General features: G+C 42.3%; 2 protein-coding genes across 7 annotated transcripts in view; one reads left to right on the top strand and one right to left on the bottom strand.

The window, feature by feature from the left end:
• The window catches only part of LOC306918504 (forkhead box protein P1-like), a 54,125-nt gene extending 51,175 nt beyond the window's left edge, over positions 1 to 2,950 (top strand). For both annotated transcript variants that reach the window (XM_079496080.1, XM_079496081.1), the window contains exons 15-16: positions 1 to 101; positions 1,005 to 2,950. The exon at positions 1 to 101 is cut by the window's left edge and continues 75 nt beyond it. In XM_079496080.1, the coding sequence (XP_079352206.1) occupies positions 1 to 101; positions 1,005 to 1,161 (258 nt within the window). In that variant the 3' untranslated portion in view covers positions 1,162 to 2,950. The remainder of the gene's footprint in view (positions 102 to 1,004) is intronic.
• A 27,960-nt stretch (positions 2,951 to 30,910) lies between these two features.
• LOC306936904 (microphthalmia-associated transcription factor-like) lies at positions 30,911 to 55,224 on the bottom strand. Of its 5 annotated transcripts, none has more exons than XM_079520565.1 (10): positions 55,095 to 55,224; positions 45,436 to 45,733; positions 38,422 to 38,628; positions 36,832 to 36,930; positions 36,284 to 36,404; positions 34,170 to 34,256; positions 33,414 to 33,467; positions 32,173 to 32,248; positions 31,709 to 31,856; positions 30,911 to 31,457 (listed from the first exon to the last, which is right to left on the bottom strand). In XM_079520565.1, exons 1-10 carry the CDS (start codon positions 55,205 to 55,207, stop codon positions 31,053 to 31,055), a joined length of 1,608 nt encoding a protein of 535 aa, XP_079376691.1. In that variant the 5' UTR covers positions 55,208 to 55,224; the 3' UTR covers positions 30,911 to 31,052. The 5 variants fall into 5 exon arrangements, with proteins under 5 accessions (XP_079376691.1, XP_079376690.1, XP_079376692.1 ...); XM_079520564.1 differs by having other exon boundaries at positions 33,414 to 33,470; XM_079520566.1 differs by lacking the exon at positions 33,414 to 33,467.
• Between the last annotated feature and the right edge of the window lie 8,329 nt (positions 55,225 to 63,553).

The following is a 63,553-nucleotide window of genomic DNA, read 5'->3' on the forward strand; positions in this document are numbered from 1 at the left end:
CACTCCCTGCCTCAGCTGCTCCAGGACCAGATCAATGGAGCCTTCTGCTTCGGTGGTGGTGGATACCAGAGTGACAGCAGCGCCACCCAGAGTCCACCGTTGTAAGTGTATAATAAAATAACTACTGATTTAACTAATGAAAACATTTGCACAGTCCTTCCTTTCTAAGGTTATAACATTATTCACACGGTCCTTTCTAAGGTTATAACATTATTCACACAGTCACTCTACACGTAGTCTCACGTAGCCAGACAACCATTCCACAATCTCCCAATGTTATATAGAGTCTGGAACTATGCCTCCTGAATTCTATATAGTGTCTGGGAAGTACACCTCCTGAATGCTATATAAAGTCTGGAACTACACCTCCTGAATGCTATATAGTGTCTGGGAAGTACACCTCCTGAATGCTATATAAAGTCTGGAACTACACCTCCTGAATGCTATATAAAGTCTGGAATTATACCTCCTGAATGCTATATAAAGTCTGGAACTACACCTCCTGAATGCTATATAAAGTGGATTGTCTTTATTCGTGAAGCTCTCAGAAGGTTCCCCTTCCATGACTTTTCCTAAATATCTGTTTTTTGCCATATCAGAGCGGTCGGTCTCAAAAACATAAATCTAAAGTTTCTAGTACCGCTAGTCTAGAACAAAAGCCAAATCAAATATTGATGTAAAATCTTAAGTAAAAGTAAACTTTTTTGTTTTTCTACAATTAATTTGTGTACTCATCTATGAGCTATGTATTGATTGATTGAATACTTTAATAACAGGCTTTGGGCCAAGCCCCTACGGCCTAGGCTTGTTTCCATTGTGGTCCTCTGTACAATATATCGGAATCGGTCAGAATTGGTATCGGCAGATATGACCCTGCAAATAATCAGAGATCGGATATCGGTTAATTTCATAATCGTGCACCCCTAGTTTTCTAACTATGAAATTGACACCATGCTGTTCTTGTGGTTCCACAGCAGTAATGTAATGTTCTTGTGGTCCCACAGCAGCATCAAAGAGGAGCAGGAGGACGAGGAGATCCGTGTCCACTTCCCCTACGAGTCGTCCAGCAGTGGAGAGGACAGCCCCTCCCCCGAGGACCACATGATGCACACCTCCTCCTCTGACACCACCCTGGCTCTGGACCGAGTGCCTTCCCTCTGACCACCACGGCTGACCTTTTGACCTCTGACCCTTAACTCCTGACTGACCCCCAACCCTCCGACCAGGAAGGAGGTCTCTGATAATAATCCTCAGTGTTGGTTTAACCTCTCAGAGCCCTCAGTGCTCCAAAGTCCATCCTTTTTTTCCCTCTGCACCAAATCTAACCAGTTAATTTAGATGAACTGGTTAGTTTAGGTTTTATCTCTGTGTTTAAAACACATTGTCCCCGTCCTCCATTATGATTGGCTGAGCCTGGAAGGTCCTCCATTATGATTGGCTGAGCCCGGAAGCCGCTGTAAAACACCTGTGACCAAATTACATCGTCATATGACATCATCACAACATGACATCGCGGCATCAAATGAATTGTTTTTAAAACGTCAGATTTATTTTCAATTTGTGAGATACATTTAGAAATTTAAATTCATAATCTTTTTTTTAATTCCTAGTTTGGCCATGTCATTAATGTCAGAATGTTCCCTCATATCGGCCTCCCTCGCGTATTGGATCTGCTGTTACATACAACCCTAGGGGTATCTAGGGCTGTTACATACTGTTCAAAATAGAAGCCTGCTGTATGTAGGGGTCCTCGAGTCAGGTTAAACGAACACTGAGGATTTTACCGTATGAAGGTCTCTCTCGAGTGATTGATCCTCTACCAAAACACATTTCTATCTGGGGGGGGGGGGGGGGGGTTAATAAAGAACTGTGTATTTATCAGCCTTCTGATGTGTACAGACAGACGAGACCAAACCTTTATGTTCTTAAACAGATAGAGTGTCATAAATATCTTATGATAAAGGAGCCCGATCTCACCCAAACACTGAAATAGCACGGATTGGCAATTCCGTACATACACTACTACAAAACTCCAACATCCGTACATATTACACTATACTGTTGACCGCGACAGAGGCGTGGCTTTCACCCCATTATCTCAGTCGAGGCAAATGCGCTCCCCACAACATTATTTACGATTCTCTGCCTATTGGGTTGCAACTCGGACGGGGCTGAGCCGTCTCAATCGAACTTTGCAACGTTCGCTCGCTCGGTGGAGGCTCTCAAGTCATTGCTCAAGTTCGCTTGAGACGGCACTCCTTCGTCACGGTCTATGGGGAGGATTTCAGTGTAATATGTACTGTATGGATGTTGGGGTTTCCTAATAGTGTATGTACGGAATTGCCAAGCCGTGTTATTTCACCGTGTTTCGATGAGATCGGGTTGGATAAAGATGATAATCGTTATCTTATGATAAAGATGATTTACAGATGTTTTCATCATAATTATCATGATGAAGATGATTTATAAATCTATGAATCATAATTATCATAATGATGATTTACAGATGTATTAATGTAACAGACAGACCAGGATGTCTGACCAGGAGGAGAAAAGCAACCAAGCCAAAGGAAAAGGGAATATTAATATTTATGGTTAAAAGCACTTCATAACAAAATGTTTCATTTATGGTAGCTTTACACTATGTTGGAATCCCTCATTTATTTTATATTTTATTTTAATCCTCACTTATTACTAAAAAATAAATTGTTCTGTAGAGTAAGTTTAAAATTATAATGTACACTGCCAATACAAGCTGATTTATTTGTATTTAACATATAATTATAATCTATTGATAAAAAAACAACTGTAATCTTTTCTTTTTCTCACCCCAATGTTGGATTAACATTAACATATATTTGCTCTACTAGAGCATGTAAACCTACGTAAATATGATTATAGCATTATCGTGATTGTAAAAAAATACCTCTATGAATAATAAATTCTTCATGAAAAAATCCCAGTGTTTGTGTTTGATGACCATGTATAATATACTGTCTGTAACTGGCCTTCTGGCATGTGCTCTTAGAGCAGATTCAGACGGTCCCGGGTGCGCACTCGGTCGGGACCACTTGGCAGATGTTGTGGTAGTGTGTGTGAATGCTGCTTATGGAGGTAGTCTCAGCCTCTCAGGACTGATTGAAGTGTACTCGGATACGGAAGAGTCGAGGCCAATGTGAATCATGGCCAGCGGGGACCAGGCAATCGTATTCTGGAACAGTTTGAATCAAACGGACCTAGTGTGAAATGTGAATCTGCCCTTAATTTAAGCCCCTCTGCTCCAAACTATCCAGAATGCCACAGCACGCTTGGTCTTCAACCAGCCTAAATGTTCCCCCCTCTTCTCCACTCCCTCCATCCATTGGCTCCTGGTTACTGTCCGGTGTCCGCACAGAGTACAACACACTGATGTTGGCCTACAAAGCAACCAAAGGTATGACACCCCATATCTTCTGTACCTGATCAAACCCTACAACAACGCTCCACACTTCCCAGACTCTTCTCCCTTCTGGCTCCTAATCTGAAATAAACGGGGACTGCCCATGAATCCGACCTCCCATTAATCCGACCTACGTGGTCAGTTAAGACTGAGGTTAGGGTTAGTGACCTACATGGCTGGTTACGACTGAAGTTAGGGTTAGTGACCTACATGGCTGGTTAAGACTGAAGTTAGGGTTAGTGACCTACATGGCTGGTTAAGACTGAGGTTAGGGTTAGTGACCTTAGACCTACATGGCTGGTTAAGACTGAGGTTAGGGTTAGCGACCTATTTGGCTGGTTAAGACTGAGGTTAGGGTTAGCGACCTACGTTGCTGGTTAAGACTGAGGTTAGGGTTAGCGACCTACGTGGCCAGTTAAGACTGAGGTTAGGGTTAGTGACCTACATGGCTGGTTAAGACTGAGGTTATGGTTAGTGACCACATGGCTGGTTAAGACTGAGGTTAGGATTAGTGACCACATGGCTGGTTAAGACTGAGATTAGGGTTAGCGACCTACATGGCTGGTTAAGACTGAGGCGTGCCCGGTTAAGACTGAGGTTAGGATTAGTGACCTATATGTACGTGGCCGGTAAAACTCCCCATTGCGGTTAGAACACTGAGCTGTAAAATGTGGATAAATAATGTTATAATGTAAATCTTTGGTGAGAGGAGTTTGTTGAATAGGCTATATTTATTACAAATAACTGTATTTACTGTTGATGGTAATTTATATATAATTAAAAAAGAATAATGTAAGAGTAATGTAATCTAAAATGTAGATAGGATGTGTTCTGCACTGCAGTGCTCGCACGTGTGTGTCTTCTCTTCACCTTTGCCCCCCCCTTTTTTCCCCTCACTGTATATATTTCTTTTCCCTTTTTACCTCCTTTTTGATGAATTCCTGTTCTGTCTATAGAAGTGTCTATTTGTACGTCTCTAAATGTTTTGATGATTTGAACATGGTGGACCCTGTTGGAAACAAGTGTAATGCTTAATTGGGTCGTCCACTCACAGTTAACAGCCTTTGTATTGAGTTTGTGCTTGAAATGTACTGTAATTCTGCAAACTGTTAATAAATTCTTCAATCAATCAATCAAAAACCTTTGTCTGGGCCATTCTGGGGAGATGAAGTGAAGTCTGTTCCATGGCCGCAGTAACATGTTGTAACCACTAGGGGGAGACATGACCATGATGCTTTTACTAATTGTATACTTTAAATAATTCTCAGAAATAGTGTAGAAATATCTGATCTACAAGCTCACAATGCGCAGATCTATTGACATGTCTTCATGGTTCTGCTGCTTCTGCAGATTAAACAAATAGAACACCTTTTAAAACTCTATAAAGTTTGTTAAACATCTTTGTGGGTTGATGACTTCAAACTAAAGTTAAACGTCTTTCTTGGTTGATGGGTGACTTTTAAAGGAGGCACTTTGTAATTTGTTTGCTTCTATCGATTTGTTCACTTCCATGTATCTTTTTTATTTTATGTGTTCAGCTTTTTAAATCCTCAGCTTTTTAAATCCTCTGGGATGTTGTGTAAAGATACTGTGCTTTTACATAATAATTATTAAATAAACTCTAAACTCTGATTTTAATTAAATGAACTGTGAGTTTAGATTGGGGGTCCCAGAGATACACAATGGTATGGAATGGGGGTCCTTGATATTATAAAGGTGGTTCTCAGAGTGGGGTCCAGGGACCCCCAGGACTAGGGGCCCTACCACTAATTTTCTCTTCTTGGGGTCCCTGGAACAAAATATTTTTTCAGACGGGGGTCCCTGACAGTAAAACTTTTAGATGGGGGTCCCTGACACTAAACCTTAAAACCTTTTCAGATGGGGGTCCCTGACACTAAAACCTTTCAGATGGGGGTCCCTGACACTAAAACCTTTTCAGATGGGGGTCCCTGACACAAAGTCTTTCAGATGGGGGTCCCTGACACTAAAACCTTTTCAGATGGGGGTCCCTGACACTAAAACCTTTCAGATGGAGGTCCCTGACACAAAACCTTTCAGATGGGGGTCCCTGACACTAAAACATTTCAGATGGGGGTCCCTGACACAAAACCTTTCAGATGGAAGTCCCTGACACTAAAACATTTCAGATGGGGGTCCCTGACACAAAACCTTTCAGATGGGGGTCCCTGACACTAAAACATTTCAGATGGGGGTCCCTGACACAAAACCTTTCAGATGGGGGTCCCTGACACTAAAACCTTTCAGATGGGGGTCCCTGACACTAAAACCTTTCAGATGGGGGTCCCTGACACTAAAACCTTTCAATTGGGGGTCCCTGACACAAAGCCTTTCAGATGGGGGTCCCTGACACTAAACCTTTCAGATGGGGGTCCCTGACACTAAAACCTTTCAGATGGGGGTCCCTGACACAAAACCTTTCAGATGGGGGTCCCTGACACGAAAACCTTTTCAGATTGGGGTCCACGGCCAAATACAGATCAATGATATCATAATGCATCCATTTCTATACTTTTAGTTATAAAGTATAATATAATAATATAATTCTCCATCTCTACTCTGTATCTATGCTGTTGTGCCATCAGTGCTTATAATGGAACAATCAGGGAGGACATTAAAAATAGTTTTCAGGCCAAGTTTCCACTGATCACATTATTTATTGAACCATTTGAGTTTCCACTAGATCACATTATTTATTGAACCGTTTCCGTAGTAAGACCATCCATAATGTTTATGAAAACATTAGAGGTGAGCTGAGCAATATGGCCTGCAGAAGCAATTCAATCATTTTCAATACTATATATATATATATATATATATATAGTATTGGGGTCCTATTTTTTGTCAAATGATTGATTTCTTTAATCTTTCTCTTCATTATCCTTTATGTCAGTGGTTCTCAAAGTGGGGTCCTGGGACCCCCAGGGGTCCTCGTGTGGGTTCCAGGCAGTCCCCAGTTAAATGGGTTAAAATGGCATCAGTTTAACCCTAGACTTGTATATATTTTTTTAAATATTTTTGAAAAAATAGTTGTATTCTTCTTCTCTCATGTGGTCGCTCCCATCCCTGGCACAATATGCAATACACCTTGAGCTCTATATTATAGTATGATTGATGTGCAGTGTGATTGGTCAGTACAGGATGTCCAGTCCAGTAGCTAGATGTGATTCTGCTCTCTCTCTCTCAGCTCTCACAGCATGCATGTTCGCTGCTCTCAACACAGGATGGTTGTTTGTTGCTCCTTCAGCCCCCAGTTGGTGTTGGCTAGAGTCAGACCACACTAGTCTAGAGTAGACCACTTGTCTAGTCAGAGTCTAGACCACTGAGGAGTTGGTGTTGGCTACAGTAGACCACACTAAGTCCCTCTTCATCGCATCACTGAGGTGTTGGCTAGACTTCACTAGACAACACAGACTCTTGACCACACATATTCTGCATCGCATCGCACTATAGGACGAATCGTTCATCTTTGCAGGTTGGTGCTTTTTTTCCCTCTACAACAAACCCATGTTTATGTCTGTGTGGACTGTTATCTTTGCTTGCATGAATTAATCAAATATTTATAGCTTGTACTGTACAATGAGAGACAATGTAAATATTCATAGCATGTGCATCATTGTTTCGGTTTCGGTTTGTGAATGTCATTTATGTTGCATATTATTGTATTATATCCAGAGTTATATTTCTATACCAATGTTGCATAATCATAACTTATATTATACAAACAGCGAGTGCATTTGTTACTGCATCCCATCCCGTCATATCTGTGCATCAGATGACATATCTTTATCCACTGTAGCTGATGTTATTTAATTTAATAATTTAATGTAATAATTTCTATCTTTATCAGATCACATCTCTCTCCACTGTAGCTGACGTTAAACAGGATTATTTAATTGAATCATTTAATGTAATAATGTATCTTTATCAGATCACATCTCTCTCCACTGTAGCTGATGTTGAACAGATGGAAACCACAGAGGTGTCTGGGCTGAATGGTACGTTAAATAGTTTCATAAATGCATAGAGTTAAGCTGTTTTAAAATGATCATTCTGAACTATTGTTTATATCAAATATACGGGATTGTTGGTGAGGATTATCTGGAAAGTTTCCACGCAGTAAAATGAAACTCCTCAGTGTTGATCTAACTCTGTACATGCTGTGTTGTTTTACTGTACATGTCTGTATGTATGTTTATAATGCGGTTTTGTTTTCACGCGGTGTGCATTTTGTTGTGGAATTATCCTTAGTTAGTTCAATATATTCTTAACATCACATTGTTTGATTGATTGATTGATTTATTAACAGTTTGCAGAATTACAGTACATTTCAAGTACAACTCAATACAAAAACTGTTAACAGTGAGTGGGCACCTTAAAGCATTACACTTGTTTACAATAGGGCCCACCATTTTCAATTCATCAAACGTACGAAGACGTACAAAGACGTACGAATACAGTATACACAACTTGACTATAGTCAAAACAGGAAATCATCATAGGAGGTAAAAAGGGAAAAGAAACATACAGTGAGGGGGCAAAGGGGTGGGTGGGGGATTCAGATTTTACGGGGGCCAGTTTCGAATTGCAGCCGTCCGTAGGTGCCCTTTGAGAGCAGTTTTGTAGGAGTCAAGGGATTTGCATGTCTTAATGAATGTTGGTAGGGCGTTCCACATTTTGGTGGCATAGGAGCGAAATGAATTTAGTCCCTTGTTTGTGCCGAATCTGGGTTGCACATGGTTTGTTGAACTCCCTCTGGTGTTGTGGGTGTGGACTTGGATTAACACCCTGAACGCCTGGGGTTATTTAATCCATTAAATCAGAGCGCCCAGCGATTTATAGCATCGGAGCACATTTAGCGACGAACCGGATGCTATCCCGGATATAGCTGAAGTAGCTTGATGTAGCCAAAACACTCCTGAGGCGAACGATAACAACGGGAGGTATGATTAATCCTAACGTGACTAGCGACGGGACCGCGATGGGCCGTCTAACACATAATCTTTGCTTAGAATTGGACGGAATGATTTAGATCAAGAGTTATTCACGTTTTTTTCGATCTCATCCGCTAAAATGCGGGGGAACATTTTCGATAACGTCCCACCGGAAATAACATCGAATGTTGCGCAACAGACGCTCCCAGCCTGTGGAGCGATGCGATCGGTTTTGATATCAATAATCTCCGTATTTGACAAAAAATCACTGTGCCATTTTGGAAAAATATAATCTTTTGAATTTTGAAAACTTTAGAAAGTTCAAGAGTGCCTGTTTTATCTATAAATGTCTAAATGATTTAGATCCTCCTCTCAAGGAATTTATAAAAAGAGAGACAGTGGGTATGACACCAGGTCTGCATCCAGGGGTGACTGTGAGGTCCATGGCAGAAAGTGTACCTTCAGTCAAAATGTACTGTCCATAAAAGGTTGTCAATACTGGAATGAGCTCCCTCTCACACTGAGGGAGATCCCCACTTTCACAGCTTTTAAAGGACAATTGAAACAATGGTTATGATCACATACATGATGTGATCATGTATGACGCTTAGTCCAAAATAGAGTAAACCTATAATAATATCGTTTCTTATTTTGTATTCTTACTAGTCTTATTACGTTTGAAATGTACTAGGTATTTGTATGCTATGTCCTGTATGTCAGTCCTGTTTGTACTGTTTGATGTCTGGGGACTGCAGATGGAAATTAGCATGTTTTACTAAATCTGGTATATTTACACTGCATTTTTAATGTAATCATCAATATACACTGTCCCGACTAAATAAACAAATAAAGTCAAGTAAAGTCCTTTTTACCAATCTCCGTCCTGAGCGCTGGGCGTTACTAATTGATTGAACGGAGAACTCTGTCCTTGCCGCACAGGTTGTGCGGCAATGTGGTATTTGGGGCACGTCAGTCACTAGCACTACAGGTAACAGGATTCATGTATTCATATTTTTGCCAGCTGCTTGAAAAGCGTGTTCACCTACCTCTACTAGCGACCGTAGTTGACACTTTCTCCTCATTGGCTGCCTCTAGGCTGCCTCTAAGCCAATGGGAGACATACAGTACCCATAAAACATAGGCCATAGTCTGAACGGCATATAACCCATACTCTGAACGCGAACGTGAAGCCGAAAGCTGAGCCAGAGGCTGAGACACACAAACTGATTATAGCTTTTCATAAACTTTCTGCAGCTGGCAAATACGACTGAGTCATTCTTGTTATAATGCTATAATGTATTATGCATGGCTTTTGAAATTACGTCATGTGGCAGCCAAGTCTATGAACTTTTAATGTTTGTTTACAGCAGTTAAACAAACATTGACGTCATGTGGTGGCCACCGTGGGTGGCGCCCGGCCCTCACTTCTGTCCCAGAAGCTCCTGGTTCACTGGACCCCCAGGGCCCCCTGAACGCCCACAGCCTCCAGAACGCCGACGGCCTCCAGGGACCCCTGAACCCCCTGGACCCCCTGGACCCCTTGGGCCCACTGGGAGACCAGGGTTTGGGGGGATCGAGTGAAAACAAAAACAACAGCATCAGTCGTTTTTGTGAGGACGATTCATCACATCAGGCTGATTATGGAGGTATTATTCAGTACAGATTAATGGAATAATAATAATAATACCGGTAATAATATTAAGTAGAAAAAAAACATTTCTAAGAAATGTTAAGTATGCCTGCAGCTTACCATGTCTGTGTATATGAAAAAGGGAGCCAAACTACACCCGGACATTTGGTCGAATGCATTGGAGTCAATAAGCGGCCGGTGACCAGCTCATGAACAAACACTATTTCTGAATGGCTGAGACCTTTGTAAAGAAATCGCTTCTGGAAAATAACAGAAGACATACAACCCATTGTCTGCTGTGTTGCTTTTCGATGTGTAATTTTATAGAGGTATGGTATCTAAATAGCACAAAGTACGTTTCTGAATGTACCAAGTATCACGAGACTGTCCACCGTTTCCTGTCTGGCAGCCAAATCTCGCGATACCTCAGAGACAGAAACAATACATATCACTGTTTAGATCCTCAAATAAAATGATGTACTGGGCACATCGAAAAACAAGCGATTAGAAAACAGCCTGTGATATGTCTTCTTTTATATTCCTGAACCGATTATATGACAAACTGTTCAGAAATAATGTTTGTTCGCGAGCTGGTCCGGCCGGCTCCATTCACTGCCATGTATGTCTGGTGCGAGGTTTGCCAACCATGAAAGCGTCCATGAAAGTGTCATGGCATATCCATGATGTTAGCGGCGTCTCTTCCTTCTGTAAATAAATTCCGTGGTAAAACTTAAAAGTGAACAGATCAACTTCCGGGTTGCGCCATTGAACTCCACACCCCTCAGAGAGTGTGTTGGGGACACAGTTTAAAGACAAGTATGACGTAAAAAAAGCAAAAACAAAAACAGAAGTGGTTATTTCTTTATGAGAAGTTTGAGACCTGCAGCATGCTGGGAAGTGCTGACTGTGTTAAACCCTGTACTGTTGTACCTCTCTCTAGATGACTGTGCCTCCATCATCCTGGCCTGTCTCCACTGTAACTTCTACAGCATTGCGCTGATGCTTCCTCACACATGTGAGCGCATGGTCAGCTGCTGCTTCCCGTCGTACCAACACATCAAAGACAACGTCAACGCAGACCACACCCAGGAGGGGGGAGGGGGAGGAGGAGGAGGGTGCTGCAACGTGGATCTGGACTGTGGGAACGTGTGTGGATCCTGCGAGGATGTCGCAGATCTACTGGAACTGGCCATGGAGGTGTCTGAGATCTGTTACCGCTGATCTAGTGCCCCGGGAGTTGCTAGAGGCCCCTGTGAACATGTCTTCAAAGTCATGCATCCAACAAGCTTTGAAGTTGAACTGAGTAGATTGGACTTTCCGTTCGGACCGTTCCAGAGATACTGGCCAAAACATCGCCGATTTTCGATTGAGTTTTGGCCATTATCGCAGTTTTTTCTTTAAAGGGTAAGACCACTTTTGTAGAGGTGTGGGTTGTGTACTGACTTTGCCATGATGTAACTCCAAATGTGGACAAGAAATCAAAAATAATTGCTCCGGTGATTAGAAATTGATAATTCTAAATATTCTCCTCATTGACTTACATTGTACGCTGAAACAGCTCTCAAACGTCACTCTTTTTTAGTACGTAAACAAACACAAACAAAGTTGATTCAGACAATATTATATAGAGCATCACCAAACCTTGTTCTGTCATACTGATTTTACTATTTGAAGATCTGGATCCGGATGGCAAAATCAAGTGGAAGTTAACATTTTTATATTAAAAAATAAATAAAGGGAAGCTCCGCACACTCAGATATGCGCACAATCAAATCTACTGACCTTCTTCAGGCATAATCAAGAAGTGACATACTGTAGCAAAGAATATATGTTCATCACTTGATTGGATGAATGATCACACCTGTGTCAAACATTTCAATTAGGATGATAGCTCATGGGAGTTGTAGTTACCAGTGAACCACAAGGCACCCAAAGACACTAAAAGTGTCCATTTAGACAACAGAAAACATCACGAGGAAAGAATATTACAATTATTTACAAACAAAGTAAACACAAAACAAAAAGACAAAAGACAATAATGCAATCTAATGCAAACATCAGGCACATGGCCATCATAAAGCAAAGAGCAAATTAAATCTTTTGTCATCTGTTTATAGAACAACACTCATATCAAAATCTTCATTGAGACCTAGGGGTTGTAAACTTTTCTAAAGTTTGGATCCAATAGAGCTCTCTCTGACATAACCTTCTGTCGACATCACCCCCTTTCTGAAGAGTAATCTGCTCTATTCCCTGGAACCTAAGGGAGGAGATAGGATGAGAGTGATTATTAAAGTGACAGGCTATGGGGTAGTTTTCATCTTTTCTTATGATTGAACTTTTATGTTCACTGATCCTTTGTTTTAGGGGATGGATAGTTTTACCAATATAGATTTTATCACATGGACATTTTAACAGCCTATATAACATTGTTTGTGTTACTGGAAAGGCTTTCCCTGTTCTGGGATGTCTGAAGACATTTGTTTTCAAAGTGTTGTTACTTGTTACACTGGGCAGTTGCCACAGGGGTAATTGCCTGGTTTAAGGGGGGTCAGGAGAGTCTGTTTTGGTTGCGGTAATATGTTGGCTCTAACCAATTTGTCCCATATATTTGGTCCTCTTTTATATACAAACAGAGGTGGATCCTTAAAATCTTGTGTGAGAGCTGGATCTGATGTCAAAATAGGCCAATATTTCATGACTGTGCTCTTAATCATATAGGCCTGGGGAGTGTAGGTGGTGATACAGGAAACTGAATATTGTTTTTCCTTTTTTACACTTTTTGTCAATGAAACAGATCTGGATGTGTCTAGAGCGATCTGGTAGGCATCATCAACACATTTACTAGAATAGCCCCTTTCTAGGAAGCGTTGTTTCATTTCCAGGGCTAGTCTTCATCAGAATGGCAAAGTCGTCTCAGTCTCTGTAGAACTGACTTTTTGGTAAGCCATTTTTTAGAGCTTTGGGGTGAGCACTACTGGCTAGAAGAAAAGTGTTACGGTCAGTTTTTTTCTTATCTAGGGTGGTGATGAAGCCTCCATTTTGTTGCTCTATCCACATGTCTAGGAATGACACTCGTTGCAAGTCATATTCAAGAGAAAACTCTATATCAGGATAAACACCATTAAGGAATGACACAAAGTCCACCAATTCTTCAGTTTTTCTCTGGAAAATGAAAAATCTGTACCATTTAAGGATTTTCTGAGGAAAAACTTTGTGTTTGTTTAAGTACTAAAAGAGTGACTTTGAGAGCTGTTTCAGCGTACAATGTAAGTCAATGAGGAGCATATTTTGAATTATCATTTTATAATCACTGGAGCAATTATTTTTGATTTCTTGTCCACATTTGTGTTACATCATGGCAAGGTCACTACACAACCCAAATCGCTACCAAAGTGGTCTTACCCTTTAATAGCACAGGCTAGGAAGGTCGGACGGCACCAAACTACAGTAGATACAGTACCATGAGTAAAGTTCATAATATGAACTTTAGTTCATAATATTAACTTTACTCATGGTATCTAGTTTGTCGCGGTCCGACAAGTTGTTGTATAGATGCTGGATGCAGCTCAATAGTATTGAGCTGCATCCAGCATCTATACAACAACTTGTAGATCGGCTACGGTTTGGCTTGTGAGTGATGGATGGATCCATTGGAACCAAGGAGGCAGTGAGGCTATTCAACGTTGAAGCTCTGGGTCCTAGTGGTAGGAGGAGGGACTACAGGCAGACCCGTGGATTCATGACCGGGAAACCCCGTGCAGCTGGGCTTTAACGTTGAGCGCTCGGTTGCCCTACGTCACTCAGGACCTCAAAGTTGAGGTCCGGGGAGGGACTTCCGGCAGTCTTCCGGGTGCTTCAAAACGCCACTGAGCAACTTCCACTGACATGAATAGCTGGGGGGGCGGAGCTTCGCGCCAGTTCAGTCTCTATTATATATATACTCTATGATTGGAACACATCAGGTTCTTTTGTCCATTTCCTGTAAAGCAGCAGTGGTTCCCAAAGTGGGGTCTGGTGACCCCTCGGGGTCCTTGAGGGAGTTCCAGGGGGTCCCCAGCTAAATGATAGTTTGGAACCAAATGGATCCTTATGGGTCTGTAACTCTGAGAGTGTACAAATGGAACCAAATGGAGCCGCTATGGTCAATTAACATTGATTTTACAATATAAATTGGGGTCTCGGAGATAGAAAGGCCATTAAATGGGGGGTCCGTAGACTATAATGCATGTGGGGTCCTTAAAATTAAACATGTTGAGAATCACTGCTATAGAGCCAATAAAATCGTATCTCTTATGGGGTCCCTGGCATATATCTTCAAATGGGGGTCCGCGGGCTAATTAGTGTCAATTTGGGGGTCCTTGACATGAAAAAGTTTGGGAACCACTGCTGTAAAGCTATATACAAGGTTTCCACCTGACAGAGATAATATGATATAGATTTAATGACAGAATGATGTAATGTTTTTTCCATTCATTTCCGCAGCTAAAGTGCAACTTCACCCAAAACCTCTTTCTAATCGTCTGGGAATCAATCAGAAAGCCTTTTAACTTCCACACTCACTGCAGTATGTCACTATGCTGTCAAAACACTGTGTGTGTGTGTGTGTGTGTGTGTGTGTGTGTGTGTGTGTGTGTGTGTGTGTGTGTGTGTGTGTGTGTGTGTGTGTGTGTGTGTGTGTGTGTGTGTGTGTGTGTGTGTGTGTGTGTGTGTGTGTGTGTGTGTGTGTGTGCGTGCGCGTGCGTGCAAAGTGCAGGTCATTAATATTGTATTCATATTTCTATGAATGTCCTGACTCCCTACAGGCACAATGAGGTATTTTAATGTCCTGAAGTTTGATTGGAACGTTTCTCACTTCATCTTAACATGTCACAGGGAGGTCCTGATTGGCTGATTCTGGAGGTGGGCTGTGTCTTGGCTTGTACACGGATCAGGCATTTCAAGACAATACATTCTAAGTACCAACGACCATTACTTAGAATCATAACAAAATTTGGGTACAGATGTAGATTTCCCATACTGATATTTGTAAGCATGGGCCATGTACATAAACTGACCATGATCTTGGCCTAACAATAGCTGGCATGACAAAGAGCAAAGCCAAACAACTTGCAAAATACTGATGTTTCTGCTGTTCTAGGCAGTTTGTCTGAGTGGAGAAAGCGACATGTGTATAGAGGGTATGCGCGTGACATCATCATCAAACCCGGAAGTTATGCAGGAACGCACAATGAGTGTCAATACTTTCTGGACTTGACAGACCATACATCCACACAGAAAAGTCCAATATGATTGCATGAAACAACGTTAAACAATGGTAAACTCACTTTGCCACTCGATTTGCCATTCACTTTATGCATATACGCATACCCTCTATCCTTAGGTGCCCATGAAACTGTCAGCCCCGTTATATTTGTTTCCCTGTTAAATTAATTGTAATAAAATGTGAGACGCTCTGTGTGTGACTCTGTTTGGGTGGGTGTGTGCGCTCGTGCGTGTGCTAGCTGTCTACATTTATTTAATATTTAACACACTATCAAACACTGAGCAAAGTCCATTGACTCATTAACTGCTTCACACGGTTGATCGCAGTTCATTTCACCAAAGGTTTTCATACGATGCTACACTTGGACATGGCTGCAAAAACTCCTAGAACGCTCATCTTAGTTAGATGCTCTGAAGGATCTGGGTAGTCTAAAACTGGAGGAGTTCTGCAGCGCTTTGCTTGATCTCAGAGAACCGCGCATCTATAAATGTGACATAGAGGATAAGACCAGAATACAGATTGCTGAACTATTAGTTGTAACTTTCACTGCGGACAGAGCCATGGAAGTGACAGTGAAGATTATGAAAGATATCCACTGCAACAATGTTACCAAGGATTTGGGTATTATTTTATTTAATCTTAACGGAGGACGTTGTGTAGGCAGTTGATGTTTGATTATACAGCTCCATCTCAATGAATTAGAATATTGTGTAAAAGTTAATTTTCTTCCCTAATATAATTCAAAAAGTGAAACCTTTGTGTGAAGTGCTATCTAAGGGGGTAGGATAAGTGCTATGGGCCATGATGGAGTCTGAAAAGGTGGGTCGTCAGGACTACGGCGGAAGATTGGGAGTGATGCTGCAGTTCTGATTGCAACGGGGAGTGCATTCCAGTTTTGGGGCCAGAAGGGAGAAGAGTTTGGGACGTGTGGAGCGTTGTCCCGGCGTTTTTAGTGAGGGTACTTCCAGGTTTCCGGCGTTGGCTGATCTGAGTACGCGGGAGGGTTTGTAGGGTTCAATCATGCTTGCAAGATATGGGGGAGCCATACAGGTGAAGGTTGGAGACCATCCTTATTTGACAATAGGTTTGGCCAAAGAATCTGTTGACATCAAGGGAGAGAAATGTGCCTCACCAGAATGTGGAATCTGGTGTTTATATCAGAAGGATGGTGTTTATAAGAATGGGTGTGGTGAAACCATCCCAGTGCAGAGGAGGAATCCTGAGAGGATCAGAGTCCAGCTGGACTGTGACAGGGGGGAGGTGTCCTTCCACGACCCTGACGACATGTCTCACATCTACACTTATAAAGACACTTTCACTGACAAACTGTACCCATTCTTCTCTGTTGGAAAGGCTGGTGATGCTAAAACCACTCATATCAAAGTACCGGTATGTCAAATACCACTGATGGAATAAATGCTTGGGTCTTTTACTTGAGTAAAAGTGCACATACCACAGTGTAGAAATACTCTTTTGGTAAAAGTCCTGCATTCAAAAGTGGACCTATGAGTAAAAGTGCAAAAGTATAGTATAAGTATCAGGTGTGACGCGTTGTGAGCTCGGCTATTTTTGAGTGGTGCAACCACTCCAAGTTCAATGTCCGTGTCCGTGTTTGTGTGTGACACCTATGTTTGTGTGCGACTCATGTGTGACTCATGAGTACCAGTAGGGGCGCTGTTGTGCCAGAGACAGAGAGATAGTATTGCACTGTTGCCTGCTAATGAGAGAGAGAGAGAGAGAGGGGGGGGGGGGGGGGGGATGTGCACCACTCAGTTCACATGGGTGTGATTTTTAGAGGATATTATAGATGTTGAAGGAGGGGCTTATTTTAATTACTTTATATTATCTGACCCCTCCCCCTAACATCCTAATTTACATGTTGATTATATTTGTATCTCAATCTGCAGATCATTGATGATATTTGTGTTGAAAAATTTAAATTAAATTGTTACTACTTACATTTAATGATCTTATATTAACACTGAAACATGTCATTCATTTATCATTTAATGAAGATATTGACACTGAAACATGCCATTCATTTATCATTTAATGATCTTATATTGTGTACCTTATTTTAGTATTGTCCTAGTATTTTCTTATTTCCTTTGATTCTGTTGCCTTCCTTGTCTCACCATGGTGAGACATTTGCAAAATGTTGTTCACCTGTGTTTTTTCTTCTTTGTTTTTGAGAAAGAGAGAATAATTAAGCAACCATTCATCCAATATTTTAAGTCGCCATGCAGTGTTTAGTTCATGCTCCAATATTCCTTCTGTTTGAAACTCTAGTTTCTAGAATTTTAAACTCCAGCTATTTATTTCCTTGTATAACTTCCTTCCCCAGTGCTTTTTCTCCTGGTTTTCTGTCCTCTGTGAGTTTTAAAACGTTGCGCTTCCTTCTGTCTGTCTGTCTGTCTGTCTGTCTGTCTGTCTGTCTGTCTGTCTGTCTGTCTGTCTGTCTGTCTGTCTGCCTGCCTGCCTGCCTGCCTGCCTGCCTGCCTGCCTGCCTGCCTGCCTGCCTTCCTGCCTGCCTGTCTGTCTGTCTGTCTGTCATAAACCACACTGGTGAGACAGAAAGACAGAAAAGCAGGCAGGCAGGCAGTAGGCCAATTACATTCACTGACATACAGTAGATTGTTTATCAGATAAAAACTGTGAACTCAGTGAGTGAATCATATGTAGGATATATGAGATAAACTCAGGGAATCATAGTTTGCATAAGAGATTTATTCAGTGATAGATTGTATATGAGATAAACTCAGTGAATCATAGTTTGTATAAGAGATAAATTCAGTGATATATTGTATATGAGATAAACTCAGTGAATCATAGATTGTATAAGAGATAAATTCAGTGATAGATTGTATATGAGATAAACTCAGTGAATCATAGATTGTATGTGATAAACTCAGTGAATCCCAGTTTTGGAGCTCCAGGAAGGTGAAAGATGAGAAGGTAGATTTTGCGGTGCTTCTAAAGTGTCTGAGAGGCTGAAAGTGAATCAATGTGAACTAATGTAACACCACAGAAGCATTATGTCTTCACCTCAACGTTCCAAAACACGTCTCTTCAGATGGACGCTTGATCAATAAAATGCAATAAGTGTGTTTAAGGACTTGTATCGATATTTGCTGTCGTCTTTGTGTCTAACTCTCATTCGTGTGTTTTTCTGGGTTGAATATTTGACAGAAATGGCAGATCTACAAGCCATGAGAGTCCATTCGGTTCCAGTTTTTAGACTCAGAGTTGCACACCCGTAAGGGTCCATGCATTTAGAACCCACTCAAGGAACCACAAAGGTCTCTGGACCACACTTTGAATCCCACTGGTGTAGCAGCTGTGTTTCCAGTGACTCTGTTTGACCAGAATTAATTCTTGTTTTTTTAAATGTTGTTTTGTTTCTTGTACTGGCTGTTTTGTAATTGTTAGGCTGTGCTGCATTGTACCGGAGCAGTTTTTTGTACCACTAAAAAAATAGTGGTAAAAAAATAACTAAATAAAGATTTGAATAAAAAAAAGGAAAGACAATAGAGATTATTGAAATATAATTTAAAATAGGGCTGGCATTCATCAAAAAGAAAAAAAAAATCTAATTAATTAGAGCATTTGTAATTAATCAAAATGATGACGTGTTTAAGCAAAAGTGTTTAAACAAAAAATATAGTTTATTTTTTTATCAAGGTTTTACTAAACAAACCAACAGATCAGTGCAGGTTTTACCATAAAGTGCAGCAATTTCAGGAATATTTTCAGAGATTCAGTCACTGGTATGATCGGTGTGGCTGAAACTGGTTCAATATACTGGTTACTGACCTCCTAGGGGTGGGACGATTCACTTACCTCCCGAGATTCCATACAATCTTTATTGATACCTAGGGTGCCAGTTTGATTTATATTGCGATTCTTAATTATATGTGATTCAATGATTTAGAGATTAGGATTTGTTTTGCTATTTTTCCTCCCAAGTTACTGTGCTTTCTTATACTAGAACATTTTAAAACGATATAAACCATGAAAAGTTGAATCATATACGTCAATGCAGACAGATAACTTGAAAAAAGAAATACATAAACTTCACGGTCGATTTTAATTCATTCACTGTCTCATTCACATCAAAAAGTTGTCAAATCCATGGCATTGAGGGCCTTCGGAGGGAAAGAAAGTCGTCATTGGCAGAAAATCGTGTCACATCACTGCTGATTCCTTCATAATGGGTGTTCTGTCGGCTGCTGTGCTACTGTACTTCCGTGTTGCAGTGACATCACGGCCGAATCCTTGCATCCTTATCGTAGCATTTCACGTGTGGTGTTTATCACTACGAGCTGCCTGTAGCCTATTATCGTCACCTCGCTCGCGCTAATGAAACACCAAGGGATTATAATGTCAACATTCAAGTACAAGATGTAAGCTAACCCAGGTAAAGTAATGCGTCACTCTCAATCATTTCTAATACAGACATAGCCTTGGATCAATTCAAGACGGTCATCAGGCTAATCTTTTTTTTATCATACTATCCTTGTTGATATATAATAACATTTAGGTCGAAATCATTATAAACTTTATGTTGTGATAATAATATAGCAGCAGTAGCCTATATGCCAGTCAAATGTCTTCCTTCTGTGTGTGACGCACCATCGCTGTCCGCCCACCACCACCGCCACACCACATCACACGGTGTTGGATGAAATAAAGTCAAAGATAGCGAGCGGTGCCAGTGATACGAACAGGTAACGGGCGGGCAACGGGTCCATTATTTGACGGGCAAGGTGGGCCTGGTTTGTATTTCGATGTAATTGTGGCAGGCGCGTAGCGTGGATTAAATATTTGACTGGGCCAATTAGCATTGCGTGGGGGGGAGTCCGGCCGATAGGTGAAACCGGTTTTGCAGACTTGCTAATGAGGGGCCATTTAATACATAGGCTTGCTGTGGTTTTCTACAACAGAAATCTGCATGCACAGGGGAGGGGCTGCCAATGTTACCTCGGAAGTGGTGTTTTTCTTGTTTTTTTTCTCCCCGTCTTTCACAAGCTAGACTGGGCAAGATCTCAATTGACTGGGCCTGTGCCCGAGTGGCCCAATGGACGCTATACGCTTCTGAATCGCAGGTAGTGGGTCGGAACGCGGTTCTGATTATTGACGGGTCCAATATTGCAAAATTTGCTTGGCTTCCAGTTCCCACCTGATGTCATGTGGGAGTTCAGACTGCTCCAGACCGTATTGAGTAACCGCTAGCTTACATAACGTCTTCAGGCTAGGGCTCAAGTCTAAGACATACAGGTCATCATCAAGGAGGATGATTTGATCTCCCACCATGCAACAGCTCATCCTAGACACTATGGATGGTCCTTTCCTCTTGGGATCAACCTTCTTCCAGGAGAAGGTCTCTGTGTTGAATTTCCACATATTATCTCTGAATTTCAGGTCTGAGTTTTCCCCACCGACTATGTACAGCTCTCCATTGTAGGTAAAGGCTGCATGATAACAACGTTCTTCTGGGAGACACTGTGCAGAAGGTGTGCTCAGCCAGAGGTTGGTCTTTGTGTCAAACACTCTAATGTCATTGTAGTACTCCTCCCACTGGTCCCCACAGCCCCCAAATACAAACATCTTTGTCCCGATGATGGTGGCAGAGTGGCCTTCTGAAGCAGGTGGTGCAGTGCCTCCTGTGTTAATTACATAGCAGACCATGGTGGTGGTGTCCAACTTGTAGACGTCATTAGTGCACGCAGTGAAGTCGCTAAATCTTCCTCCGTGGACATATATGACCTTCCTCAAGACACAGGCCGAGTGGTCGGACCTCGCCTGTGGAACGCTCCCAGAAACCCTGGGTTTGGACCATCCGTGGGTGCCGACATTGAAGGCATAAAGCACGTTCACGCCGGGACACCCCAGTCCCCAGATGTAGACGGTCTCATCTATTAGCGCAGCTGTGTGTTCGCAGCACCTGGTGGGAGCCTCGTCCGCTCCGGTTGTCAGCGGAGGCAGCTCGGTCCACCTCAAAGACACTGTGTTGAAGACGTGCACACCAATCTTAGGTTCGAAGAGGATCAGTCCAAAGGCGTACACCTTGTGCTCCACTGCGACAGCAACATGATCTGGGACTATTATTCCGTCTCTACTCAGATCTGCCAGCGTCCAGCAGAACATTTTGCACTTTGTAGTTTAGCTCTCGCTCTGTAACAGTGGAGTCCTAATGTGTGATGATTACTATTGGTCCAGTCAGTGCACGGTCAAATGACTCACAACGTTTACACGAATCCACGAAGCCGTCCTCAGTTTGGGATAGCCAAGTGAGCCAATGACTGTTGTTCATATGGAATTGATCACCGGTACAATCACAGTTCAGACGGGCTCCGGTAATCCTGCACACTACCCAGCAGACAATCTGTCCAACAGAGTTGACAAATGTTCTGAAGAAGTTACAAGCAGCCTGTACGCTAAAAGTTGGTAAATTACATTCTGTGTATTTGGCGATTTATTTTAAAGGACAAGGTTATGGCGACGACATTGCGATGTTGCGTGATGATGTCATTACATAGATTACCCAATGACGTTACTGCAAACGGCGGGTCGTCTGGGTGAAGTTGACAGAACACCAGCACCTGGTTGAACACATAAAAGGGACACTTCACTCTTTTTGCAAAGAAATATATGTTAATGACGTTTAGAAGATTTAGAACACTTTACTGGGGGTATGTATGTGTGTAATATGTTGTTACTTGCGCAAGCAGAGCGTGCAAGTACTAGTTTCGCCCAGGACGATGCGTATGCAACGTCCCAGCAAATGACGTAATGACTACTTGTGCCTGATACGGCAGTGGTGCCAGACTACATACATGTATACATAGGAGCATTACCTCTAATCCTCCCAACACTAAAACATATCGTCATTACGTCACCATCGAAAACCAATTACACTCTGGCATTGGGACCTTTAATCCACATCTTTATTACGTCATCATTGAGAGCTAGTCATCATTGAGAGCTAGCATATGACGGCAGTTATACCCTGATGTCATATGCTGGGACGGTGCATACGCATCAAAAGTAACCACAGTATACCACTAATCAATTTACAAATTACATATACATATACATAGAGGCATTTCCTGTAATCCACCCGACATTGATCGAGATATACGTCACAATCGAAGGCATTGGGTCCTTTAATCCACATCTTTATTACGTCATCATTGAGAGCTAGTCATCATTGAGAGCTAGCTATACCAGTTATACCCTGACGTCATATGCTGGGACGGTGCATACGCATCAAAAGTAACCACAGTATACCGCTAATCAACTTACAAATTACATATACATATACATAGAGGCATTTCCTTTAATCCACCCGACACTGATCGAGATATACGTCACCATCAAAGGCATTGGGTCCTTTAATCCACATCTTTATTACGATATACTTCATAATACTACTTTTTTACATGCAAAAAAGTAGGTACGTAGCAAAACCTAATAATTCAATATTTCAATCGTTCTTTCAAAGAGAAGCTGAGATTTGACAGTTTGTAGTGGTCGACAGTACTTGCGTGCTCTGCTTGCGCACTAGTAGGCCATTTATGGCCTACTTGTGTGCAACAAGCAAGTAGGCACTCGACAGAGTGCAGTTCTAGTTTTAGATATTTTCTTGCAAAAAAGGGTGAAGTTTCCCTTTAACACTAACCTCCTTGTTTTGGATTTAGATCATCACAGATCAATTTCCGTGGGTCGCAAGTGTATATCCCTATATGTTTAAGGGGCACTAGCCCCTATAACAGCTTTTGTCCCCACACGTCTCAATATTTGCCATTGACAATGAACGAAGAAATTACGTCCGAATTCCGCTAAATATGACGTAAATTAAACATCAAAACATTAAACGCCATTGACATTCAAGGGAAAGTTTACGTCATATGTAAACGAGCAAATCAGCTAACCAATCACAGGCAACAGGCATTCTGATATGAGATGATGCAAGATGATGTATGATGATAAGAGCTGATAATTCCGCTAACTATGATATAAATTAAACATCAAAACATTAAACACCATTGACATTGAAGGGAAAACTTATGTCATATGTAAATGAGCAAATCGGCTAACCAATCACATGTTGGTGGGAGCGCTTGGCCAATAAGGGACCACCTTATGTACCTTATGTAGCAATGTCCAATCGCAGCCATACTTTGCACACACACTCCCTGAATGCCACAGCTGAACCTCTGCCCCAAGGTTTTCAAATTGGCCTCTTATAGCGCCACCAGGAGGCCACTTTGTTCAAAAAAATCACACCCGTGTGAACTGAGTGGTGTAAGGTCTTATATAGACTGATCAGCTGTGGTCTGACGTAATGTCTGACGTAATGAAATCACACCCGTGTGAACTGGGTGACCATAGCAACCATGCTCACTTTTTTGGTACGAACAGACAGACAGACAAACTAACAAAGCCAGTTGTAGGAGTGGTTTACACCACTCAAAAATAATTTGGACAGTAAACCTACAGATTTTGTCCAAACATCACGCAAATTGGTATACAGTCTCTCTAGAGCCATTGAACGAAACAGGTCTTTCAGATTCTTCTGCCAATATTAGCCTGATTGGCTAATATTGGCTTCCAAAGTTCGCAGGAGTGCTCAGTTTCACACACACTTTACTACTTATTTCGATGGAAATAAGCGAATTAGCACAACACCCCATAGCCCCATTCAATTCCCATTCAATTCAATTCATTGAGGGCTTATGGTAGGGGAAATAGCCAATAAGGTGTTTTTGCACAAAATAACACCTGGACCTCTTTGGTGGGGACATAACAACTACAAATAAAGGTAAGACAGCCTTCTAGCATGGAATTCTCCTTTAAGACTAGGACTCAAGTCTAAGATATACAACTCATCCAGCACACCTGTGCACCGGTCCACAAATACGATGATACAATCTCCCACCATGCAACAGCACATCCAAAAATGCCAGCACGGGCCTTTCTCGTTGGGCTCAACCAGCTTCCAGGAGAATCTATGGGCTGAATTTCCAGAGTTTTCTTTGGTTATTTGAGAGATGGTTTTTGCCTCCAAATATGTACAGCTCTCCATTGTAGGTAAAGGCTGAATGACACCAGCGTCCTTCTGGAAGGAGCTGTGCAGAAGGTGTGTCCAGCCAAGCGTTGGTCTCTGTGTCAAACACTCTGATGGTGTTGTATAGTACTTGATGGTGGTAGTACTGAGACGGAAAGTCCTCACCGCCAAATACAAACAACTTTTTTTTTAAATTATTTTTATCCCACGATTTTTGTAACCCATTTTTCACCCTTGTGTCAATTATCTAATGTGATTCTGGGCTCTACACACCCTCCGCCAACCTAGTCCCCATATATGGGGGACATGGGGAGAGCAACGGACTTGAACTCATGCTTCCTTCATGAGTGTCCAAGTTGTTCCTTTACACCTGACAGGGGGGAGTTTCCCTGGTTGGACGTAGCGCGTGGGAACACGTTATTCCAACCTTTCCCCTCCATCAGGCTGGCCAGGGGGAGGCAGTTTAGAGACCAGGATTACTGCATGTTTTTGTGAGGGTATACCTACCCTATAGGGGACACGGGGAGAACATGCAAACTCCACACAGAAAGGCCCTTTTCGCCAACCCTGCCTCGGGTATGGGCACTGATGACGCGGAGGAGGAAACACGCCGCCAGCACCCACAGCGTCCCGAGCGGGAATCAAACCCAGGACATTCTAGCTGTGAGGCGACAACACTACCAACTGTGCCACCGTGCCCCATATACAAACATCTTTGTCCCGATGATGGTGGAAGAGTGACCTGATGAAGCAGGTGGTGGAGTTCCTCTGGTGTTAATTAAAGACCAGACCATTGTGGCGGTGTCCAACTTGTAAGTGTCATTAGAGTATCTCTGCCACAGGTCGCATCCTCCGTGAATATACATGACCTTCCCCAAGACACAGTTTGACCCTGGCATCACTGACCCAACTGATGAAGTCAGTTTGACCCTGGCTTCACTGACCCAACTGATGAAGTCAGTTTGACCCTGGCATCACTGACCCAACTGATTAAGTCAGTTTGACCCTGGCAACACTGACCCATCTGATGAAGTCAGTTTGACCCTGGCTTCACTGACCCAACTGATGAAGTCAGTTTGACCCTGGCATCACTGACCCAACTGATGAAGTCAGTTTGACCCTGGCAACACTGACCCATCTGATGAAATCAGTTTGACCCTGGCATCACTGACCCAACTGATGAAGTCAGTTTGACCCTGGCAACACTGACCCATCTGATGAAGTCAGTTTGACCCTGGCATCACTGACCCATCTGATGAAGTCAGTTTGACCCTGGCATCACTGACCCATCTGATGAAGTCAGTTTGACCCTGGCGTCACTGACCCATCTGATGAAGTCAGTTTGATTTTAGAAGACGGCTCAAGGTAAGGAACCTTCTTTAGTATAATTTATTTTCCACAAATGTGATTCAAGTTCTATTGGTGTCTGTGTGCGTGTGCGTGTGCGTGTGCGTGTGCGTGTGTGTGTGTGTGTGTGTGTGTGTGCGTGCGTGCGTGCGTGCGTGTCTGGCTCTTGGTCACTTCAGGCTCTAGTCTGACTTATCATTGTTTACTTATTGCTGTATTGTTCAGTACACTATACACTATAGTACACTATAAATCATAACAAAAACAAAAACAGTATTTGCATAATTTAGAATTAATTTAATTTTGGCAACATATTTTGGCAGTCAACTTTGTTGAATTACATTCAGACATAAACATTGGTTGCAAAAAATAAAATAATAATAATAAGTTCAGTAAAACATTCAGTAAAATGTTGAGACCATTGAACAACCTGGATGGTTTGAGAGTCCACTGGATCTTAGAGTCCACCATGTTTGTGTCTGCTCTGTCAGAAAGGTCCTGACAGTCCTACTGCTTCTCTTAATGTCCTGACAGGTGTATAGTTTGTTCTTTAAGGTCCTGACCCCACTGTGAGAACCAGTGCTCTACCATCACTGAAACTGCGTAACTAAAGACTCCAACGCTCCATGTGTCCTGCGTCATGTGGCTTACTGGTCACGTGACTCACTGGCCACGTGACTCACTGGTCACGTGACTCGGCGAAAATAGAGTTTAAGGCACTAAACCACTGTTCTACTGTAGCTGTACTGTAGCTATTACTCCTCTTTACATGGACTTCTTTAAAAATGTAACAAATACATAAATAGCAGATTTGCTTCTTTTTTTTTTTAATTGATTGCTATGCTGTATTAAGTTGTTTTGTTTGGGGACCCCTTGGTACTCACTCCCCTTAAAGGATCGGCTAGGGTAGTTGGCTGTTAAATACAGGAGTAGGGCTTTAACTATGTGTGTTTGGGTCTTTTCTATTTTGGGAGAAAACTGAGCTTTAAACAATGGTGGAAAATAAATACATTTAGTATTAAGTACTAAGTACACTATCAGGGACATGCAGAGAGTGTTAGAGAGGCACTCTCCCCGTAAGAGGACACTTCTGGACAAAAATAGCAAAAATAGCAGATCTACAAGCTCTCAACGCGTTGCGCTGCGACGCATTGAGAGCTTGTAGATCAGCTATTTTTGGGGCGCAACCCAGCACTCTTTATCTACTGGAGATGCGGTGTACGACATGGATTTCGAAACAAATTAGTTCAACGCAAAATGCTGCGTTCAATTTCAGGAGACTTCGGAAAGAGGCAATTCTCCTGGCTGCTGGCATGGAAAAGGGACATTTGCATTTCTTTCACTATAGTAAATGCTGCATTCATGATCTGGAGAGGGCAGTTTTAAAGCTAAAAGGGCAGGGGCTCAAGCCCCCTTTGATGTCTATGTGTGCACGTGCCTGGTACTAATTAAGTACTAATTTGGATTTTTTTTCCCCCACCACTGGCTGTAAATGAGCCCAACGTTCAACTTGTCCAGTAAATGTGCTACAACTCATAATAATAATAATAATAATAATAATAATAATAATAATAATAATAATAATAATACATCAGCAGTACATCTTAAACAAACTATGATCCATCATACAGTAGTTTGTATGAAAACCCCAATATAATAGTTAGTAGTCTTACATACAACAATATATAAAAACATGTTATCCAGTGTTTCTGACGACAACAACAACAACGTAACAAAGTCCCACGACATCTCCTTATATTCCTTGGCAACACAAACTAAAAAGAATACAAAAAAGAAAACAAAAACAAACAGACAAACAAACAGACACGACATCCTGAATGAATTGGATTGAACATTCATAGCATAACGATGGCATAAACTAAACTTAACACATTAAAGTAAGAAATGGAAAATGGATAATGGAAATAAAATGTACTTTTCTTCATTTGGAGCTTTTAGGTTAAGCTCTCGCATCAATACTTAGAGAATTGTACTCCATGTGCTTAACCATACTTTTTTTTTCTTCTTTAAAAAAATCATTTTCACACATTTTCTAAAATCCTAGGTTATCTGCCTGTATATAAGCTCAAAACTCATGGCTTTGCCAGGCGTTGTGAGTTTAAAGCCCTAACCACACCAAAGGCATTGGTGACCCTTTGGTGTGGTTTGGGCTATTGAATTCCATGCGTTGACTCACTTGGGATAGCGTGGAATGACGTGCGTCAACGTGCAACAGGACATATCACACCGCTGGGACAATGCTAAAACCGTCTCGACCCTTTGGTGTGTTAAGGCTTAAGAGTTATTTCCAGAATTTGTGGTTTAGGATGAAATGGTTAAATAGTAGTGGTTTAGGACATCGGGGATGAAATGGTTAAATAGTAGCAGGTGTGTGTGTGTGTGTGTGTGTGTGTGTGTGTGTGTGTGTGTGTGTGTGTGTGTGTGTGTGTGTGTGTGTGTGTGTGTGTGTGTGTGTGTGTGTGTGTGTGTGTGTGTGACAGGTTTGCATCATTATTAATATTGAGATACTTTTCTAGGTTTGGTTTTGAGTTCCATTCATTTGATTGTATTGATGATTGAATGGTTTATTCCAATAAAGTGGTTTCAATACAGTAAATCTTTGTTAATTTGTATTAACGTTGACATTAATTTAATGTCTGCTACTTCTGGAGGTAGACGTTTCATTTGAGTTGAGCTTCAGATTTCTCAAATTGTTCTTATTTTGTTTAGTAACGTTTTTTTTAAAAGCTTTTGTTTCCTTTAATAAGCATAGTGTTTAAATTCAAGTAAGGGGAATGTGTACAATAAATGTATTTATAAATAAATATATTAAATTGCAAGTGATCAACGTTTGCTAATGGAAAAAAGTGGAAGACTCGACTACTAGTCCAAATCTGTGCACGTCAAATACAACTATACAGTCAAAGTATATAAACTATATGTATTCTGTTAATACAGACAAAAGCCTTGAATTCACGGAGATTCGTTTTCTGTGATATTCATGAGCCGATAATTCAATAATTATTGATGACACCGGCGCTGACTAATGTAAAACTATATAAAATAATCATACAAAGTCCAAAACAACTCTCACCAGGTTCAAAGACAATGTTTAAAAAATGGTTTTGTTAAAAGACAATTCCGGACAACTCGTTTTCTACACCCAAACCACACCAAAGGGTCGGGTTGCTACAAAACGTTTTTTTTTAGGTAAACCACACTATGAGTTGCATTGATGTGGTCTACCTTAAAAACCGTTTAGTTCCAACCCGACCCTTTGGTGTGGTTTGGGCTTTACAGTAATATTTCTTTCACAGGAAAATTAGTGAAAGGATCTAGATCTCTTATTCAATCTTCGCTTCCTGCTTACGCTCCAGAGCGTTTGACCGGTTTGAGACCGCCTACCTTTCTTAAAGACACAGTGTATATATATATTATTATTATTTTCACCACTAACAGGGGTTCATACTATTATCATCAGAATTCAGTACAAAAACAGGTTGTGCAGAACTCTCCTTTAAGATTTGTCTCCTATTAACTTCAATTTGTCAAATATGGGATTAGTGGCTCAGGAATGTGACAAAAACAAATCAATGTCCATGTATTCAAGGCGTCATTTTCTGGGTGAAGCGTAGAGTAGAGCACACCGGGTGCACTGTGAAGTATAGATACATATATACAGTACAGTACTCATGTTAATAGCACATACAGTACAACAGTACACATTGTTATTAAGGCAACGGCACGTTCAAGTTTCAATCTAAGACACAGGGAGTGTAAAGCACTAAACACATAAATAGATCTATTATAATTTATTCTATTATTGCCATTATTGATTTAAAAAGCACTTATTATTGCACCTAATAATGTCTATATATTTCTGACCACGATTTCTATAACTTAAGATTCTTTGGAAAACATAATCTGTGCCTCTATCCCGTCATAAAATGCATCTTTTTTTTATATGTATATAAAAAACATCTACTTTTCAGCTCATTGTCATAAAAATAAGACCAAAAAAAAGAAAAAGATAAAATTGTACTTTTAACATCAGTCCTGTTATAATTAAGGTTCAGGGCTTTTGGGAAGACACTGAATGAGTGGAGAGGAAAGGGTTAACCACTTAAACCCGGAGTACCTCAGAGTTCTATATTGGTGTTTTCTGTTTTCTTGTTATTGTGCGGGAAGCTTTCACAGACAATAGACACTGGGTTTCAAGTGGTTAAATTGATGTAAACAAACAACAACAATAACAAATAAACACACATCAAATCCTGAGTGTTCATTCAACTCTGTGACATGAACTAAATGGACCCGTAGCTGTACACTCTCAAGAGTCAAAGCTTTCCCCAGAGCTTTTATTTCGAAAGGTTTGGAATAAAGGTATATATAGCTTTCCCCCTAACAAAGAAAGAAAATCCTTATGTTTTTGATTTGTGACAAAATCTTCTTTGTTTATGTTCGCGTTTACATGTGTAAGCCATGGGCCATTTGTTTTCCTAAGGTTTTAACATAAATATATCCTTACAGTATAAGACAGCCTTGGCGTTACACCTCATCTACACAGGCAAGGAGCGAGCGTTCCGAGGGCGATATCGTGAAGAAAAAAAAGAAACTGTCCTGATATGGAGCGTCGGTCATTGCGTTGCGACGTAGCCCGAACCAATCAAATAACCAATAAATACTAGCGTGTAGATCTCAACCAATAAGTGTTTGAGGCCGCAAAATCTTGCTCAAACAGAGACTCTGCGAGCGATGGCCGAAGTCGCTGCACTCTCGCGGTACGTCAGGACAGTCTAATTTAAAAACATGTATTCTAATGAGATTTCATCGTTCGCTCGCTTGCATCGCTGGCAGTGCAGATGAGGTGTTAAGTTTTCTGCCTTTATAGAGAGGTAAAGAACACTCAGTATTTTACGGTGTGTGTGCGTTACCTTAGCAACCGAAACAACACGGGATGGAAGGATGGCAGGTTGGAGGGGCTAACACCCGGGTGGGAGGGGCCGGTGGGTGGGGTGGGAGGGGCCGGTGGGTGGGGTGGGAGGGGCTAACACCCGGGTGGGAGGGGCCGGTGGGTGGGGTGGGAGGGGATAACACCCGGGTGGGAGGGGCCGGTGGGTGGGGTGGGAGGGGCTAACACCCGGGTGGGAGGGGCCGCTAGGCAGGGTGGTAGGGGCTAACACCCGGGTGGGAGGGGCCGCTAGGCGGGGTGGTAGGGGCTAACACCCGGGTGGGAGGGGCCGCTAGGCAGGGTGTTAGGGGCTAACACCCGGGTGGGAGGGGCCGCTAGGCAGGGTGGGAGGGGCTAACAGCCGGGTGGGAGGGGCCGCTAGGCAGGGTGGGAGGGGCTAACAGTCGTCGTCGTCGTCGTCTTCGTCGTCGTCGTCGTCTCCGTCCTCCATGCTCACGCTGCTCTTACTGCCGTCCGACAGCAGCGGGTCGGCCCCGCCCCTCACCGGCGATTGGTTGTCTTCCATCAGGATGTCGCCGAGTTTGGAGTTGGGGGCGTGTCCGCCGTCTAGCTCCAGGGGGCGGTGCGTGGTGAGGTCAGCGGTCGCGCAGTTCAGGTGATGGTGCGCGGGGTCGGGGGTCACGCAGGTCAGGTGGTGTGGGTGTGGGTACAGGTCCTGGGGACAGTCTCCACTCCCCTCCTTCTTGATTTGACGTCCCGGGGCCAGCTCTGAGGGGGCGGAGCATAGAGGCACCGACGAGGCCACGACCAGACCGTGAGCGCGGGCCTGCATCTCTAACTCCTGTTGGACGAGAGGACAGTGTTAGAGCAGCTCCTATTGGATAGACACATACTGTAGCATCTCTAACTCTTATCGGATGAGAGACAATTGTATCCTCAGGATTGGATGTTGGTTACAGTACGTTTTAACAGCGGGAGACCAACGGCGAGCATTGCTTGAATTTCATTGGCTATCGCCCAATCGTCCACTATCGCCAGGCGATGTCGCCCAAAAGATCCTCAGGATTAGGTGTCGGTAAGTGTGTTAATTACCTGTATCCTCAGGATTAGGTGTCGGTTAGCGTGTTCTAGCTTCTTCTGTCTGCTGTCCAGTTCTTTGGCTCTCAGCTGTTCTCTTTGGAGTTTCCTGATGTAGTCCACTGACGCTTTGAGGATAGTTCCTTTATTCCAACGCATGTCTCTGAGAGAGAGACAGACACAGACACAGAGAGAGAGAGAGAGAGAGAGAGAGAGAGAGAGAGAGAGAGAGAGAGGGAGAGAGAGAGACACACACACACACACACACACACACACACACACACACACACACACACACACACACACACACACACACACACACAGAGAGAGAGAGGCCAATTATTCTAACATCTACATGAATAGAAAACATTATCAAGAGATAATAAACATATCTAGAGCAAAGAATATTGTAGATGTTACAAGTGAAATAACGTTTAAATATGATATTAGATTAGATATAATTAATGTTCAGAACTTACGGGTCGTTTGACCTTGGAATTAAAGTTCCCAACTCCTTGATGCGATCGTTGATATTAAACCGTCTTCTTCTTTCAACTGCACAACAAAAACAACATGGCAGAAAAAACAAAGTAATTGTACAAAATATCAAAGGAAAATATACGTATTTAACACAGTAAATACACGTAATGTTTCACGAGAACATGAATTGTGTATGTGCCTAAAATGTTCTGTTGCTGCTTCTTTCTGTATAAGTAAAAAGATATATTGATTTTTAATCTGATAAATACTGATATCTTCCATAGAAAATATGTTCATCTTTCACCACAAGATAAGTGTTATGAGTTAAATACATAATAACCTTCCATCGTGTTATGAGTAAAAAAGAAAAGGTTCATGATGATTCTAGATGTACCAATAGAGAACTGAACTGTGACATCACATCCACTAGAGGGTGCTGTCCTCCTTACTTCTATAGTAAATCCAATAGAGAAATATTAGATTGCATCTAACTGTGTTCCAGAAATAAACAAATCACCCTGGAGATTTGACTTAATATGAATATGAAACATCAACTGATTTTACTCGTATGGATATGAAGCATCAACTGATGGTGGAAATGTACTAATATAGAGTAATGCTGTATTTGTTTTCTTACTTTTCTCTCCAAACACAGACATTATCAAATGCAATTCAATATCATAAACCACAGAATGGTAAATGGTTCATATATATATATAGCGCCTTTATGCAGATACCACATACGTGATGAACTTGGAGGCGTATGCGAAGGCTCAACTTATGTAATTTTGATAGCATTTTATCATGTAGACATAGCACTCTATAGTGTATACTCAGTTTAATTGTACATACAGATATTGTACTGTTAGACAGATGTTAGGTTCTTAGCTTACTTATCATTCTTGATGACTATTTCTATGTATTTGATGTATTACGACGTGTTGTTCTTGCTTACTGTAAATCACTCTGGATTAAGAGTGTCTGCTAAATTGTAAATTGTGACAAACCTGACAGAATCACCGGGAGGACTTATTTTATTTTAGCAACACAGTTCTTATGACGTCATCTAAGATTTCTCTATTGGATTTTCGATAGAAAAATGCTTTCATGATCATGACCCAGAGGTAGTGACGTCGTATAATAATATCCTAATAATAATAATAATAATAATAATAATGAAAATACTCTATGAAGAAATACTAATAACAACGATAATAATGTTAAGAAGCTTAAAACTCACTCAAGTTATGGTTATCCTTTTTCTGCCTTTCCTTTGCCATTGCTCTGACCTCAGCTTCTGGAAGCAGACATTTTGTATTATAATGATGTATTGTATAGTATTGTACATAGACATAGAAAGGTAGACGCCCCGCCGCTGCAGTTCATTGGAGCGACATGTGATCTTATGGAGGCCGCCATATTGGAGCTCAATATGCCAGAGGAGTCACTCAAAAGGACTAATGGCCAATCACAGCGCGTCATTTCCGGAACTTGTCACAGGGGAGGAAGTGATGATTCTGACAAGTCCCGGAAAAGACGTGCTGTGATTGGCCAGTAGTCACTCTCTTGTTTTTCGTTTTTTTTTTATATTTTGGGGTCTTTTTTGCCTTTATTGATAAATTCACAGTAAGTTGACAGGATACGGGGAGAGAGATGGGGGGAAGACACGGCAAAGTCCGTCGGGATCGGGACTCGAACCCACGACATGTGTCAGGCATGCTGTCAGGCAGCCAAGGTGTCTGGACCGTTAGGCCGGCGAAGGCCATTGACCAGTCGTCACTTTGAGTGGCAGAGTGCTCTGCCTCCGCCATATTAGAGTTCAATATGGCGGCTGCCATACGATACACATGCCCCAGAGCTGGAGGAGGCGTCTACCTTTCTGTGTCTACGGTATTGTATCTTACCTCAGCTTCTGAAAGCAAATGATGTGCGTGAGAATCACTAATTTGTGCTAATTAAGAGTGTTAATTAATGACAAATGGACACGGACACATACCAACAACAGGGAAGCCCTCAGGATGCTGGTAGCCATCAAACTTTCCACACGATCCTGGTTTGTCCATCATGTGAGACTGATGGGAAACTGTTGACATAATGAGGATAATAATCATTATTGTGAGTTTGAGTAGCTATTGTTGTTGTCACTCTTTATTCCCGCCCCGATTTCATGGGCTGTGACGTCATGTGGTTCAATACATCATCATCGAGTAGCGAGCTACTCGAGCCCACACTGTTTCATCAGGAGCAGTATTTTCTAGTTATTATTGAGGGGCGCTAGCCCTTCCTATACACAGCTTTGTGTGTCTGTCTGTATGAGCACGGAATGTGCTCAGCTGATTGGCTGGGCACGGAATGTGATGTGTGATGATGTATGATAATAAGAGCGCCCCTCACTTCACACAAGTGTGATTTTTGAGGGGCGCTAGCCCCTCCTATAACAGCTATAGTGTAGATAGGTCAAATAGTGCTGAAACAAATCTTACTCCAATTGGCTAAAGCAATCACATATATACTTTGGGCTCCATCTTGCGGCAGCGGCCCTTTTTCCTTCATTTGGGGATTTAGTATTGTGTAAGAGGCGTTCCCCCGTAAAAAATGCTATCTTGTGCCACCACCTAAATCCTTAAAACAGCTCCGCTACCCATTACATTATGCATAGGTGTGGTTTGGGCGTTACGCAACAGGTACCATTCCCTTTAAGAGATCTATTATCCATAATCCATTATGCCCTGGATCTTGCCTTATGGAAGAGCAATGCGTGCTGCTTTGGAATACATTTATTTTAGATACAGAGCGTTGTTTTGTGTCCAGTATCTGACTATTCTGCCATCCACTCCACGACCAACACAACTAAGTTGTGCTGTGTTGTGTTGTGTACATACATACATAAATACATCAAATATGTGATTATAATAAAGCCTTGGCCTGGAAGAGAGGTCATCAGGTGGTCCCCAACCTTCTTAGAGTGTTTCAACCCTCAACCACAACACTCCAGTTGGTGGGTCAGCAGTGGCCCTCTCATCCAGGCTTCTATAGCTATTGACCTTTCTCTTATGCCAGAGCCAACAGGCGGCTCTCTCTGCCTTGTGTGTTCTTGGGGGATTGCAGGCACTGAGAGGTCTCTAGGACTATGGTTTGCCTCCTATCTAGGGTCCTCCTACGTCTCACCAGACTGTTCGTCTGTGTGGTGTGCATGCGTCCGTCCGTGTCCACACTTGGCCTTACTCTGGTGTATTTGAGTCAAGGGGGTCTGTTTGAGGCTTCTCTGCGTCTGTGTCACTGTCCTTGTTGCCGTTGAATCTGTACTAGCGAGTCTCTCTGCCTCCTCTCGGGAGACTTCTCTGCATTGTGTGCATACTAGTTAGTGCGAGAGTGAGGTCTAGCCAACACCAACTCTGGGTTCCTGGATCGCTGCCCTCCACAATTTCCTATCTAACATCAGGTTCTTGAGCTCTGCAGTGTTGTTAGCTAAGCTGTCGCACCGCAGTACGTCTACATAGGTGGTACGCTTCTGTCCCCCCTGGCTTTGCCCTGGATTGGCTCCCATAGAGTCAATTTACTTGCCTAAAGTTCTGTGTGCCTGATGCAGTGCCCTGCCAGCCTCATCCTTCTCTCTCTGACTTTGTCTGTGACCCGTGGTAGGTCTCCATAGAGGTCATGTGACACCTGCCATTCGTAGCATTCTTGTGTAGACTCCATCCAGGGCTTTTTCCTGTTGTACTGTGAGGGTCCATGTCTCGGCCCCATACAGCAGTACTGACTCCACAGTAGCTATGAACAGCCGCCTCTTAAGGTCTTCTCCCATTTCCGATTTCCACACTCTCCTCATCCCATGCAAGGCTTTCCAGGCAAGTGCTCTCCGAACCTTCAGGTCCTGTTCAGTTGAGGCAGTCCAGGCACCGAGGTATTTAAAGTCCTCGACTGGCTCGAGCACAATCCCGTCTGCAGTGGCAATGGTTTTGTCCTCGGTGTTGACTGTCATTACCTTTGAGAGTGAATACACTCTCTCTTGAAGTGTGTCAGGTGATCAGGAGTTGTGTTGTGTTGTGTTGTGTTGTGTTGTGTTGTGTTGTGTTGTGTATAGGTGTATAGGTGTATAGGTGTACATACATTCTCTCTTGATGTGTGCCAGGTGATCAGGGCAGGAGTTGCTGATGTTGACACCTTGTGGAGGTAGAGGCTGGTTGCCATGGTTACCGTACATCTCCATCAGGTTGGCAGGCACAGCCATCTAACGTTAAAACATTCATTGAATTTGAGGAATGATAGGATTCCATCATTAACACTCACTCACTCACTCACTCACTCACTCACTCACTCACTCACTCACTCACATACTCATTATTCATTCGTTCACTTTCTCACTCACTCACTCATTAATTAGGCTAATTAAGTCATTGATTCATTCATTAACTCACTCACTCTAAAACACTATTTCAAACCCATAAATACTGATGTAATCCTTTATTTAGTTAATATGAGCATTTTGTTAAATCACATAATAAAATTAAGTTAATCAATAGTTAATCAATAAGTCTTACCGTATTGATCAATCAGTAATAATAAAATGATCAGTTATAAATGTATCATACATTACTGATCAGCAATAAATTGATCTTAGCATATTGATCATACAATTTTATTCAAAGAAGTCTTACTGTATTTGCCATTTGAAGTCCTGGATCCAACAGCCCCATGATGTCTGCATCATTGTAACTGGACTCCAGACTAATGATGTCATCGATGACATCATCCATCTAAAACAATGCAACACAAAATTAGACTAAATGCATCATAAATCATAATTCATGTACATGTAGTCTAAGGTCGTCTTCACTCCAGCAAGCTTTACTGCTCATTAGAATCCTAATGCGCATCAAAGAACCACATTCTACTCCGCCAAAAAACGGGGGTTTCGCTTTGCTTCCAATCGCACTTGATTTCGATTCGGTGCAATCTGTAGCAAATAAAGGAAATTAAGCAAACTATCATGTGGTGGATAAGGAGCTAAACACAGTTGGAGACGGAGAAGGGATATTCATTTTACGCAGTGCAAAGATGTCCCGTTAGGTTACCATGTGTCATGTGACATGGTCAAATAAGGAGACCGAAGCCCTCATCGAAATATGAGGACGAGCACATTAATCTATTGCTTAAGGAAACTCATAAAAAACACTGCAGCCTACAGAATATTCTGTCTGTCTGTCGTGCGTAAACATGGAGGGCTGTCACTGTGTGTGGGGATCCGAGTGGAGACGTTCTTCATCTTGTTTAAATATAAAACATGTTTAGCTCAGCATGATCTATAAACTGTATAGCTACATGGCATATGCATAATAATGGTAGGCTATATGGTCTAGTATACTATTGTAAACTTCGGATCATTTTGCGCTCCCGTCTCCGCTGTGCCTCGTTCATGTGCCCAAAAGAACAGTGGCTGGCGCACACGCACACACACACACACACACACACACACACACACACACACACACACACACACACACACAGTCCCCGACGACACACTGCATCCGTTACCCTCACTTTACGTCAAAAGTCCTAACTATTACTCAAAGTATATTTTTTAACACCATAGCTTTCACTGTGTATTTTATGAATTGAACACATTGATCAAATTCCCTGCTGCGTTTCCTTGCTGCTTGACACAGCCAGTGTGAAGGCAAACCGCAGCAAATTAAATATGCAAGAATCCCAACTTCTCCGCCCATTCGCATCGAGTCTACCGAAGTATTAGGTGAGAATGTGACCTAACATTCATTGGAAGGACAATATCTGTTGCCAGAAGCAGAGACGTGTGTTTTCAATGAGTCTAACATTCATTAGAAGGACGATATCTGTCGCCAGAAGCAGAGATGTGTGTTTTCATTCAGTCTAACATTCATTAGAAGGACAATATGAATCTAACGTTGCAATTGTGTTTGAAGTTGAATGAAAATCACACCCGTGTGAAGTGAGTGGCGCTCTTATCATCATACATCATCATACATCATCTCATTCCGGCCAATCACACTTTTGTCTTTGTTTGTGTTTACACAAACCCTCAAAGCTGGACATAGGAGGGGTTATGCTTCATTGATATGAACGTGTTTGAATGAGAAAGACACCTCTTTATGGCAGTTGAAGTTGAGCGTCAGTAATAATAATAATAATAATAATAATAATAATAATAATAATAATAATAATAATAATAATAATAATAATAATAATAATAATAATAATAATAATAATACCTCTTTCTCACAGTGGGAGGGGTTGAGTGTCAGTAAGGCCATAGGACTGTTGGGGGCGCTGTTGGTTCCCGTCCCGGGCGTCATGCCAATGCCTTGCTCGACGGCGCAGGCGGGGTGGGGCACCAGCTTCCCCAGGTAGCGTTTCACCTGCTGCTGCTGAGACTGCTGGATGTGGTACTTAGTGGGGTTCTGCAGCTGGGTCTGCACCTGTGTGTATGAATTAACATAAGTAAGTAAGTAGCCTTGCCGAGCCATGAGGCCCATAGGGGCAGGAGCCTATCTCCTGTTTCTGTAGCGTGAGGCAGCTTGATGTACAAGTACACCCCCTGGACATGACGCTAGTATGTCGCAGGGACTTACCCCCAATCCAACCCTTGATGCTGAGTGTCAAGCAGGGAGGCACTTGGTACGACCCGGCCGGGGATCGAACCCCGACCTCCCAGTCTCAGGGCGGACACTCTAACCACAAGGCCACTGAGCTGGTAATTAACATAATTAATACATTATAATAGCCTGCTGGATGTGGTGCTCATGGGCAGCAGCAACATTTCAATGATTGAAGAAGACGTATCCTCCACACATAAACGTTTATCTTTTGTTCTACGTTATGATAGTGTGTGTTTGATAAATTGATATATGTTTTAATTTAATGTCTACCTTGGGACTTTCTTTCTCTTATTTGCACAACAAATACGTTTGATAAATTTTTTAGGCTGTACAAATTCCCCTCATCATATTGTACTACTACAGAGCTATTCAACCAAATTGTTCAGGGGGGGCCACAGTCTCAGAAACCCCAGGGTGCAAGGGGCCGGAGAGCGTAAAATTAAACCAAGTGCACATAATTTAGCTGGAACCCCCTCAAGGACCACTGGTGGTCCCCGGACCACTGGTTGAGAACCACTGCTCTAGGATATTGACTGGTTTTGCAGATAAATCATTATTACAAAGTATAGCTAGCTGTCCAATATAACGTCTAATCACCATACTTTTGGGTATATGTAATTTATTTATATGAATTAAAATAGACTGTTGGATGTCATTCTTAGAGTGAGTACATGAGTCTGTACCTGTACAGTAAATCAATTATAATTCATTAATTAAAAAAGACAAATAAGAATATAATAAAATTAGCCTTTTTCACATGAATGAAACACAGGAATCCTTCTACTGTTCAGCTGCATTTAAAAACACTACTACAGTGCATACTGACATTATTCATTTCCTGAGAAGTTAATAGTTTGGGCATAGTTTGTTTCTGCCAGAGATATAATTATATTATATTTCACATGACATGAAATAATACATTTTAGTAAGGAAGCCGTGGGCCATGTGAAATCTGTCCTTAATTGACCACACTTAATCTCACAACACGTTGCATCGCTTCAACTGGTTAATGTTAGTTACTGTTGCAAAAATAATATATTAAAATTCAAAAAGTATAAATCAGCCATTACGACGCCATCACGACCCGCCAAAATAATTTTTTGCTGACCAAATCAACTGTATATTTAGTTGACTAAAACCGTATCTTATGTAAAGCGTCTTTGGGTACTCAGAAAAGCGCAATATAAGTTTGAGATATTATAAGATCATGTCAAGATGAACACAGACACATACCTGATAAGGATGATAGCCAAGCATTTCAAGCATATTGTAAACTTTTTTGTGGAGTCCAATTGAAGAGCTGGGTGTTAAATGTTTCATTCAGTTTTAATCCTTGTTGATGATAGTATATTACAAAGTATACTGAATGACCGACTTACAAACAGCCCTACTTATAAAGACCTGATGAGAAACATGAATTCGTTCTGCATGTCAGGCTCAAACACAACGAGTCTTTTCACCAGGATGTGTTGTTTTATGTCAAATCTGAATCTATGTCTTCGAGGCACGTCGCTCCACGTCACAACGACGACTCAACAATCACGTTCTTTCTTCCCGGCCCGGCCGCCATTAAATCCTGACACGGTGGCTTTGGGCCGTTTTGGACTCTTCTCATCGCACTTTAAGCCCTCTGGAGCTTCTGGACCAGATCTAGTCTTAACTCATGACACACTCAACAAGTGGTGGAATGAAGTACTTTTACTTTTCAGTAAAACTACCCAGAATGCTGCAGCACGCTTGCTCTTCAACCAGCCTAAATGTTCACATGTCCCCCTCTTCTCCACTCCCTCCCTCCATTGGCTCCTGGTTACTGCCCGCACAGCATACAAAACACAGATGTTGGCCTACAAAGCAACCAAAGGTACATCTTCATAGCCTGAATTCGAAACTGGCCCCCGTAAAATCTGAATCCCCCCCCACCGCCCCCCCCTTTTTCCCCTCACTGTATATGTTTCTTTTCCCTTTTTACCTCCATTATGATGAATTCCTGTACTGTTCTTTGTCTATATAGAAGTGTCTATTTGTACGTCTCTAAATGTTTTGATGAATTGAACATGGTGGACCCTGTTGTAAACAAGTGTAATGCTTAATTGGGTCGTCCACTCACAGTTAACAGCCTTTGTATTGAGTTTGTGCTTGAAATGTACTGTAATTCTGCAAACTGTTAATAACATTTTCAATCAATCAATCAATCAATCAATAACGTGGATCTATAGGATCGTAGTAACCAGCCAACTGGAGGGCAGAGCTAGAGACCAAGACTTTCGGTCACTTGTGAGCAGAGAGAAGTATCCCCTGATTGTGTCTTGTGCTCAGTTCAAAGTTTATGAATATGTTTGGCTTAATATTTAGGAATTGATTATATAACTATCAGTATTTTTTCTTATTTATACAACTAGTCTTTGTGTGGATGCGTGCACAACACATGCATTGAGCCTGTCAGAAATTGCAAAAGAAAAAGGTGTTTTTTAAAAATATATATTTTAGTAGTTGATCATGGCTTACAATTGGGAATAAAATGTGTTCTTCGGCTTGAAAAGGTTGGTTACCAACTTACCACTGCTCTAAACTGTCTCTCTGCATTATGTAATTACTGAGACATGTGACTACACTGTCTCTCTGCATTCTATGTGATCCTATAGTTTACTGAGACACTACACTGTCTCTCTGCATTCTATGTGATCCTATAGTTTACTGAGACACTACACTGTCTCTCTGCATTCTACTGTATGTATGTGTTACCTTGTTTATTTTAAGTTACTCTGGATAAAAAGCTACATCTGATAAATGACTATACATTGTAAATTAAAAAAATGTAAAACTGTACTGTACAGTACTTGAGTAAATGTACTTAGTTACTAATAGTGTTGGCAGATTTCTCTTGCCTCCGCTGTTTAGTAAACTGTTTAGGCGTGCCAGGAAAGCCAGATAAATGCAGACTTTGTCTGAAAGCACGACCCTGTCACTTCTGAAGGATTAACAGTGTCTGCTAACTTTCTAGCATGAAGTTGTATCTTTGTATGGTGGTATTTGCAACGTAGCATCATGTGCTATACAAGGAAAGGAATCCCATAAGATTCGTGGAGCTTCATTCATTCTTTCTTTCTTTCCTCAATAAGCTCAGGGAGCTGATTGAGTGGAATTGAACAATTGATTAAAAAAAAATACATTTTTTTAAAGATTTTTATAAGGTCACAAACTTCAGATGAACTCTTCAGATGTCAGATGAGGCTCTGGCCTCAGCTGACATCTACTTCTTCTTGTGCTGCGTTCACACGGGCAGATGCAAAGATACAGTTGACCTAGCTCTGGTCCATAGCCTTACTGCTGTAGGCTCTGCTACTTTTAAATCTCACATGGAACTCAGACCAGCCTCTCCTCTTTAGTGGAAATCTCAAGAACGTTTGACCTACTCACAAACTCAATACAAAGACTGTTAACTGTGAGTGGACGACCCAATTAAGCATTACACTTCAATTCACATCTTTCAGCCAGTCTACTTTTGTGGTTTCTTCTACTTGGCTGAAAGTGCTGTAGGCCTAGTGTATGCTGTTCATGCTTTGAAGTCTCCGTCGCGTGCGTCAAAAAACGAACCGGGGCAATTTTAAAGCAGTCACGCAACGCAACGCAATGCAAGCAGTGGAGCCACCCTTCATTGATTAAAAAGGGAACATTCCCTGACGGTGACGGAGACGCAACGCTGACGCGCCCGGCGCGGTGGAGCCCCGGTGTAATGCTTGCAGGCTAGGTAATAAATAAAGAAATATTAATAATTATTAAGATCATATTACGGACCGCCCGGACCTTAAGGCCGCCCCTACACACACACACACACACACACACACACACACACACACACACACATACACATACACATACACATACACACACACGCGCGCGCCCCGTGCCTGTATGTACGAGATATATGATTACGATACGCTTATTGCCATACCAATAGATTGAACCCCTATAGACAGTATGAAGTACAGGCCAGAGCCTCATCTGATATCTACTTAATGTCTACATGTCAGCAGTGGTTTCCGAACCTTTTAGCTTGAGACCCAAAAGAGAAACCCCTGCTTCATCTCTCTCTCAGTTATAGGAGGCAATGTGTAGTGGGGGTCCATGCTTGAGGAAGCTGAGCGTTGCCCAGAGAAGCTATTTAAAAAAAAGAGAGTGGTGGTGTTATAGAGGTGCCGTGAACCTCCTGGTACCTCTGTTCTCCAGTCTTTTATGTATATATACTTTGTATGGAATTCCTTTGATTTAATAGTAATAGTTAGCCTACTATGTTAACCTCCTGGTACCGGCTCTGTTCACTAATCTAGTCACAGACACAGTTAACTCTGTACTGAGCAGCGCCAGTCAGTCTGTGAAGAATGCAGACCTCTAATAAAGCTCCGATCCGCCATCTGGGGATCATACAAACTGCTGCAGGTTGTTCTATTGTACTGGGAGGGGGGGAGTACGGGGGTGGTCCGGGGTAAACCTCTCAAAGAGCTGCAGATTACCGAGTGTAAAGTCATGTCTAATGGTCTCAATGTCTTCTGGACACGCCGCAAGCATGCCAGTGCCACACACAGTCACATGCATGCTTGCACGCAAGCACACACACACGCACGCACGCACGCACGCACGCGCACGCACGCGCACACACACACACACACACACACACACACACACACACACATGCTCATCACTAGCAGTTAGGGGTTCATTGTCTTGCCCAAGGAAACTTCGGCACATAGCCAAGAGCAGCTGGGGATTTGAACCAAGCTGTATCAAATATACATGATCAACCTACTGCGGCACTGTCTTGTTAAATGTATGATCAACCTACTGCCTTGCTAAATAATACACAGTATACATTACTACATAGAAATACATGATTTAACCTGCATTAACAAATTATTGAGAACACTTACCTCTCACTGTCTGAGGAAAGGTTATAAGTTTGAATCCTAACTCTCTCACAGTATCTCTCTCTCTGTCGCTCTCTCTGTCGCTCTCTCTGTCACACTCTCTCTCTCTCTCTCTCTCTCTCTCTCTCTCTCTCTCTCTCTCTCTCTCTCTCTCTCTAGTAAATCAGAGCTAGTAAAGTGCAGCAGAGCCAATAGGATTACAGACAGAGGTCTGGAAGAATTAAAGAAAACATTTTAAAATAATGATGGAGGGAAAAGTCAACCTCGGGTTAAACGCACACTAAACACACTTATGTCTGTGGATTTTACAAATATTCAACAAATGGAAAGCATTGGAAAAAAACACTGGCTAAACCTCCAAACTCCACTTGAGCTGTATTTTTGGGTAAAGTGATGATAATATAAGAACACATTCAAGTATCTGACAATGTGTATAAAGTCACCATACCTACTTTGATGAGGCAGTGTTGTGTTGTTTTAAAACGTTCAATAAATCAATAAATCAATCAAACATTGTGAAGCACGATATAATCGGTAGCGTATCGAAATCGGCCATACAGGCCATGCAAATGCTATATGGTGTCAAATCGGTCTGAAAATAATCCTGGTTATCTGGGCTGTGGCTCAGTGGTCCAGACACCTTGGCTGGTAATCCAGTCTGGCACTGTGCTGTGGGTTCGACTCCCGATCCCAGCGGCCTTTACTGCATGTCTTCCTCCCCATCTCTCTCTCCCCATTTCCTGTCAGCCTACTGTCTGTCCCTCCATAAAATATATAAAATAAAGGTGAAAGCCACAACAAAAAAAAACATTTAAAACAATAATCCTGGTTATTTTCACAGATATTGATGACGCAATAATAATGTGAGCATATGCAGACCGCAGCCATCTTGCCAGCAAGGTGCTAACTAGATGCAATTCCCCATTGAGTTGACAGCCCATTTTTTCACCCAGTGTCAATTATCTAATGTAATCCTGGGCGCTGCACCTTCTCTGTCAACCTGGGGAGGGCAGCGGACTGACCTCATGCCACTTGCTATGCATGAGGAGTCCAAGCTGCTTCTTTTCACCTGACAGGGGGGAGTAGCCCCAGCTGGACATAGCATGTGGAAGGAACACGTTATTTCGACCCTCCATCAGGCGCCCCGGCTGACCAGGGGGAGGCAGTATAGACCAAGATTACTGCATGATTTTTGTGAGGGTACCTACCCTAGGGGACAGGGGGAGAACATGCAAACTCCACACAGAAAGACCCTTTCGCCAACCCCGCCTCGTGTATGGGCACTGATGACGCAAGGGAGAGAACACGCCCCCTGCAGCGCCCACAGCATCTCCAGCGGGAATCGAACCCAGGACCTTCTAGCTGTGAGGTGACAGCACTACCGACTGTGCCACCGTGCCCCCAATGTTGGTGAGTTTGACGTTGTTTAATACAATCAGATAGGACTTTTCTGTTTGGATGTATGGGCTGTCAATGGGAAATTGCATCTAGTTGCATCAAGATGGCCGCGGTCTGCATATGGTCAATGGATGTGTACTTGCAGAGCAGCCAGTCTGCCTGTCTCTGTCTCTTTAAGAGCGTCAGCTGTTAGTGGGGAGGGGGCGGGGCTTACCATCTACTATCACCAGCAAAACAAAACATTCAAGTTCAATATAAATATAATAAATACAAGAACGTAAACAGACCGGATGTTGGTGTATATTACCTTTAGGACGTCCAGGGGCACCTGGGCAGCAGGGGGCAGTGTGGCGCAGTGCGGCAACGTCACGTTGATGGCGGGCGTCTGGACCGCGGGGGCGTGTCCTCCGGGGGCGTGGTAGTGGGTGTGTCCTCCTCGCTGCCTCTCGCGGCGCTCCTGCTCCTGCAGCTGCTCTCGCATCAGCTGCTGACGCAATAGGACGCGCGACGACGATGATGATGATGAAGATGATGATGTCATCGACGGGGAGGGGCGGGGCTTGTTGGTGGAGGGCGAGGAGGAGCCATGCTGGTCTGATGACGGACTGCGGGGGGGGGGGGGGGGTGTTCAAGGGGGTGTGTAAAATTCAAATCAAACACATTGGTTAGACCCTCTAAGGGTATAGCAAGTTATGCGGGATCGCCTACTTAGTTAAGTGCCAATACACTACTTTCTGGCCTTGACAGCCCATACATCCAAGCAGAAAGGTCATATCTGATTGACAGCCCATACATCCAAGCAGAAAGGTCCTATCTGATTGACAGCCCATACATCCAAGCAGAAAAGTCCTATCTGATTGACAGCCCATACATCCAAGCAGAAAGGTCCTATCTGATTGACAGCCCATACATCCAAGCAGAAAGGTCCTATCTGATTGCATTAAACCACGTTAAACTCACTTTGCCACTCAATTTGCCACTCACTTTATGCATGTGCACTGCATACCCTCTATATTGATTATAAAAGATTTTCGATTATTTGTGGACGATTTAACGACAAAGGACAAAGAATGTAACACACACACACACACACACACACACACACACACACACACACACACACACACACACACACACACACACACACACACACACACACACACACACACACACAGTATAAGTATTTTGACAAAGGATCTTTTCATGTGGTGCAGTGGTCTGGCAAACATCTACTGAGAGAGAGAGAGAGAGAGAGAGAGAGCGAGAGAGAGAGAGAGATTGTATTAGTGCTCCATCTAGTGTCCTCAGAACTGACCTACTAGTCTTGTGTTGCCATACTGTTAACTTTCGCAATTTTCAAATGCTTCTGTCATACAGTCTGGAGAATGGAAGCTCTGATCATGAGTTAGCAATAAAGCGGAAGTGAACAACATTTTCTTATTATGATAATTAAGATATTTTATTATTTATTTAATTTGTTTTGAAATAATAATCAAAATGCACCAAGAAGTTCTCATTTTATTTACAGCACAAATTATTAATATTCACTTTAAATTAATTAACAAAACATAAGAAAAGCTTCAACCTTCAACAACAGAGTGCATGGTGCTAAAAGGAGAGCGCTATAAATATATGTGAATGTAGGTTAGTGGTTTAACACACCTTTGTTCAGACACAACACACACACACACACACACACACACACACACACACACACACACACACACACACACACACACACACACACACACACACACACACACACAGAGACATGTACAGTACATACATACATACATACATACATACATACATACATACATACATACATACATACATACATACATACATACATACATACATACATACATACATACATACATACATACATACATACATACATACATACATATACATTCAGACTCACAGGCAGTGAAATGCTTGCAATCTCAAAGCATCCATCTTTGTTTGTTGTATTCTTTTTTCTCAAGAGTGTGTGTGCGCGTGTGCGTGCGTGTGTCTGCGTGTGTGCGTGTGTCTGTGAAAGCCAGTGAAAGTCATGCTGCTGCTCATGCAGTGCTGACACTGCGACACAAGGGGGCGACGTCCAAGCCTGACGGTCCGGAATGTCCGGTGGACAAGAAGGCGTGTGCGTGCGTGCGTGCGTGCGTGCGTGCGTGCGTGCATGCGCGTGTGTGTTTCCTGCTCACATGTTATTTATCAGTCAATCAAAAACATATATTTGATCGTGAGAGTGTTTGTTACAACACATGAGCACATACATGCACAGCAAAAAACAGTGGATAAATACATGCAATGGAATATGAAACATCAATACATCCTGATCACATGACTAGAGATCAGGTGGAGCTATTTGTATTTTCTTCAAAACGGAGCACTCGGAGCAATCTTGGCCAATCAGGATGGAATATGAAGAATATGAAAGACCCGTTTCGTTTAATGACTATAGAGATACATGTGTACCAATTTGCGTGATGTTTGGACAAAAACATGTAGGTGTACTGTCCAAAGATGTGCTTTGCAACAATCAGCCTCCTGGTGGCGCTATAGCAGGCCCATGTGAAATATTTGGGGCAGAGGTTCTGCTCTGGTGTCCAGGGAGTGTGGGTTATGTGTGAACAGTTTCGCTTCAATCAATTCGATCGATGCCGGAGATTAGCTGTTCACAGACAGACACACACGGGGCAGACGGATGGACGGGCACACACACACACACACACACACACACACACACACACACACACACACACACACACACAGATACGGACACACAGACGGACGGACACACAGACGGACGGAAGGGTGCAAAAGATAGTCTCTCCCCATGCCTTCGGCCTGGTGGAGACAACAATCAACTACACTTTAGAAGCAAGGGCAAAAAAGAAAAAAACACAACCCTACCAACTACCAACGTTTGCAAGCGACATTGCAGAAGAACACAAGCCCATGTCACTTATAATAAGCACAGACTTGGCAACGCTGTGTGAAAACACTCCTGCTATATTCGTCATCTCATTTGCACCGTCTGTCTCGCCTCTATATAAGCATCCTGTCTCACTTCTATATATAACTGCAGTCAGAAGAACTGCAGATTCACTCCCGACGATGTCTCCTCGACAATCTGAAGACTCACCTCTTCTCACCCTAGAACACTCTTTGCAGACCTCAGCAGCCCGTAGCATAGCACTTGACCTACTTATGACCAGTCACTCTGCATGAAGAGCATCTGATAAATGACTACATTGTAAATGAATCTGATAAATGACTACATTGTAAATTCATCTGATAAATGACTATACATTGTAAATCCATCCTGTCTCACTCTCACATACTCATCCTGAAGCATTATTGTGTTGTTCTAAAACTTTTCCTGAAACTTTTCCTGAAAGCGACAGTAGTCTCGGGTAGCCAGACAACTATTCCACAATCTACTACATCTCCTGAATGCTATATAGAGTCTGGAACTACACCTATTGAATGCTATAGAGTCTGGAACTACACCTCCTGAATGCTGGATAGAGTCTGGAACTACACCTCCTGAATGCTGGATAGAGTCTGGAACTACACCTCCTGAATGCTATATAGAGGCTGGAACTACACCTATTGAATGCTGGATAGAGTCTGGAACTACACCTCCTGAATGCTGGATAGAGTCTGGAACTACACCTCCTGAATGCTGGATAGAGTCTGGAACTACACCTCCTGAATGCTATATAGAGGCTGGAACTACACCTCCTGAATGCTATATAGAGGCTGGAACTACACCTCCTGAATGCTGGATAGAGTCTGGAACTACACCTCCTGAATGCTGGATAGAGTCTGGAACTACACCTCCTGAATGCTGGATAGAGTCTGGAACTACACCTCCTGAATGCTACATAGAGTCTGGAACTACACCTCCTGAATGCTGGATAGAGTCTGGAACTACACCTCCTGAATGCTACATAGAGTCTGGAACTACACCTCCTGAATGCTGGATAGAGTCTGGAACTACACCTCCTGAATGCTACATAGAGGCTGGAACTACACCTCCTGAATGCTACATAGAGGCTGGAACTACACCTATTGAATGCTACAGAGTCTGGAACTACACCTCCTGAATGCTATATAGAGTCTGGAACTACACCTCCTGAATACTATATAGAGGCTGGAACTACACCTCCTGAATGCTATATAGAGGCTGGAACTACACCTCCTGAATGCTATATAGAGGCTGGAACTACACCTCCTGAATGCTGGATAGAGTCTGGAACTACACCTCCTGAATGCTGGATAGAGTCTGGAACTACACCTCCTGAATGCTGGATAGAGTCTGGAACTACACCTCCTGAATGCTACATAGAGTCTGGAACTACACCTCCTGAATGCTGGATAGAGTCTGGAACTACACCTCCTGAATGCTACATAGAGTCTGGAACTACACCTTCTGAATGCTGGATAGAGTCTGGAACTACACCTCCTGAATGCTGGATAGAGTCTGGAACTACACCTATTGAATGCTACAGAGTCTGGAACTACACCTCCTGAATGCTATATAGAGTCTGGAACTACACCTCCTGAATACTATATAGAGGCTGGAACTACACCTCCTGAATGCTGGATAGAGTCTGGAACTACACCTCCTGAATGCTGGATAGAGTCTGGAACTACACCTCCTGAATGCTATATAGAGGCTGGAACTACACCTCCTGAATGCTGGATAGAGTCTGGAACTACACCTCCTGAATGCTGGATAGAGTCTGGAACTACACCTCCTGAATGCTGGATAGAGTCTGGAACTACACCTCCTGAATGCTGGATAGAGTCTGGAACTACACCTCCTGAATGCTACAGAGTCTGGAACTACACCTCCTGAATGCTGGATAGAGTCTGGAACTACACCTCCTGAATGCTACATAGAGGCTGGAACTACACCTCCTGAATGCTGGATAGAGTCTGGAACTACACCTCCTGAATGCTATATAGAGTCTGGAACTACACCTCCTGAATACTATATAGAGGCTGGAACTACACCTCCTGAATGCTGGATAGAGTCTGGAACTACACCTCCTGAATGCTATATAGAGTCTGGAACTACACCTCCTGAATGCTGGATAGAGTCTGGAACTACACCTCCTGAATGCTGGATAGAGTCTGGAACTACACCTCCTGAATGCTACATAGAGTCTGGAACTACACCTCCTGAATGCTGGATAGAGTCTGGAACTACACCTCCTGAATGCTACATAGAGTCTGGAACTACACCTCCTGAATACTATATAGAGTCTGGAACTACACCTCCTGAATGCTGGATAGAGTCTGGAACTACACCTCCTGAATGCTACATAGAGTCTGGAACTACACCTCCTGAATGCTGGATAGAGTCTGGAACTACACCTCCTGAATGCTACATAGAGTCTGGAACTACACCTCCTGAATACTATATAGAGTCTGGAACTACACCTCCTGAATGCTGGATAGAGTCTGGAACTACACCTCCTGAATGCTACATAGAGTCTGGAACTACACCTCCTGAATGCTACATAGAGTGTGGAACTACACCTCCCGAAATACGACCAATTTCCGTTCACGAAAATATATATTTTAAATAGCTTTATTTATTTTTAATATCCATTTCTGCTAAGCAGCAAGCTTATGCTTAAGATGATTTCGATTTACATTATTTAAATTTGCACAACACAATATTTTACTCATGATCAGAGCTTCCGTTGCTTCAGACTGTATGACGGAAGCGTTTGAAAATTGCAAGAGGCAACAGTCTGGCCACGCAAGACTAGCCCGACAGCAGAGATATGTGATCTGATAGAATACATGGATAGTGGATACATGCAAAGTGATAATTACTCAATAGAAAATCCATAATGCCTAATATACTGTATACCGGTATGTTTGCTATGTAATATAACATACTGTCTATGTTATATCTCTGCTAGAAATCTAAAATATTAACTTTTCAGGAATAGTGCAGGCATATTGTGGCAAAAAAGGGCTAAACCTAAAACAAATTGCAACAGAAACTCTTTCAACTTTTTTTGTTTCATAAATATGTTATAGTAACAACATAGCAAACGTCCACGAAATCCCAGTGGTGGAACATATTGAAAAATGCTAAAACAGGTGATGGTACCATTAACAACCTATAAGCCTATAAGGCAACATTTTAAAAATTGGGGCTATTCATGAATGTGATGACCTCATCACATTTGTGATCACCGCTATGGCTGTTTTTAGCCCAAAGAGTGTTTTTTTGTGCAAAACAAATGCAATGGATTCAGAATCAGGAAAAAAAAACCTAGTTTGACACGTCACATGCTACTTCGTCACAAAATGCCTGCACTAGAATTTTAGTTTTTTGCGTTTCTGCCTTCATTGATAGATACAAGTGAAGAATGACAGGAAAGAGGGAGATGGGGGGAGACATACAGCAAAGGTCATCATGAACGGGACTCGAACACGCAACACGCTGTCAGGTAGCTAGAGCCTATATGTGGCATACGGCCATACGCCTGGACCACTAGGCCAACGGGCGCACCAAGAAAGATGTTTTTTCTTACTTCTTACAATACTGCCTACAATACTGTACATCATATGTCATCAGTGTCATGATTCTATTATTAACTCACATCCTACTCATCATGTGATTCGATGAGGAAGTAAAGCCTTGACTCGTAGCAAAAAAATAGCAGATCTACAAGCTCACAGCGGGTTGCGTTGTGAGACTGTAGATCTGCAATTTTTTCCACGCGTGACTGCACTACAGTAACGGAGGAGGTGGATGATATATGCTACATCTCAGTTTATAATGGTGTGTGTGTGTGTGTGTGTGTGTGTGTGTGTGTGTGTGTGTGTGTGTGTGTGTGTGTGTGTGTGTGTGTGTGTGTGTGTGTGTGTGTGTGCACGTGTGCGCGTGAATGGCAGCAAACAGAAATAGCATTGCGCTCATACATATGTGTAACAATGTAATGACATTTTACTAACCAACCAAATTACACTAAGAATTTATGAATTAGGTTAAAGGGGGATGGGGGGGATTCAGCGTTTTGGCAGAATTTAGAAAGAGGGGGGGGGGGCAGAGGGGGGACAAGGACAAGGAAGGAAATGACAAGATCTAGGTAGGCAGTGTTCATTTTGTTGACTAAGACTAAGACTAAAGACTAAGTCGACTAAGGTTTTTCAGAAGACTAAGGGCAGTATTATGCGTGTCTTAAGTACCAGGTCTATTACTTAACTTAAGACCTGGAGGCGTGATCAATGCCATTTGGCTATTCTGAGTGGCCAAACAGCATTGACCACGCCTCCAGGTCTTAAGTTCTTTCTTTTTTTGGGGGAGGGGGTCCCAGATATAAATGGCATTAAATGGGGGTCAGTAGCCTATGCATGTCAAACTGGGCATCCTTTTCAAATGGGGTCTTGCCCTGAAAATGAATTTTCAGGGCAAGACCTCGACCTCACGCGTGCGGACTCGGCCCCCAGCCTGGTACCCTAGTCAAAATATGGCCCTTGAGGAAAATGAATTGGGGAACCCTGCACTACACTGTCTCTCTGCAATCCTTGCTTCACAAGTAAGTCTGATAAATGACTACATAGTAAATAGTTTTTGCCAGATGAAACCTGGCTTATGATCGCTGCTGTTGGCTATGAGGACCTTTGCGCGACCTAATCCTGATTGGCTGGCCAAGTCTGGCCCCATACTCTGAAATGCCGCCATAAGCCAATGGGAGTCTGACCCCATACTCTGAAACGGCGCACGGAAGTCTCAACCAAGCGGGGGGCGGGGCTGTTGCTCCTCATCCACTCTCTAGATATATTATAAATATATGGTCTCAACCCAGAGTCTGTAACGCCGCAGAAAAGGGGGACAGATGCACAACGGAGAACGCTTGTTTCATCTGGCTGTTAATGATATGCGTGTTATTCTTGTTTAGAGGTCTGCAGCTTTATTTTTAGTGACATTGAGGTGTTAGTGAACCGTGAGGTGAAGTGACATTGGATGAGGCTCTTTGTGTTGTTGATAGAACAGAGTGAGAGTTTAGTTGGCCTTATAACAGCATAATGTCAAGGATATGTCCATGTATACACACCTGCTGCTACAGCTGAATAAAATTATACAGCGTGTATGTATACGGATTTATGTTTTATTATATCTACCTGCTGCTACACGCACCCACACGCACACGCACCCACACACACACACACACACACACACACACAGTCGCACGCGCGCACGCGCACGCGCGCACACGCACGCACGCACGCACGCACGCACGCACGCACGCGCACACACACACACATACAGACACACACACACACACACACACACACACACACACACACACTTAAATACTTCCACTATCACTTTAAAAAATGGTCAGAAGAAATGTGCCGATCTTGTAGATTGGCTAATTTGACGTCACAAAGCAGGACATTGATTCAGTGTTTTAATTTAAACTAAGAATATCATAAAAATGAACCTATACCATTAGTCTAAAGGTAAACAATGAATCTAGCATCAGTCTAAAATGAACCTATAGCATCAGTCTAAAATGTACCTAGCATCAGTCTAAAATGAACCTAGCATCAGTCTAAATGAACCTAGCATCAGTCTAAAATGAACCTACAGTAGCATCAGTCTAAAATGAACCTAGCATCAGTATAAAATGAACCTAGCATCAGTATAAAATGAACCTAGCATCAGTCTAAAGGTAAACAATGAACCTAGCATCACTCTAAATTAACTTAGAATCAGTCTAAAGTTAAACAACGAACCTAGCATCGCATCAGTCTAAATTATATTTATAATGTGACAGCTCCGTTATCCAAAGCTCAAATCTAAATATTAACTATTTTCTTTATCGTTTACCAAATAAATCTATGGAGTTACCTTATGACGACTAGTTATTGTGATTGTCAGGAGAAGTCTGTGCTGTTAGGTGTAGTAACAATAGTAAATATAATCAATCAGGGTGTTTATTGTCCCACATCAAAGGCTGATTTGACATAATTAAGAGCAACAGTGTGATCCAGAAGTGATTAATTAATTACTGACTATAGAACAATAATACACATACAGGCTAGTTATACACACATACTATATAAATACAATAATGTGTCATCCAGTGTGTTTAAAAACACATTTACTATAATAAATATAATACCATAATAAAGCACTGTGTCTTTAGGCTAATATTTGAAGATGGTTTCTGTTGACTAGAAGACAAACAACACCCTACCCTGTTACTGTTGCATAACTCACTCTACCAGAGAGAGAGAGAGAGAGAGAGAGAGAGAGAGAGAGAGAGACACACACACACACACAAACACACACACACACACACACACACACACACACACACACACACACACACACACACACACACACACAGACAGACAGACAGACAGACAGACAGACAGACAGACAGACAGACAGACAGACAGACAGACAGACAGACAGACAGACAGACAGACAGACAGCTGTAATCATATCCATAATAAACCATTCATTACAAAACTGTTAGCCTACTTTGCTGCAGGATTAAAGAAAACACATCAAACGTAGCAGATCTACAAGATCAAAATGCACGCGTTTTGAGCTTGTAGATCTGCTACTGTTGATGCATTTTTTAACGATGCTAGTATCAAGTATATCCTATAGGACCTTAATTTATGAAAACACACAAGCTAGTCCATCCATCCATGATGTCAGAGTGCATAAACTGTCCGTATCCATATATGAAATAACTGTCAATATTAGTATTAACTGAATAGATAACTGTCCATATGTAATAAACATCAGTCCATGGTAGATAGATAACTGTCCATCCATGTATGAACAAACTGACCAGCTATCTTCTCACCGGCTGACTCTTCAGCTCATAGTAGGTTATACTAATAATAACTATATAATATAAACAGTAGAACACGTAATAAACATGTCATAATTAAACTGACCTGCAGCTTCTGATCGGCTGACTCTTCAGCTCATAGTAGGTTTTCGGCTCCTCTTCAAACTCTTCGTCTTCTCCGACCTCGAAGTCAGGAACTATTCCTGACTCTGCCTGCATCCTGAGCAGATGTTCCGCTTGTACAGGAACGTCCCCAGTGGATATAATAAAGTATAAATAATATGTTACTAAACACAGATTATTAAATATAGAACCGAGCCGAGCCGAGAGGAGCGGTACCAGCCTCTATGAAGCAGCAGGACAGACGGACACACACACGCCTCGTTCAGCAGAAACGCAACAAAACGACGCACAAGAAAGTTTTGTAGTTTTTTACGGCGAGGCGGAGCGTCAGTGTGAACTAGAACCGAGGCCACGGTGGGACTACAACTCCCACGGTGCCACTAGGAAGAACTACAAGTGCCGCGATGCCACGCGAGGAACTGTCAATGTCAGCAGCTTTCTCATTGGTCACTAAGCTGCAGATGATGGGATGTTTTGTTGTTGCCTGCCTATATGTTCCTTTGCAAGAAAATTAGTTTGTTGCCGCCAGAGTTTATGATATATAATATTATTAATGACACTAAATATTAACGTGTGTGTCGCCCTCAAATTCGACACACATGCACGTTCCACACCCCCACAGGGAGTGCAGTGCCCGGTGTCGAGAAGGTCGGACCCACGGTTGTCCAGAACTGCCACAGGCCTCTGCCCGGGCTCTGGACAGTGCCCCTGCCCAGCATGGAGCTGGCCTGTTCTGACATCACAACACTCCATATTTGGGCATGCCTGACACAGAACTCCATTAGGGACACAGAGATGCAGATGGGTGAAACGGGTACTCTGACACGGGTACAACGGGTATTGCATAGCCGGGTGGGGCATGGATCTCCAACATCCATCGTTACTGACTCGGTGCAGCCGGGCAGCGGTCTAGTATTTTAATAACAACAACAATAATTAAGCTATAACAACAATAATGAAGAAGAAGAAGATGAAGAAGAACATTAAGAATTAAGTTATGACAATAATGTATCATATCCATCCTTAATATAATGCACGTCTCTGTGTGTATGTACGTCTCTAATCCACATAACTCAAGAACAGTTCGCCCCACCGACTTCACATTTGACACACGTGTTCCACACCCCCACAGGGAGTGCAGTGCCCGGTGTCAAGCCATCGGATCGCCGGCTGTCCAGACCTGCACAAAATCCTCTGCCCGGACATCTCCATATGGAGCTGGCCTGGTCTGACATCACAATAATGTTCTGACATCTGCATATACTCCATAGTTGGGCATGCCTGACAAATAACTCCATAAATGGGCATAAAAAGGATACAGACATAATAACTGGGTGGGGCATTAATTTCCAACCTGCATCGTTCCAAGTAGGCCAGTGGCCAACGGGCACCGCTTTTATAATGATAACAACAACAACAACAACAACAACAATAAAAACATTAATAAGACTTTTATAACATGCAGAGGTCTTCTCACAGGACAATAATTCAACTATAGTGTGACCTTTATTAGCTAGAATTTTACATTCATAATATCTCAAAATATAAAATAGCAAATCATCACATAATACAGCAGATTTTGTGATGGAAGATACTAATAAGCTCATTAGCAACATTTCTACAAAACCATTAGAGAAATGTCTGCAATGACAGCCATATATTGGCATATATCTTTCTTTACTTCCTTCACAGGTGATACCGATAATAATTATAAAGGCTCTCCTCTGGCAGCTGGCCTATCACTACGCCAGCAGTAGCACAAAACCATAGTTCAAGGGTCGAAGTTGATATATGGTAGAAAGCTATAGTCAACAATACAAATTACGCTATTGTTTTGTGGATTCTTTTTTTTTAAATGCGTGGCCCCAGTGTCCCCCACCAAATGACCGGAACTACTTGATATTCACCAAAACCAGAGCAGAACTCCCCCCACGGGTCTCAGGCAATTAACTAATACCTTTGCAACCACTGTATTAATGGCAATTTCCTACAGCTTTAATTCCAAAAATCTGAACTAATCCTTTAAATTCAGTCCACTAATAGCTGGTGGACACTCATGCACCACTAGAGGAATCCACCAGGGGGCAGTATTCTACATGGTAAACAGTGCAACAAACTGCTTCAATATTTTAGCATTGTCCTCATAATCCTGTTGAACTTGTTCCAGATCCATGTTTTACTATGCAAATATAAAGCAAACAGACTGGATCCAGTCCAGGTTTTACCGTGCAAATGTAAAGCAAACAGACTGGGATCCAGTCCAGGTTTTACCGTGCAAATGTAAAGCATCATGGCATCCAATCCAGTGAGAGTAGGCCTAGTGTGGTTCATACCATCATCACTAAAATCTGTGTGCGTGTGTGCGTGTGTGCGTGCGTGCGTGCGTGCGTGCGTGCGTGCGCACAGAGCAGGTGTGTAGGTGTAAAAGGGTCAACGACAATCTGTACTGTCCTCATGTTCACCTGCTAGCTGGAGGCTATACACACACACACACACACACACATACACGCACACACACACACGCACACTCACACACACACACACACATGCACGCACGTATGCATACACACACATACACACGCACACAGACACACACAGACACACGTGTGCGCGTACAAGTACACACACACGCACAGAGCTCATCCTTGTGTTTAGAGACTAGAGGAGACAACATGTCACTATGGAGACAGACTAATTTTTTTATATTACTCCTCCAGATTCTGTACAAAAATCCCGCAAATCGTTACACACTATAGTCATGTGTTCAAGACGGATGTGTCCGCTATTTCAGATTCCATCCTAATTGGCTAACATTGGCTTTCAAAGTTTGCAGGATTGGCCCGTTTTGAACAAAAAGCCTCAAATCATGAACGGAGCGTGCAATTTACGTGAAATCTTTCACGGACATTCCTACTAGAATGAGGAATATATGCCACCCTTTTCACATTGGCCTGTTATAGCGCCACCAACAGGTGGATTTTTGCAAAACACATTTTTGGAACAAATTGCCTCAAATCATCCAATTGCCATCCAAGGCGTAAGAAGAATTGTCACCACTTTTCACATTGGCCTATTGTAGCGCCACCAGGAGGCCAGGAGGACCTGCCCTGGTTGAGACCTGTGCACTTTTTCTAGTTGTTCATGTTATTCTATTGTTTGTGATGTGATCATGTTCCTGAATGGACAGATGGCTCTGGGGACTTAACGAGCTAATTGTGTATGATGTCACATGACCGGGGGGTGGGGGGGGGGGGGGGGGGGGGGGGGGGGGGGGCGTCACTCTCCATGGAAAATGTTTACTGTAAATTATAATTGATCAATGCACCAATTCTACATGTTATACAGCAGTGTTTACTGTAAAGATTGTATTAGAAGAATCATCAATCTATCTCTTATACATTCAATTCAATTCAGACTTGTATTTACTTTACAACTTTTATAACATTTTATCAGAAGCCCTTTATCCACAGTGACTTATAATACACAAGGTAAACACATACGTGTACATAGTATGGCGGGAGAGATTGTAGTGTCTCAGTGAACTATAGGATCACATAGAATGCAGAGAGACAGTGTAGTGTCTCAGTAAACTATAGGATAATAGAATGCAGAGAGATAGTGTAGTGTCTCAGTAAACTATAGAATAATAGAATGCAGAGAGGCAGTCTAGTGTCTCAGTAAACTATAGGATCATAGAATGCAGAGAGACAGTGTAGTGTCTCAGTAAACTATAGGATCATAGAATGCAGAGAGACAGTGTAGTGTCTCAGTAAACTATATGGATCACATAGAATGCTCTCAGTGTAGTGTCTCAGTAAACTATATAGGATAATAGAATGCAGAGAGACAGTCTAGTGTCTCAGTAAACTATAGGATCATAGAATGCAGAGAGACAGTGTAGTGTCTCAGTAAACTATAGGATCATAGAATGCAGAGAGACAGTGTAGTGTCTCAGTAAACTATAGGATCATAGAATGCAGAGAGACAGTGTAGTGTCTCAGTAAACTATAGGATCATAGAATGCAGAGAGACAGTGTAGTGTCCCAGTAAACTATAGGATCATAGAATGCAGAGAGACAGTGTAGTGTCTCAGTAAACTATAGGATCACATAGAATGCAGAGACAGTCTAGTGTCTCAGTAAACTATAGGATCATAGAATGCAGAGAGACAGTGTAGTGTCTCAGTAAACTATAGGATCATAGAATGCAGAGAGACAGTGTAGTGTCTCAGTAAACTATAGGATCATAGAATGCAGAGAGACAGTGTAGTGTCTCAGTAAACTATAGGATCATAGAATGCAGAGAGACAGTGTAGTGTCCCAGTAAACTATAGGATCATAGAATGCAGAGAGACAGTGTAGTGTCTCAGTAAACTATAGGATCATAGAATGCAGAGAGACAGTGTAGTGTCCCAGTAAACTATAGGATCATAGAATGCAGAGAGACAGTGTAGTGTCTCAGTAAACTATAGGATCATAGAATGCAGAGAGACAGTGTAGTGTCTCAGTAAACTATAGGATCATAGAATGCAGAGAGACAGTATTATGCGTGTCTTAAGTACCAGGTCTTATTACTTAACTTAAGACCTGGAGGCGTGATCAATGCCATTTGGCCACTCAGAATAGCCAAATGGCATTGACCACGCCTCCAGGTCTTAAGTTAAGTAATAAGACCTGGTACTTAAGACACGCATAATACTGCCCACAGTCACTAGTGTGTCTAGGGTGCCCATAGTCCCACACTGTTTTGACTAGAGAACTATACTTTCAAAATGACAAGCTCAACAAGATCTATACCCACCCAAAATAAATATCATCGAATTGCTGAAAATAGTAAAACAATGTACCAGGGGGCTTTGGAATAGTGGCAATGGCATTACATATAAGACTAATGCACTTGGAATGGGAAATACAGGGGGAAACCTTTCACAGGTTTAATGATCCTGTGCAGTCTAACCCAGGGGTTCTCAACGTTTTTGGCCGGGGACCCCCGGAAATGCTTTGGCAATGTCTCGGGACATTATAAATTGACTGCTACAATAACCTTAAACCATTTTGGGCGGGAACCCCTTTTGGTGTTTTAAGCATTGTTATAATTTAGCTATTGAAAAATAGCAGATCTAGCGCGCCACCGAGTGGCGCGCTATGAGCTTGTAGGTCTGCTATTTTTGAAAAATCGTGAAAATAAAATTTAAAAAATAATCTTTTTTTTTTTTTTTTTTTAAATAATTTGGGGACCCCCTAAAATAATTTGGCGACCCCCTGAGGGGTCGCGACCCACAGGTTGAGAACCCCTGGTCTAACCCAAGGTAACACTTTTCCACTTTCTCCACCCTCCTTAAACACACCCCCCTGCCCACCTTCATCCGTCTCAGCGGATGCTTTTTATCTGTCACAGTCACCTTCTTTGAGAAGAAGGTTGATGACGTCAGCGTCTTCTTCCCTGTAAAGACTCAAGAGGTGTGTGACAACAACACTAGCCCTGTCCTCCATTTCTCCTCGCTCTCCAGACGAGGTCCGAAAAACTAGTATTGACCTCCACTAGATGTACAGCTGACCTCTTGACCCCACATCCCTTCCCCAACCTTCCATTGGACCTGATCTGCTTCCCTCATAGAGGTATACAAATCACACCTGTGTGAAGTGAGGGGCGCTTGGTAATGTTTAACTGATTGTATTGTAAACAAACATTAAAAGTCCATAGACTTGGCCATATAACACATAAGTCTCACTCGTGGAACCCCCACGAGTTGGGTCAACTCATGGAACCCCCGGCCCCTCCTCAAGTACCCCTGAGGGTCCCCGGAAAATTTATTTTATGTAATTATATAGAGTAAGCATGGGTAAGCATGGGAAGTCCCTGCTCCCCCAATTATGCAAATCTCTTTATGGGGAAGTTTGAAGAAGACTTTGTTTACAATAATAATCCTTTTTCTACTCTGTTAAGATGTTGGTTCAGGTTTATCGATGATGTGTTTATTATTTTCAGTGGTTCTCAAGAACAGTTACTAGAATTCAAGTCGTACATAAACAGTAGAATGCCCACTATTAAGTTCACCTTGGAGCACAGCCAGCAGTCTATCTCATTTAGATGTGGTGGTCAACAAGTCTGATCATCTAACAACTAGAGTTTATAGGAAAAAAATCACTCCCGTGTGAACTGAGTGGTGCAAGGTCTTATATAGCCTGATCAGCTGTGGTCTGACGTAATGTCAGTGACCATAGTAACCATGCTAATTTTTTTGGGTCCCACGTACAGGTACACACACGTACAGGTACACACAAACATAGACACAGACAAAGCTGGTTGTTGGAGTGGTTTGCACGACTCAAAAACAGATCGCAATAGTTTACTTGACTTTTCCAGCTATCATCCGCCTGGCCTTAAAAAAAGGCTTACCATACAGCCAATTAGTAATAATTAAAAGGATATGTAGTTCTAATAATGCTTTTGAAGAGCAGGTGGCTGAGTTGTGCTCCAGGTTTGCTGCCAAAGGTTACAGTGCAAGCATCCTCAAAGAGGCTCTACAGAGAGCAAGACAGTTGGATAGAGAAGAGTTGTTAACCCCTAAACCCCCGGTTTCTAAAGTTTCCATAGGATTGTCTGTGCAACCACTTTTTCGCCACTCTCAAGAGACATTAGACAAAGTATAGAAAAACACTGGCACATCCTGTCCAGTGATCCCAGTATAGGCCATGTGTTCAGAGACAAACCTGTGTTTGCCCACAAGATGCAGTCAGCACTTTGAGGTTCCAGGGGATTGAAGTCGTGAAGAGTTTAGTCATAGTCGGCCACATTGGCGTACACAATTGTACATTTTCAAATTCTAATTACCTTACAGTTTATAAGTTCTATAATGAGAACTGATACGAGTGATCTGGATTCCAAAGGTCTCCCTCCTTATCTATATTTAATGTTTTCTATTAATGTTTTCCATGTATCTATTGTCTTTAAACATTTCTAATGGGTTTAAGATGTATCAATGTCTGTTTAGTCTATTAGCTTTCCAGGCACTTTAGGGGCCGGCCCCAGATTCATTATGATAGCTCATTGTGATGTATTCATATTTTACTATTTATACTATTTATTCGATTGTACTTACATGATATTTATCCTGTCTTGGTACCATAAATAGAGACTTCTTATTGATACTGTGTAAGATGATAACGGTTGACACCTGTGTTCAATTACTGTTGATTGTATCTCATACATAAATACCACACTTCCTGTTGTCTTGTCACAAACGCTGAGGAAGGCCATACAGGCCGAAAAACGTACGTTTTCATTCTCAGAGGTAAATAAAATCATGTAAAAGGACATACAATGTGTGCTGGAATTTTCTTCACCTCAATGTAATAATTATATATCCAATTAAAAATATAAATTTGCAACAAAGTGCCCATCATACTAATACTATGAAACTCTTGCTATAATGAATGTTTGAATAGATTGCGTAACGTTTGTTGTGGCATGTGGAGGAGAGCTTAGAGACTAGAGTGAATATTGAATGAACACTACTAAATATTAGAGTGAAACTCACACCGTCATGTGACTTCTATTACCTTTAAATCATGAACACAAGGTTCAAGTTCAACCCTGTTCATTCATACTGTAGCTCACTGCAGTGTGTGTGTGTGTGTGTGTGTGTGTGTGTGTGTGTGTGTGTGTGTGTGTGTGTGTGTGTGTGTGTGTGTGTGTGTGTGTGTGCGTGCGTGCGTGCGTGCGTGCGTGCGTGCGTGCGTGCGTGCGTGCGTGCGTGCGTGCGTGCAGGCCACAGTTCAAACTGCAAAATATTGGGAAAGGATATCAGAAAAGATATAACTGTCAATTGTATTAAATAAACAAATTAACAAGAACTATTTAAATAGCTCAACACAGCTAGTGGTTGAGTGGTTATTCTCTCATATTCAGCACAAAATGCCACTTTTAATGATTGAAGTGCAAGCAGCAAATATATGATTACAGTGTCTCCTTACTGGCCTACCGCCATGCGCACTATAAGCTGGTCTTCAACCAGCCCAAATTCTTGCATGTCTCCCCCCTTCTCCCCTCCATTGGCTCCCAGTCGCTGCCTGCACAGAGTACAAGGCTCTGATACTGGCATTCAAAGCAATCAAAGGTATGGCACCCCCATATCTTGCAAGTCTGATCGGACCCTACAAACCCTCCCGCGTGCTCAGATCAGTACATTCACTAAAAACGCCTGGACAACGTTCCAGCCTCCACGTGTTGCAAACTCTTCTCCCTTCTGGCTCCAAAACTATGGAATGAACATCCCATTGCAATCAGAACTGCAGGTTTAGCCCGGCCGTAGCACTTGCCATAGCACTTGCCCTAGCCTCGATCACCTTACAGGCATATGCAAGGGCTCAATTTGTGTAATTTAGATATAGCATTTTTGTAGACATAGCACTCTATAGTGTATATACGCATAGTTTCAAG

Source organism: Electrona antarctica (genome assembly GCF_951216825.1).
Source record: "Electrona antarctica genome assembly, chromosome: 2".
Taxonomy (NCBI): domain Eukaryota; kingdom Metazoa; phylum Chordata; class Actinopteri; order Myctophiformes; family Myctophidae; genus Electrona; species Electrona antarctica.

Bases quoted from the DNA above. Each gene is read 5' to 3' on its own strand.
- LOC306936904 (XM_079520564.1), bottom strand. From the start codon at position 55,207: ATGCAGGCAGAGTCAGGAATAGTTCCTGACTTCGAGGTCGGAGAAGAC. The intron at 38,629-45,435 runs GTAATATACACC...TCATACACACAG, and splicing joins TGCCCCTGGACGTCCTAAAG to GTGCAGACCCAGCTGCAGAA. The intron at 33,471-34,169 runs GTATGTGTCCGT...GTCTGCTTCCAG, and splicing joins TGAGGGCTTCCCTGTTGTTG to AAGCTGAGGTCAGAGCAATG.